This window comes from Rhinopithecus roxellana, chromosome 14 (assembly GCF_007565055.1).
Source record: "Rhinopithecus roxellana isolate Shanxi Qingling chromosome 14, ASM756505v1, whole genome shotgun sequence".
Classification (NCBI taxonomy): Eukaryota; Metazoa; Chordata; class Mammalia; order Primates; family Cercopithecidae; genus Rhinopithecus; species Rhinopithecus roxellana.
The window spans coordinates 63,794,978-63,867,066 of NC_044562.1; the positions used below are offsets into that span (position 1 = coordinate 63,794,978).

Consider the following 72,089-nt stretch of genomic DNA (forward strand, 5'->3'; position numbering starts at 1 on the left):
GTATTGTGCTTCAGACAGCATCATAAAAACCAAGTGGTTGGCTGGGCGCAGTGGCTCACGCCTGTAATCCCAGCACTTTGGGAGGCCGAGGCAGGTGCATCACTTGTGGTCAGGAGTTCAAGACCAGCCCGGCCAATATGGTGAAACCCCATCTCTACTAAAAATACAAAAATTAGCTGGGGGTGGTGGCACGTGCCTGTAATTCCAGCTACTAGGGAGGCCGAGATCGCGCCACTGCACTCCAGCGTGGGTGATAGAGACAGACTTGGTCAAAACAAACAAACAAAAACAACCCAAGTAGTCTAGGTGAACACAATAATTAACACTAAACAGACACTTGGCAAGGGCCGACTATGTCCCAGCATGCTTAGGCTTGTTATCTTTAACCCTTAGAACATAGATGTGTTGGGTATGGTGTGAGTTTAGACTAACTGTTTAGGTACAGCCGTGCATGAGCACCAGCAGGGTGACCCAAGGTGAAGCAGCATCTCCTGCTTGTTTTCAAATAACATTTTAATAAAATGTATAACATTAAAATGATTGATATATCCAGGTGTATTGGTGGTCTGGCTATGTATACTGTATCAACTTTTTTCATGAAAATGCTATGATCATTCTAGTCCAGTGGCAGAAAGCACAGCGCAAAATGGCAACAACGATATTAGTAACGAAACCTTGGGATGGGTCGTTAGAGAAGAGCAAGAAAGAGATGAAAGCTGGCTTTCCTAAGGCCTTGGAGTCTGCATGTCTTAGAATGGCCAAAGGACCCTGACACTCTCTCTGTGAAACTCACAGGAGGCAGAGGAAAATGATCTTGACAGGAGTTAGGTGTCCCCTGAGGGATATTAGAATCAGGTCTCTCCAGGGGCTGCTATTCCAGACTCAAGAAGGGTACACATTTGCACTCTTCCTGGTGCTTTTAGATAGTGCTCATTTAGCAACATCAGATACATTTTCAGATGCAGAAATTATGCTTTGGAGACAACTCTTCAAGGCAGCAGGTGGTTAACACCTTGGGTGAGCTCATCTAGGAAGCAGATGGTTATTGATGGGTGGGAGGCCCAGGAGAGTAGCAGAGTGCAAGAATCCACTGGATTGATGGAGAATAGTCTCTTTATTTAAAAAAAAAAAAAAATGGAGCATTGCAATTATTTCAGTTTAGTTAAATCTAGGATGAAATTAGTGCCATTTACTTTAGCGTAGTATTCCAATGAGAATGTGGCAATGGAAAGGATGGATTAGAGAAGTGTGATAACTTGTGTCTGGGCTTCTATTACTTAATATAATAAACCTACAATATGGTGGCAAGCCTACGGCAGCCTTGGGTGGCTTCCAAGGCTTGGCTCTTGTCATGTTTACTCCCAATAATGACTTATGAAGTCTATTGTTAAATAGAAAGATGTTTAGCACAGTTAATGGCAAATAAAAACAAGTTAATTTTAGCCTCACTGGCCATTGGTCCTGAATTTCTAGTTAAATGCTTACTGCTAGTTTGTTAATCGTGATAACAGAAAATGTTTAGCTATGTATTTTGTAAAAGAAGAAATGATGTTTTAGACATCCAGTTTAATACATCTAAGCAAAAGCTGGTGATTTTAATTTTTGTGCTAGTAGAAGAAATGGTTACTTAAAACAGCTTCAAATCCCCAATTATTGAATGATCATAGAATCTGCATTTGGCAAAGCCATCTTTTTACAGGGTCAGCTCTTTCAGAGGTCACTGGCAAATGAGAAAAAAGGCTGTCGGGTTTCAGACAGGTGCCCCTGAAGGTGCCCTGTGCAGAGGTTGGCACAAAATAGGCCCACAGAGCAACAGGGGTAATAGTTATCATCTGTCCTCCTCTCATGTAACAAAATGCCCTCGTCCAAAGCAAAGCACAGCCTCTCTTTTCCTGTGTCTCCTGACTCCCAAGGTGAATCTGCAAGCCGGTCACCTCCTGGATCTCTCTGTGACAGCCTCAGTGATGACCCCACATGGCTTCCTGAAAGTGGATCTTTAGGGCCTTGGCTCTCCTCCCAATCCCCCTCCCTCATGGACTCTCATTCCTGCTTCTCCTAAATTTGCAAACACTGGGCCTGCCGCCTGCCAGGAAATTCATCCAGGCCCTTTCCCTGGAAGCCGAGTGCTACTAATAAGTTTGAACGACTTTTCTGGGGCCATCTATAGTTTTTCTTTTGTCAGTTGCTTGGTGTCATTATCTTTCCATTTTCCTTTAGGGATAATTCTAAAAACCTTGTTTTTTTTTTTTTTTTTTTTTTTTTTTTTTTTTCACACAGTAATGGCACCATGATTTGAATCTTTGGTTTGTTGTGTCTGTTGCAGATGTATTTTTGCTTTTCAATTTTATTCATGGAATTTTTGTTTTGTTTTGTTTGCTTTATAAATAAGTGATTTTTGAATGTTGTCAAAGCTGATGCTCACTTGGGGATTGGGTGTGCATGGCCCTGGTACAGTGGGGTCTGTATCCTAAACAACAGCTGTTTTGACTGAAACCATTTGGCTTCCTGGAAAAAAAATCCTCACCTCTTGTCTGGCATCCTCAAAACAAAAGGTGATCATGTCCCAACACTAGGGCAGTGTGTATGTTGTGCTGCGGCCAAGGCTAAGGAGGTACGTGGCTCTGGGGTGGAGAACCGGGAGACAGAGGTGCTTCGATGGGAAAAGACATTGATTACCCGGTCAAACCCTGTCTCATGTTGGATATATGTTCAATCAGTTCTTGCATGCTCAAGTACAATCTCTTGGTTGGGTTGCATGTCTGTTTTCTTGCTTCTTTGCCTGTTCAAATTCTTGAATCCGGAGATCTTTTTAGATAGGAATATTTATAAGGATTAAAATAATTTCTGTACAAACAATATTTTACATATACACACATACATTATTCTCTCTATAAGATTAATACCATGGCCAGGTGCGGTGGCTCAAGCCTGTAATCTCAGAACGTTGGGAGGCCAAGGCCGGTGGATCACCTGAGGTCAGGAGTTCGAGACCAGCCTGGCCAACATGGTGAAACCCCGTCTCTACTAAAAATACAAAAATTAGCTGGGAATGGTGGCGCACGCTTGTAACCCCAGCTACTCAGAAGGCCAAGGCGGGAGAATTGCTTCAACCCGGGAGGTGGAGGTTGCAGTGAGCCGAGGTCACACCACTGCACTGCAGCCTGGGTGACAAGAGCAAAACTCCATCTCAAAAAAAAAAAAAAAGATTAATACCATTTCAATATATATAGTATTTTGTACACACATATATCTAAACACAATAGGTGTGAAGCATGAGATTCCCTTTCTTCATATTGGCAATAAGGACAGTGATTGCTAGGATTGCAAATAGTGTCATTTTTATTATTTAGTAAGATTTAATTAATAAAAATAAATTTAAAATTTTATCTTTGCACAAATAATTTGATTGAAAATTCTGATAGCCACCAATTAAAACCTCGCCTTTTAATGGTAATAAATTATCACAGATATTTTAGAAGAAAAATGTTTTTCAAAAACCAATTAAAATAATTTTAGATTTTTTTTTTTTTTTTTGATGGAGTCTTGCTCTGTCGCTCAGGCTGGAGTGCAGTGGTGTGATCTCGGCTCACTGCCACCTCCACCTCCTGGGTTCAAGCAGTTCTTCTGCCTCAGCCTCCCAAGTAGCTGGGATTACAGGCGGGTGCCACCACATCCAGCTAATTTTTTGTATTTTCAGTAGAGGTGGGGTTTCACCATGTCAGCCAGGACGGTCTCCATCTCCTGACATCATAATGCATCCAGTTCAACTTCCCAAGGTGCCGGGATTATAGGCATGAGTCACCGCACCCAGCCTGAAAGTAATTTTTATGAATGAAATATAACATTTTATTCGTTATGTATACTTGTTTTATGACTTGGCCACATATTGATGGCTCAGCAACAGAATACCCAAACACAACACAATCATTATGACATGCAGTCTTTGATATTTTGCTAACTTCCAATCTTAAAAAGCATAGCTTTCTATGAATTTCATGTTTTTGTTTTATGATAGTATAGAGAAGGATAAAACGTCTTTAATTTAACAATCTGTTAGCTTGATTTATAATTTCAGATCCTTACACACATGCTATATGAGTTACCATTTCTACCCTACGTTGCTGGCCTTGTTCATGTCTGGCCGCCCTGGTCAAAACCATCCTGTTGACATGCCTGTCTTTTGTGTTGTACTTAGAAGTCCCTATTTGGCCTTGATTGTATATAAATCTTTCCATTGTTTTTCTTTCTATCATTTTTATGACTTTGTTTTATATATTAAAATCATTAATCCATCTGGAACCCATGTTCATTCAAGACAAAAAAAAAAAACTTTGTGTCTGAAACTCAGCCAATTATGCAAACATGATTTGCTGGAAAAATCTCTCATTTTCTAACTAGTTTGTAATTTTGCCTTTATAACATGTCACATTTATTTATCACATTGCATGTGTTTGTGTAGTTTTAGTTTTGTTTGTTTCAGGGCCAATTGTACTGTTTTTATTGCTGTTGTTTTTTCAGTCATTGTTTTGTTTTGCTTTATAATAACCCTTAGGGTATGTCTCACCTCATTATCTTTATTTTTAAAAAATTGATTAGGTATTCTTGAGAATATACCGCCCAGATATACTTTGGAATGCTTGACAAGGTAAATAAAATTTTCTTCTTTGTTAAATGAACACAAATGTTTATGAAACTTTGGAGAAAAAAAGAGAATGTCATGCTATCGGGAGAACCTGCTCCCGATAGTTAACGTGGGTTCTTCTCGATTTCCTAAGTTTCTCGGCTGGTTTGAGAAATAAAGGGAAAGAGCACATGAGAAAGAAATTTAAAGCTGGGTGTCCGGGGGAGACATCACATGTCGGCAGGATCCGTGATGCTCCCTGAGCCGTAAAACCAGCAAGTTTTTATTAGCGATTTTCAAAAGGGGAGGGAGTGCACGAATAGGGTGTGGGTCACAGAGATCACACACTTCACAAGGTAATAAAATATCACAAAGCAAGTGGAGGCAGGGCGAGATCACAGGACCACAGGATGGGGCGAAATTAAAATTGCTAATAAAGTTTCGGCAAGCATTGTCATTGATAACATCTTATCAGGAAACAGGGTTTGAGAGTTTGAGAGCAGACAACCTGTCTGACCAGAATTTATTAGGCGGGAATTTCCTTGTCCTAATAAGCCTGGGAGCGCTACAGGAGACCGGGGCTTATTTCATCCCTTCGTCTTCGACCATAAAAGACGACAGGCGGCCGGGCGCGGTGGCTCAAGCCTGTAACCCCAGCGCTTTGGGAGGCCGAGACGGGCGGATCACGAGGTCAGAAGATCGAGACCATCCTGGCTAACATGGTGAAACCCCGTCTCTACTAAAAAATACAAAAAACTAGCCGGGTGAGGTGGCGGGCGCCTGTAGTCCCAGCTACTCGGGAGGCTGAGGCAGGAGAATGGCGTAAACCCGGGAGGCGGAGCTTGCAGTGAGCTGAGATCCGGCCACTGCACTCCAGCCTGGGCAACAGAGCGAGACTCCGTCTCAAAAAAAAAAAAAAAAAAAAGACGACAGGCTTCCAAGGGGGCCGTTCATAGGCCTGCCCTCAGGGGCGCATTCTCTTTCTCAGCGACGTTCCTTGCTGAGAAAAAGAATTCAGTCATAGTTCTCCTATTTGCTTTTGAAAGATGAGATATATGGCTCTGTTCTATCCGGCTCACCGGTGGCCAGTTTGAGGTTACCTCCCTTGTTCCCTGAACATTGCTGTTATCCTGTTCTTTTTTTCAAGATGTCCAGATTTCATATTGTTCAAACACACATGCTCTACAAAAAATCTGTGCAGTTAATGCAATCATCACAGGGTCCTGAGGTGACATATATCCTCCTCAGCTTAGGAAGATGACGAGATTAAGAAATTAAAGTAAAGACAGGCATAGGAAATCATAAGGGTATTGATTGAGGAAGTGCTAAGTGTCCATGCTCACAATTTATGTTCAGAGATTGCAGTAAAGACAGGCGTAAGAAATTATAGAAGTATTAATTTGGGGAACTAATAAATGTCCATGAAATCTTCACAATTTATGTTCTTCTGCAGCAGCTTCAGCTAGTCCTTCCATTCGGGGTCCCTGACTTCCTGCAACATCATGCAACAACTCGCCTGCCTAGTGTACCATTATTTTCAAAAAATGTTTTCTTTCGGGCTTTGGAGATTATGAAAATACTTTTTTTTTGCATATTCATGAGTTCTGTTCAGCTTTGCTTTCTAAGGAGAACCTGCTCAGGCATGCTGGGAATCCATGTCCAGGATCTGGCCCTGCCCGCAAGGCTGAGGGACTCTAATCAGGCAGGGAGGCTGGCCCCAGCAATGCAGCTGGGCTTCGAAGGCCTGGGGTTCAGTGGGGAGAAATCCAGGCAAGAAGGGTGCTGGGAAGTGTGCCAGACCCAGCTGAGCAAGGAGAGATTCTTTGAGGAAGCCACTAATGGGAATGCGGATGATGCTGTGTTTCCAAGGTTGGCTGCTGCTAGGGAGGGAAGCAGGCTTGTACCTGGAGGGTCAAGGTGGGCCTCAGTCCTGGGAGGGAGATTGGCTGGGAAGGAAGCCAGAGTGAACTGTAGACTGGTGATTGAGGCCAAGATGGGGTCTATGAGTGGAGCTGGGGGAAAAACACTGCAGAATTGTGGTACACAGGGAGCTCGGGGCTGCTGCAGGTGCTGGGATCCCAAGTCCAGGGCTTACCAAGGCCTGTAGACCTTTCTTTCTTCTTCCTTTCCTTTCCTTCCTTCGTTTCTTTTTGTTTCTTACTCTCTTGCTCCCTCCCTCCATTCCTCCCTTCTTCCTTTCTCTTTTTCCTTTCCCGCCCTGCCTCCCTTCCTTCCCTTTCCCTTCTCCTTCCTTCCTTCCTTCCTTCCTTCCTTCCTTCCTTCCTTCCTTCCCCCTTTCCTTTCCTCTCTCTCTTTCTCTTCCTTTCTTTCTTTCTTTTTTCTTTTTTTCTTTCTTTTGAGAGGGTCTCACTCTGTCACCCAGGCTGGAGTGCAGCGGTGTAATCATAGCCTGCTCTAGCCTCAACCTCGTGGTCTCAAGTGATCCTCCCACCTCAGCCTCCCTAGTAGCTAGTACAACAGGCAGGCTCTGCCACACCTGGCTAATTTTTGATTTTTCGTAGAGATGGGGGTCTCACTATGTTGCCCAGCTGGACTTGAACTCCTGACCTCAAGTGATCATCCTGCCTCAGCTTCCCAAAGTGCTGAGATTACAGGTGTGAGTGACTATGTTTGGCCCCTATTGGATCTTTCTCAGTCCCCAGTGAGAGCTATCACAGAATCATCAACCTATCACAGAATTAATTTCTTTCCCCAACCCTCTCTTTCAGGTATTGGAGATTATAAAAGTACATTTTTGCAAATTGATGCATTCCAGCCCTACTGGAAACATACTACTTTTGAGGTACACTTGCTAGAAAGGCTTTCAAGGGCCTGGCTGCAGAGCCTCTCCTGAGCTTCTGTCCGTGAAGACCAGCAGGAGTTCAGGGACATCCTGCCTGAGCCTTGCACAGTGGTCCTTTCTTGGTGGACCTGCTCATGTAGAGCGGAAAGTTTGTGCGACTTCTCAGCATCTGGTGGTTAAAGACATGAGAGTAGAGATTTTTCAAAAATGCTGAGCAGACCAGCTACATAATTTGCAGGACCTAGTGCAGAAGCTGTTAAGGAGTTTGAGACAGTGAGAGCAGAACATTAAACCTGACCCAGGCTGTCTGAGCCCATGCTCATGAGGCAGCTCAGTGACCCAGTGGTGTATGATGTACAAAATAACACATTCCAATAGTCAAACATTTAACCCATACCCAAGGAATCATAATGGTCTTAGGAGAAACTGTTTGGCTTGGGTGTCTCAAGATGAACACGTTGAGAAGTTTTAGAGATCAGCATTGAGGGAGACAGGAGAGTCACTGGAGGAAATTGGAGGTGGAGAGAAAGGAAAAAGGGACCGAACACTCTGGGTGCTTGTGGGCAAGCTCTACTGCGAGGGCCTCACTTCTTTTTTTTATTTTTATTTTTTGAGACGGAGTCTTGCTTCGTCACCCAGGCTGGAGCGCAGTGGCGCGATCTTGGCTCATTGCAACCTCTGCCTCCCAAGTTCAAGTGATTCTCCTGCCTCAGCCTCCTGGGTAGCTGGGATTATAGACAGGCACCACCATGCCCAGTTAATTTTTGTATTTTTAGTAGAGACAGGGTTTCACCATATTGGCCAGGCTTGTCTTGAACTCCTGACCTTGTGATCCGCCCATCTCAGTTTCCCAAAGTGCTGGGATTACAGGCGTGTCAAGGGAGCAAGAGAAATAGTTTGAAAATAAAGAAAGAAAAGATTCAAATATTCACAGAGATGAAAACAGACTTTTAAAAATAGAAATGAAGTAGGAGTGACAAGACTGAAATATAAGGGGCAAAAGCAAAAAGTGAAAGAACAACATAAATGATTTTTAAATGATTGTGTCAGGTTTATAGGGCAGGCTTTATAAAGTACCACAAGCTGGGGGCTCTAACACAGAAACTTATTCTCTCACAGTTCTGGAAGCTGGAAGTCCAAGATCAACATGTTGGGGGGCTCGTTTCTTCCCAGGGTTCTGAGGGCTCCCTCCCAGCTTCTGGTGGATTGCCTGCAATGTTCGGGGTTCTCTGACTTGTAGAAGCATCACCCCAACCTCAGCCTTCATGTTCACATGGCATTCTACCTGTGTGTCTCTGTGTCAAAATGTTCCCTTTTACAAGGACACCAGTCATATCGAATCAGGTGCCCACCCTCCTCCAGGAGGACTTCATCTTAACGAACTGTGTTGGCAATGGCCCTGTTTTCAAACCAGGCCACGTTGTGAGATATTGAGGATGAAGACTTTAATACATAAATTTGGCTGGGAGGGCACAATTCAATCAATAGCAATGATAAACAAGAGAAAGGTAAAACCAGGACAGTAAAGAGATAATTTAAAAGAAAACATTAAGAGCTATATTCCATAAATATCACTATGCCATAACAGGCAATTATGAAACTTTAAAAAATTAGGTACTCGGGAAGCTGAGGCAGGAGAATGGTGTGAACCTGGGAGGCGGAGCTTGCAGTGAGCCGAGATCGCGCCACTGCACTCCAGCCTGGGCGACAGAGCGAGACTCCATTTCAAAAAGAAAAAAAAAAAAAATTAGGCTATTAAACAGAAATCTTTTACGTGAGCAAAATAACAAGAACCAAAACCTTCTGGAAAATATAACCAGAGCAACACAAACAAATGATTCAGACAGTGGGTGTCTTTGACACGGTGTGGCAGCTTCTTTGGGCTGAGACCCCAGGGAGTTCATCCTCAGGGCAGAAAATCAAGAGGGGGTGGATCAACCTAGACACCTGGGGTCTCCTCCCTCCTCCCTCTCCAGGTCAGAGGCTGACTTCTCAAGACCGACTGGCACACACCTGACAGTCCAGCATCACCAGCCAGGCATGGGGCCCTCTCCTTGTTTCTTATTAGATTGTGTGCCAGGGACAAAATACCATAATCAAGCCCCATGATGGCATACCGTCCACAATCTGTCCCCCATCATTCTGCCTGGGAAATTCTTGCCAACTCTGCTAGTTCTCTCCTTCCAACTTGGCTACTGTGTGTGTGTGTGTGTGTGTGTGTGTGTGTGTGTGTGTGTGTGTGTGTTCCTGTGTGCATGCGTGCCTGGTGCGTATGTGTGTTTTCACAAACTGGCACATATACAAAGTAGCCAAGATGTACCCTGAAAGAGAATGCCTGCTTGGCTCTGCAGGAGAGGATTTACGAATTCTGCAAGACTTGCAGGGAGGAGAAGAGAAGGCCAAGAGTTTTTCTGGGGAATTTCTTTTTTCTTTCCTTTTTTTTTTTTTTTTTTTTTTTTTTGAGGTGTAGTCTCCCTCTGTCACCCAGGCTGGAGTGCAATGGCCCCATCTCAGCTCACTGCAACCTCCGCCTGCTGGGTTCAAGTGATTCTCCTGCCTCAGCTTCCCGAGTAGCTGGGACTGGAGGTGCCCACCACCACGCCTGGCTAATTTTTGTATTTTTAGTTGAGACGGGGTTTCACCATGTTGGCCAGGATGGTCTCAAACTCCCGAGCTCAGGTGATCTCCCCAGCTCAACCTCCCTAAATGCTGGAATTACAAGTGTGAGCCGCTGCCCCCCCCCGGCCTGATGAGGTTTCTTTTTAAGGGGTTTACGTGGAGAGGAGAATGGTGTGAGAAGCAGTAGTTGGTTTTAGGGAGATATTAAGAAAGAGAAGGGGAAAGAGGTTATTAAACCTTGCTTCTCCGTGCTTGTCTATTTTCTCTGTAGCATTTTTCGAGACACTGAAGTAAAGATCTGAATTCCTTTCACCTTTTAGCTTCCTTGGGAGGGACTCAAGCACTTGGACCAAGTGCGGTGCTTAAAAAAAAATACTAATTGCAATTTTCTCAGTATTGTTGATTAATGTAGGCACAGGGGCTGGGTGAGGCAGTGAATGTGGGGGGTGCCAGCCCTCCGGGAGGTGGGTGGGCTCCACAGGCTGCACGCCCTGTGGGGAGAGGCTGAGTTCACATTCCTAGCTGCTGCTCTTCGGGCCTCTGAACCATTTCCTACAACACTTTTGACACCAAATGTTTAGGGGTGTTTTCCCACGCCAACCACTTCTCCAACACCGGCCGGTGCCCTTCAGTTCAGTTCAATTCACTTCAATCCTAACACGCAGCCCGCACAAGTTAACAGACCCTCTTCACTTCAGACGCCAATCAGTCACAAATCTCAGCCTCTTCTACTTCGGACTCGTCAGCTCTAAATCAGGGATTCCCAAGACCTCCTCCTTAGTTTGATAATTTGCTAGAAGGGCTTGTAGAACTCTGGAAAGTGCTTTCCTTACCATTACTGATTCATTATAAAGGATACAGCTCATAAATGGTCGAAGAGCTGCCCAGGGCGAGGATGGGGAGGGGCATGGAGCTTCCATTCTCTCTCCAGGTGCAACGGAGCAATTCGACTACCCAGAAGCTCTCAGAACCCCAGGGTTTAGGGTTTCCACGGAGGTTCCATTATGTACTCATTAGTGATTAAATCATTGGCCACGGGTGATTAGCTCAATCCCCAGCCTCTCTTCCCTCCCTGGAGGGTGGGGAGTGGGGCCCAGGTTCCTATCTTCTAATTGCATGGGTGATTCTTTTGGTCTTGAAGATATTTAGGGGGCAACAGTGTCACCTCATTAGCAGAAACCCAGGTAAGGTTGAAAGGGCTGAATCTTCTTTTTTTTTTTTTTTTTTTTTTTTTTTGAGATGGAGTCTTTCTCTGTCACCCAGGCTGGAGTGCTGTGGCGCCATCTCGGCTCACTGAAACCTCTGCCTCCTGGGTTCAAGTGATCCTCCTGTCTCAGCCTCCCGAGTAGCTGGGATTAACAGGCTCTCACCACGATGCCTGGCTAGTTTTTGTATTTGTAGTAGAGATGGAGTTTTGCCATGCTGGCCAGACTGGTCTCGAATTCCTGACCTCAAGTGATCCGCCTGCCTTGGCCTCCCAAAGTGCTGGGATTACAGGCGTGAGACCATGCCCAGTGGAAAGGGCTGATTCTGATAACAAAAGATACTTCTCTAACACCCTTCACTTAGGAAATTCCCAAGGGTTTTAGGAGCTTCATACCAGAAACTGAGGACAAAGACCAAATATATGTTTCTTAGTATATCACAATATCACATACCTAAGTGACTTCTCTCCAGAAAGTTCCCAAACCGTCTCACTTCTTTTTCTCATTTGTGCTTTGGGGACAATTAGTGTTATTAATATAATATTAATATTCCTTATTAAAAATAAATAATCTTTTTTTTTTGAGACAGAGTCTTGCTCTGTCATCAGGCTGGAGTGCAGTGGCGCGATCTCCGCTTACTGCAATCTCCACCTCCCAGGTTCAATCGATTCTCCTGCCTCAGCCTCCCAAATAGCTGGGACTACAGGTGCCACACCCAGCAAATTTTTGTATTTTTAGTGGAGACTAAAAAGACTAAAACCATGTTGGCCAAGATGTTCTCCATCTCTTGACCTTGTGATCCACCTGTCTCGGCCTCCAAAGTGTTGGGATTACAGGTGTAAGCCACTGCGCCTGGCCAATAATTACTTTCTGGTGGACTTTTCACCAGCACATCACAGGTTCTCAACTGAAACATCGGTCGTTCCTGGAGCAGTTAAAACTATGTCAAATGCACCAATTATATATAGCAGTCCCAGTCTATTCCTGACCTCACCTGGTGTGAATGACAGCTCTTCCCTGCACAGTGGGGGCCGTCTCCTTGTGACCACAGTGATAGGTTCCACCTGAGTGGTTTCAACTAGGGAAACTCCAAACATTTAGTCTTGGTTAATTATTCTTCATCTCACTGTCTCAAACTTTCAAATATTAGAGATGCTGTACCAAAGGTGGCTCAAGGACAAGTGTGGTGCAGGACAGACGGTAGGACCTCGTGTTACAAAGGCCCTGTGGATGGCTGGAGACCTAGTGTGCTGGTGCAACAGTACTTGGCAGAGAAGACATTGACTTATGGTTGAGACTGAAGGAACTCTTGTTAATGTAGACATGGGAAGGCAATTAGAGGGAGCTATGGTTTTGAGAGAAGGGAGAGGGAGGACAGAGAGGGAACAGGGTGAGAAATGATGGATCTCTGACATTTCTGGGCCATGGAGCCTGGTGAATCCATAGCCCTTCTAGACCTCTTTGATCTCTCTGGTCCCTTCTCCTCCACACCATCTCCAATTTCAGGCTCTCACTGGGTCCTTTCAGAAGGAGAAGAAAGAAACACTCCAGGAGCAGAGTGAGCCAGCACAGAAGGAGTAAGAAATTCATTATCAAACAAGAGGACTAGAATACATTTGAATGAATAAAGAGGAAAACGAATCCATTTTTGTCCTGCTAGAATATTTGAAATTCAAAATAACTGGTGTTTATAAAAATTTACAGCATTTATTGTATGTCTTAATCACCTATACCATTTGGAAAGCTGTGTGTTCTCTAACTAGAGGCAGGTCCGGAAGTAATTTATGATGAATCTGGCGTGCACTTCTCCCTCCATTCCCACACTCCCTGCTCAAATTGGGGAGCGAGTGACTGCACCTGCCTTCGAGTCCTTCTCTCTCCCTGCCCATCTGCCTGTTGGAAACTGCTCCTGGGCTTGACTACACTTTTATAGGGTGGCCAGGGAAAGTCTTCGTGGGCAACAGGCCACAAAGACCCCTAGGTGATGTCAGTTGGGGGTGGGCTGGGTGTGGATCTGTGAAAGTTGTCAGAATCAATATAGAGTCACTTACGTCAAATCCTAATAAAATGAAGTCAGGAGGCAGTGAAGGGAAGCCCTCATGCATATTTGCCTTATAAGAAGAACTATCACAAGAGACTCTCCCACGCCACAACCCTGCAGTTAAGCCCACTTGTATGAGAACAGCTTTCCACTAACAGCCAGTCCTAACGGCAGCCTTGCAAGTAGCCTTACAAAACCACAAGCTTGCAGTCGGGGCCGCTCCTGTGAAGACCCTCTCCTAGTACTGGCAGGTGCACACTTCGCCACCTGTGATAAGCCCTGTAACCAATAAACTTTTGTTTCAAAACCTGCACATACTTCTCCTTTTTGCCTTTTAAGGTTTCCCTTTGCCTTGGCCTCCCCAGATATGCCTATGAGTAGTCATAGCACACACATCTGGGTTATAACCCTTCTGTCTAATCCTGAATAAACTCATTTCTTTGGAGGGCCACTCTCTCTTATTTTAGATTGACATATCTGTTAAGCAAACAGGATTTTCCTTCTAACTCATATTTTTTATCCTTAAAAGCCAATTTATTTCTGTTATCATGATGCCAAAATTTTTTATGGCTTCTTGTGGCAGCCACTGAAAGAAAATTTATTTTGAGTGTACTTGTCCTGGTTGGGAAATATATAAAAGTAAGATAACTTTTCCCCCAGTGAATTTACTTAATTTTCTCCAATACCCAAATCATCTCCAACTCATAGATGATTTCCAAAGATACCTGGTGTTGTCCATGTTATTGTACACTGGAGACAGGAAGAAGATATTCAGAAAATAATTATATTTGAAATAACGTTTCCTCAGTCAATAACTGTCTAGTCGTTGTCATCTCTTTTCCATATCACCTCTGGCCCCATCGGCTCCCCTCTCCTTTTCTATCTCATTGCTGGGGCTGCCTGCAGAGCCTGTCAATGCCCATGCTGTGTGGACGCTCAAAGACCGCCCACACGGGGTTGCCCCCAAGAGTCAAGTCCGCAATGGCGTTTGGAGTCATAGGGATAAGAAATGGTTTGAAAACTTTAGCATAAGAACAGTTAATTGATACGGCATTTCCCTAAGAATGCTTTTTATTATAAAAGAATTAGAAACGTTTCTAGGTAAACGATTAGTTGAAATCACCTTGAAAAGAAGCCATCGAGTGTGAAAGTCAAAGTCACAGGCTCTGGAGATAGACAGGACTGGGTCAAAGCCTGGCATTACCATTGCCCAGCTGAGTGACCCTTAGCAGGTGACACTACTGCACCAAACCTGTTTTTCATCTTCAGAAACAAAGGTAATGACTATAAACCTATTGCATATTGGCTGATGTGAGGATGAAATGAGATAATACATTGGGCTTCTGTGCCTGGTACACAGGAAGCACTCCACAGAAGTGAGGCGCAGTTGTTGTTACTTGGCTTTAAGGAAATACAAGCATGTTCTTTATTCCCCTGGTGAGACACATGTCACCAGAGATTCTCCTCCCATCCACTCATGGTCTGGTGGAGGTGGACAACAGAAAGGTCATTATCATATACCCTGCAAGAGCCTCGCCCCCTGGCACCACCTTCCGATCAGATGGAACCTGTGGGCAACTGGCTCCTCAGCCCCTCAGAGGCCAGGCTAGATGTCCAAGGCTGAGCAAGCGAAGCTGCCTTCAGGCTAATGTGTCTACCACCCTAAAGATGCTCTCACAGGTTAAAGGACAGGGGATGGCCAATTCCTGGCTCTCTTCAGGTTGCCATTATGCATACAAATATATGCATATTTAGTTCAAAATTAAATGCATTCTTAGCTAATATACATATATTGTCTTAGTTCAGGCTGTTACAACAATTAGACTGGGCAATTTATAAATAATAGAAATTTATTTCTCACAGTTCTGGAGGCCAGGAAGTCCAAAGACCAGGGCACTGGCAGATTCCACTCTTCCAGGTGGCAGGCTGGGCATCTCACCTGGAGTTTCAGGCCCACTCCTTTGGCTTCCAGATGCATCTGCTTCTCTCTGGTGCCCATGTCTCCAAGATGTTCCCTGGAGAGGTCCTTCTAGCATCCACCTGGTCATGTCCCCCTATGATCCCACTTTCTACAACCTTTGCTGGCTTTCTGTTAAGCTTAGGGTAAGACATACCTGATGTTCATGACTCAGCTCTGCCATTTCTTTCCATCTTCACTGCTGGCCTCTCCCCACCATGGACCCCCTTGTGCTGCCACAGAATGCTGTGACCACATGTTAACCCTGGGGAGCCTCAGGCCTCTCTGCCTCTCTTCCAGGGATGCTCTGCCTGGGTTGGACTGTCCTTCCCTTGCTGAGGCAGCTGGGGTCTGATGTCTTTCTCTGTGAAACCTTCCTCAACCTGCCCCACTCACCTTCTTCTGTCTCCATGGCTCTGTTCAGGTTGCCATTATGCATACAAATACATGCATATTTAGTTCAAAACTAAATGTCTTCCTCGCTAAAATACCCACGTTGACTCAGGCCAGGCTGTTACAACAATTAGGTTGGGCCACTTATAAATAATAGAAGTTTGTTTCTCACAGTTCTGGAATCTGGGAAGTCCAAGATCAGGGCACCAGCAGATTCCATGTCTGGTGAGGACTGCTCTCTACTTCAAAGACGGAGTCTTGTTGCTGTGTCCTCACATGATGGAAAGTGGAAAGGCAAAAAGGATGAAGAGATGAACTCACTCCTTGAGCCCTTTTAGAAGGCCCTAATCTCATCCATGAAGGTGGAGTCTAATTGGTATGGTTTGGCTGTGTCCCCACCCAAATCTCATCTTGAATTGTAGCTCCCATAATCCTCATGTGTTGTGGGAGAAACCCAGTGCGAGGTCATTGAATCATGGGGACAGGTCTTCCCGTGCTGTTCTCGTGATAGTGAATAAGTCTCGTGAGATTTGATGATTTTATAAAGGGCAGTTCCCTGCACAAGCTCTCTTGCCTGCTGCCGTGTAAGACGTGCTTTTGCTCCTCCTTCACCTTCTGCCATGACTGCAAGGCCTCCCCAGTCATGTGGAACTGTGAGTCCATTAAACCTCTTTCCTTTATAAATTACCTAGTCTCAGGTATGTCTTTATAGCAGCATGAGATTGGACTAATACACTAATCATCTTCCAGTGCTCCCACTTCTTAATACCATCATCCTGGGCTTTAAGATCCAACATATGAATTTTGGAGGGACACATACATTTGAATCATGGCACACAGCTATACAAAATGTGTATTTACATAAATATGTAAGCACATATATACACATATGCATGCATGTATATATGTCTACATTTATATATATATACTGTGAGCTCCATGCAGGTGAAAATGTTGTTTTGTTCATCTTTATTTAGTCTGGTAGGATTTATCTATATGGAATATATAAACGAATATTAATTACATATTTTTCAAATAAAAATGTATGAAAATATAAGCATATTAAGATAAAAATGATATAAACATGGAAGTAGGATATACAAACACAGATACATTGGTAAATAAGTATATTGACATATAAATACATATATGTAAGTATACTTTTTCCACATCGAAAACTGAACTTGTACCAAATCAGAAAGGGAAAAGTTTGAAATGCTAGCTCTCTCTCGATAGTATATATAATCCAGATTTTCATGAATACATCTATCTACCTCTGAAATCTCTGTTTAGTTCTATTAATCCATGTCCTTTCTTGTTCCAATTTTACAGTATTTTAATTATTATTTTATACTGTGTTTTGATACTTGATAAGGTAGTTTCCTTCTCATTATTTTTGTTCTTAAAATTTCATTGCCATTTTTGCATATTTTCTTTTCCGTTTGAACTTGAGAATCAACTAATCACTTATAATACATTATTTTTAACTTATTTTTATTATTTTAAATTATTTTTAATTTATTTATTTTAAAATTTTTATTTATATATTTATTTACTTTTTCATAGAACCACCAAGTCCAATACAATACATTTTGGCAGGAGTTTTCATTGGGATTGCATTGAATTTATAGATTAGGGTAAAATCAATGTCTTTCTGATAAAAAAAAAAAAACTCCTATCCCGAAATATCCTGTTTCTCTCTTTAGGTTTTTAGCTTTTGATTAGGTGTTACAGAAGATTTCTTTATATATGTATAGCGCATTACTTGGTAGATATAATTTAATGTGTTTTATAATTCTTGTTATTGTGAATGGGATAGTTTTTCGAAAATAAAACTTTTTTAGTTTGGAAAGTTTCAAAAGCATATGCAACTTGTAGGAGGGGAATGAGGAATCCTTGTGTTCCCCAAATCAAGCTGACTTATGCCCACTCTTCCTTTCTCCCTGCTCCACATAATCCTTTCTACTTCCCCAATTATTTTGAAGCAAATCCTGGATTTAACATTATTTCCACCATGGGCTCTTTCATGTTAATTTTGGGCCTGAAAACTTACTTAGCTTTCCTATTCGTTTTAATAACATATTGTTAATTTAACGTGCTTTTTCAGGTAGAGACACTTTTGACCTGATCTCTGCAGTCCTCAACATAGTATGTAACACAAGGTAGGTCCTTAATACTTGCATTTGGTTCGTTCGAAACTAAGTGCGTGACCGTCGTGATGACATCTCTCAGTTCGCTGTCATGTGGCACCACTGGGCCATCCTTCCCATCCCACGACAGTCCTTAGACTCAAATTCAGGTTTAGTTAGTCTACGCTAGCCCCCTGTGCTGTTTACCATTCCACTGACAATGCATTTCTTGGCTACTGGGAAAAAACATCCTGCAGTGGTAACCAATCTCCCCCTCTCCCTGCCTAGTCCTGGGTCTCAGTTTGCAGAGGCTCTGCCTTGGGCTCATTCTTGCAGAGCAGCAGCAGCAGCCGCAGATAAAAGTGGGGCAAGGTTCACCTGAGCACAAAGCAGAGCCCGGCCTGGCTAATAATTTATGTAGAGTTTCTATTGCTCAGAACCTGAATCCATTATTCAACTTTAAAACAGGAATAAAATATGCAAATGCAGCAGGCAGAAGTGCACACGCAGCACACACTGTGCTTCAGCCTTGGCAATTGCTGGGCCCACTGGAGTTTCAGAGAGAAACATTTCATTTCCTCCACCTGTCAGTGTGTAGGAAGAGATAGAAACCTCAGCCATGACACAAGAGCACCGGGCCACTGTTTATCTTCAGACCTGGCCTTGGGAGACATCTTTAGTGGCCCACAGCAGCAGAGAAGTCAAGACCAGCCTCTGGGGAGAGGCTTGGGTCAACCTGTCTTTGTCTTTCTCCTGAAAGAGGGAAACTCTTTGATGGCAGTTTCAATGCGAGGTTGTGCCCTTCCCAATCCCATTCTCCTATAAAATAACCTATTCTTGATGCCATCCATATATTAACATAAACCCCTTTTGACAATTTTTGTTTGATATTTTGGATTAGCACATTCTGCTACTTATTGGGTAAAGTAGCCATATTTTCTTTACTCTGATGTTGACCTCTGTCTATCAAGTAAGTCACTGAGAAGAGGTCCAGGCCGGGCGCGGTGGGTCACACCTGTAATCCCAGCACTTTGGGAAGCCAAGGTGGGCCGCTCACTTGAGGTCAGGAGTTCAAGACCAGCCTGGCCAACATGGTGAAACTCTGTCTCTACTAAAAATACAAAAATTAGCCAGGTGTGGTGGCGAGTGCCTATAATCCCTGCTACTCGGGAGGCAGAGAATCGCTTGAATCTGGTAGGCGGAGGTTGCAGTGAGCCAAGATCTCACCACTGCACTCTAGCCTAGGCGAGCATATGAGACACCATCTCAAAAAAAAAAAAAAAAAAAGGAGGTCTACATTCAGCTTACCTACTCCCCAGTCACGATTTTAGGGTTCTCATACATAAGAGGGCCTCGAGGCTTCTCCGTTTTAAAAACTTGTCCTCATGGCAACTCCCACGCCATCCTTGACTCTGATACTCCTCTGCTTCTTCTCTGGCTTTGGTATGGCTTTCTTTGGTTCTCTCACCCAAAGTGGAACTGGTTTGGTTATATGCCTAGGCTGGGAAGATTTAATCTCATTTAAAAAGTAACTACTATTTAATGAAAAGAAGACTGGATTTGAAATCTGAAAATAATGAGCTCAGGGCCTGCAAGTACAACTTACTGCTGGGGCCATGCTGGTGGAGTCATTTCATGTCCTGGAGCCTTCAGTGTCATGGATAACACTGAACTCAGACCTTTGGTACGAGAGTCAGACAGGATGATGGGTGTGAAAGTATTGGGTAGGATGTGTTGTTTATACTCATATCACTAGAACTGTATCCGGCCGACTTGCACCAGAACACATTACTCGTTGTTAAAATGTTGAAGTATTTCTATGCCAGTTCAGAAATAGCTGTCTTCCCAAGAAGCCCCACACCCTCAATGTCCCAGGGCTCCTCACTGCTCTGACCACCTCGACCTCTCGTTTACTGCCCCTGCACTCCTACTGTCCTGCAACAAAAGATAATGCCTGGTACTATTCCCAAGACTCACAATTTTCTGCTTTTGGCTCCAGGCAACGCACATTTATTTTCAGCATTAACTGGAGCTTAACCCCAATGTTAAAAATTAGAATCTGCAGAAGTTAAAATTGGCCACTTAAGGCAAATTCTCTCTCCCTCTCTCTGAAAGTATGAATTACTGCTTCTACTGGCTGGGTAAGATGAACTTGATATAATAGCCCCAATCTTGTTTGTTCCAATAGAATATTTCATGCGGTAGGAGAAGGCTAAATTATGTGTTTTGCAATTCCCTGAAGCTGGCAATTCAAGAAGTATATAATTAAGCCCTGGCATTATTAAGGAGTAGAAAATATTTTTCTTCCAACTTTCCTGTGGTTTAAAAACTATTCAGGCTTTGGATTTTTGTGATAGCAGACTAGGTGACACATTCTAAGAACTACTGTTAAATGGTGAACGAAAATCAATGCATGTGGCCCTCCTTCTGGGAGTAAAAAGACTTTCTCACAGCTTCTCATTGGCAGCAGGCATAGGATTCCCTTCTTGGAGGTGGCCCTTAGAATTTGTGACAGGTGCGACACTTTTCATCTACAGCGTCTGGAAAGGATATGGTTCAGCCTTCAGATCCCTTTCTGGCAGGGTTGACAAGAGTGGGCCATGGCAGTCATTAAGTTCATTGCTTCAGTGAGATCCAAACCTCCTTGAGAACTGCTTATGCTTCTCTAAAGAGATAACTTCACTAAAAGGTGAAGACTTTTAACCACACAAAAAAGGATATATTCTTGCATTGCTTAGATGTTGTCTTCTGTCCTTAGGGCTGTTATAACAAATTGCCAAAAACACGATGGCTTAAAAACAACAGAGTTTTATCATTTCACAATTCTGTAGGTCAAAGTCTGAAATCAAGAGTGAGCAGGGCCACATGGGCCCCTTCTGAAGGCCCCAAGGACAGTCCCCCTTTTCCTCTTCGAGCATCTGGTAGTCCTAGGCCTTCTTTGATTTATGGCAGCCTCACTTCCATCTGTGCCTGTGTCTCACATAGCCCTCCTCTCTGTGTCTCTGACTTTCTCTTCTCTTAAAAAGAATGCCTCAGCTGGGTGTGGTGGCACACGCCTGTAATCCCAGCACTTTGGGAGCCTGAGGCAGGTGGATCATCTGAGGTCAGGAGTTTGAGACCAGCCTGACTAACATGGTGAAACCCTGTTTCTACTAAATACAAAAAAATTAGCTGGGTGTGGTGGCACATGCCTGTAATCCAAGCTACTTGGGAGGCTAAGACAGGCGAATCGCTTGTACCTGGGAAGGCAGAGGTTGCAGTAAGCCTAGATTGCACCATTATACTCCAGCCTGGGCAGCAATAGTGAAACTCCATCTCAAAAAAAAAAAAAAAAAAAACCCAAAAAACCCCACACCTGCTGTTGGGTTTAGGGCCTCTCCTCAATACAGAGTGCACTCATCTTGAGATAACTTAATGATATCTGCTGATAAAGATCCTTTTTCCCATGAGGTCACATTCACCAGTACTGAAGATTAGGACGTGAATGTGTATTTTAGAGTCACAATTTAACAGACTATAGACGTATATTTTTAAAATCCGGAAGGTAACCTAAGGCATTGATAATAATAGTTACCTATTTGGGGAGAGGGAGGAAAGAGGATAAGGCAGCAGGGGAGGAAGGGAGAATTTTGCTTCAATTTCATTCTTTTTTTTTTTTTTTTTTTTTGAGACGGAGTCTCGCTCTGTTGCCCAGGCTGGAGTGCAGTGGCCGGATCTCAGCTCACTGCAAGCTCCGCCTCCCGGGTTCCCGCCATTCTCCTGCCTCAGCCTCCTGAGTAGCTGGGACTACAGGCGCCCGCCACCTCGCCCCGCTAGTTTTTTGTATATTTTAGTAGAGACGGGGTTTCACCATGTTAGCCAGGATGGTCTCGATCTCCTGACCTCGTGATCCGCCCGTCTCGGCCTCCCAAAAGTGCTGGAATCACAGGCTTGAGCCACCGCGCCCGGCCCCAATTTCATTCTTAAACAATTTAAAGTTTTGAGTCTGGTAAATCTGTCACTTAGTAAATAATTAAACAAGTCTATCTAATTTAAAAGATACATTTTTGCTTTTGATTTTTTTTGGGGGACAGAGTCTTGCTCTGTTGCCCAGGCTGGGGTGCAGTGGCACAATCTTGGCTCACTGCAAACTCAGCCTCCCTGGTTCAAGCAATTCTCTTGCCTCAGCCTCTCGAGTAGCTGGGATTACAGGTGCGTACCCCCACGCCCAGCTAATTTTTGTATTTTTAGTAGAGATGGGGTTTCACTATGTTGACCAGGCTAGTCTCGAACTCCTGACCTCAGGTGATCCGCCCACCTCGGTCTCCCAAAATGCTGGGATTACAGGGGTGAGCCACCATGCCTGGCAGTCAGTTTCAATCTTTTTTTTTTTTTTTTTTTTTTTGAGACTAAATGTTGCTCTCATTGCCCAGGCTGGAATGCAATGGTGTGATCTCAGCTCACTGCAACCTCTACCTACTGGGTTCAAGCGATTCTTCTGCCTCAACCTCCTGAGTAGCTGGGATTACAGGCGCCCGCCACCAGGCCTAGCTAATTTTTTTTGTATTTTTAGTAGAGACGGGGTTTCACCATGTTGGCCAGGCTGGTCTTGAACTCCTGACCTCAGGTGATCCACCCGCCTCAGCCTCCCAAAGTGCTAGGATTATAGGCATGAGACATGGCGTGGGGCCCAGTTTCAATCTTTAACCAATGAAAACCTAAACACAAAACAAGAATTCTTAACCAATCATGATGAAACACAGTAACTTTTTTTTTTTAAATAAAAGGAAGGAGAAAGTGTTGAAAATTGACATCTATGTTTACATATCACAGCAACACAAAGTGCCAGCAAAAAAAAAAAAAAAAAAAGTATGTTGACGCCATGAGGTTTGCTCTGCTTCCCACTGTCATTTATTCAGTACGTGTGTCACTAGATCCAGGACTTGCTCTAGAAGTAGGAGGAAGTCAATGGCACTGTGAGAAACATGAATGACCAAGGGACTCTGTCACATCCTTTCTTACTCATGTGACTTCCTTATGTGAAAGGAAAATAAATCCTGGGGCCTCCAAATCACTAAGCTAAAGGGAAAACTCCACCTGGATCTGCTTAGGGCAAACCTGCCTCCCATTGTATTCAAAGTCATCCCAGTCTTTACTGAGATAAACGCATATCTGACGGCCTCCTTTGGAAAGGCTCATCAGAAACTCAGAAGAATGCAACCATTTGTCTCTTATCTACCTACGACCTGGAATTTCAGTATCAAACCAATGTTTATCTTGCGTATATTGATTGATGTCTCATGTCTCTGTAGAGACTACAAGGACATTTTGTTGTTGAAACTGAGCTTCACTTGAAATGCTTAAATACCTTGAAAGCATTTCAATTTTTGCCTTTACTCAAAATAAGTGGTGGTTACTTTCTAATGAATGCAAATCCCAGTATGTGAAAAGTGTGGGTTAGGACAGTAAAAGAGGAGGTGACACCATTTTAATGGTTTCTCAGAAGCTCTGCTCCGATGACCTTGGGCACATGTCATCAGTACCGCCTGAGGTTATGTCACAGGTGCATGTCCTTAACTTTGGCAAAACGAACTTCCTAAATTGAGATCTGTCTCAGATATTCGGGCTTCACAGCTATGGCAGCTAACCCCTTATGCTGAAAATGAGGACTTAGAAGGAAAGGGCAAGAGAGCCAAACTTGCTTTTTCCTTTTTTTTTTTTTTTTAAGTCTTTCCTTATTCATCAATAAGCCAAAAGTAGAGGTTGTTAGTAGAAAATGTGTGCACCAAGAAGGGAAATAAAAACTGTTGAGTTCATGTGCTGTAGTGTTTCCAATGTTCTGCTAAGAATGAAATATATATGCATGTACAAGCCACAGAATACAAATTGTGTAATTTTAGTGATGCTGCATATGAGTTAAATGTACTTATGTTTGTATTAAAAAGCGAAATTGCACAATTTGAAGAGCAATGGTAAAATTCATGCTAGTGATTTAAAACTGTATTCTTTCTTTACTCAAAACGACCTCCATTAGCAAATTAAAAACACCATGACAAATTGAGAGACTGTAGAAAAAGGGAGAAACCTTATCTTTTATTACATTCCATGGCACGTTTCTCCTGCTTTTTGAATGAGAGCACTTACAGTTTCATTTTGCATTTGGCTGCCAAAACTGCGCAGCGCCCCCTGCAGGGAGCTGTATCAAGGTGTTCTGATCAGCCTCTGGGGCAGTGGCCTCCTCTGGTCCAATCAGCTTGTGGGCTGAGGATCACGTGATATGGAATATGGCCACCCCTGCATGAACTTGGGGCAACTGCCCTGGGTAGGTGCCGGTACAAGGAAAGGCAATCCTTCAAGCAATAATTTTTTGGCAGTCTCCCTCACCTCTCTTCACCCCTGGGTATTTTTGGCATTGCTGAGTTTTAAATGATGGGGTGTGATGTTTCCTCAGCCTATTACACTTCATTGTGTCATTTTTTTAACTGCTTCTGGGAAACTATTAAAATGGTGTTACCTCCCCTTTTATTGGCCTAAACCACACTTTTCACATACTGGGCTTTTCATTCATTAGAAAGTAACTACTTATTTTGAGTAAAGGCAAAAATGGAAATGGTTTCATGGTATTTAAGCATTTCAAGTGAAGCTCAACACAGTGAATTATTTCAACAACAAAATTTCCATGTAGTCTCTTGGAAGAAAAATGTATCTTAACGAAATTTTAGGACTTAACATTTTGTTTTGTTTTGTTTTCTCTTGGCTTATTAGTTATTTAAATGTACGGATCTGTGAAATAACATCGTTTCTTTTAAAAGACAGCAGGTTCTAAATTTAGTACTTCCTGAGCAAAAAGAACTACGGTTGCAGAAAGCTTCTCTTTCTGGCTTTCTGGTATTGTTGCCAGCAATGCTGCCCTTCCTGGGAGGTCTCCACCCTCCACATTAGCCTGCATGTCTCTGTCCCTTTGCTTCGTTTCCCACCTGCACCCACCTGCCCACCACACTTGCACGCTTCCCCTGCCCAACCAGAATTGCCACCAGGGGCTATTGGTCCAATCCCAAATGGTAGTAACAGAACCGAAAAGCCCAAGTTTGAAGGGAATTGCTCCTTCCGTGAAGTCCCCTGGGAACAAATTTTCTGGAAGACTCACCATCCCAGAGGCTACACAGCTCAGGACAACCCCTGTTCTTTTAAGGGAAAAGTGAAGGCCTGGACTTGTAGGTTTTCCCCACCAGTTTTCACATGGAGCTGATATCGACATCTCTGCGAGACCGGGAGGAGATGGAGTGACCTCTCTGGAACTCTGAAGTTTACTTTCCCTGCGTTTTCATGACTTGTTCTCAGCTCTTTGAACTGCATCCAAGTGCCTAGTTCATGATGCCATAATTGCTCACCGGGGTCAAGGGCAGAGCTCTGATTTCATATTGTAAAATTCAGTGCACCTGGGTACCACATAATAGCTCTACTAAGGCATGTGTGCATTACATCAGCTATGATTCATTCCTGTGATCTGGTTTAGGCCACAATCTGATAACACAAACCAATTACTTAAACTGTTAGAAGATGCTTAACTGGAAAAAACATATCTTTAGTTTTCCTTCCAACTTTAGTCTAAACCATATATATATATGGTTTATATGTATATATATGTTCATATTCCATATGTATATATTCCAAATACTCTACATGACTTTTAAACAACAACAAAACTCGGGGGAATAGGATCTCAAATGTATTTCCCAGGCCTAGCATGGATGGGCTTCAGTGTTATTAACAAGCTGTGCCAAGCAGCATATGAAATCAGTGAGATAAGCTTTGATGCATATTAGCTGTGGGACTTTAAGCAAATGACTCATACTCTCTGAGCTAACGTTTTCTTATCTGTGAAATAGGGATAGCAAGGCCTACCCCTAAGGACTGTTGGGATTAAATTAAATGGTAAAAGCTCCTTAGTCAGTACTCAATATAGGTTCAGTACATATTGGTCTTTTTCTCCTTTCCAACCATGGAAAATACCTACATGCTGGGCAAAGTAGGTTTCTCCTGGCCATGCCAGGGGACCTCTCACTGTGCAGCAGCCGAGGCTTGATTGGGATTGGCTCCTCTGGGTCTTCAGGGGTATATCTTAATTGATATCAACCAATCACAGTTATTCTGTGTTAGGGCAACAAACTGCTAGTCAAAGCTGCAGCCTGGTGGCAGGGATTGAGTTAGGGGTGACCCAGGCAGTGCAAAGCTCAGCGATTTTTTTTTTCTCCATTTGGAAGTGAGCAAAGAAGCTGTGGCTCTGGTTACCGTGGAGGCCTGCTGGAGGACAAAACCAGGGACAGAAAAGGGTGGAACAAAGAATCTCAAACAGACAGGCGGGGGCTCTGTTTGAGCAAAGTCTTAACGAGACTCTTCTTTCATAGTACTATCTGCCATCCTCAAATACACCAGCTACCACTCTGGACACCCATAAGGACAGGATGTCACTCATCTCTGGGTTTTTGATCCAGAGCTGCAAGCGGGCAAGAGTGGAGGTGAATCACATAGGACCCATTCTAGCACTTCCACGAGTTGAGCCTTTTCAAATGGATTTTAAGATCACATCCTTCACACTAGCTGCATGGGAGGAGCTTCTGCTGTTAGACACAATGCAATGGAATATGGCTCATACCGTTTAGCTCTGTCTCCCCACTCAAATCTCATCTCGAATTGTAACCCCCATGTATTGAGGGAGGGACCTGTAATCTCCGTGAGTGGAGAGAGGGAAGTGATTGTATTATAGGCATGGTTTCCCTCATGCTGTTCTCCTGATAGTGAATGAATTCTCATGATGTTTTTATAAATGGTAGTTTTTCCTGCTCTCTTTCCCTGTCTCTCTCTCCACTCTTCTCCTGTCTCCTCTCTCCTCTTTCTCTCCTCTAGCCTCCTCTCTCTCTCTCTCACCTGCTGCCATGAAAGATGCGCCTGCTTCCCCTTCTGCCATGATTGTAAGTTTCCTGAGGCCTCTTCAGCGGAACTGGCTGAAATTACCCAGTCTTGGCAGTTCTTTTTTTTTTTTTTTTGAGATGGAGTCTCGCCTTGTCGCCCAGGCTGGAGTGCAATGCCACGATCTCGGCTCACTACAACCTCCGCCTCCCGGGTTCAAAAGATTCTCCTGCCTCAGCCTCATGAGTAGCTGAGATTACAGGTGCCCGCCACCATGCCCAGCTAATTTTTGTATTTTTAGTAAAGCTGGGGGTTTTACCATGTTGGCAAGGCTGGTCTCTAACTCCTGATCTCCTGATCTGCCCTGGCAGTTCTTTATAACAGTGTGAGAACAGACTAATTCAATGGTTATCTCTATTTTTTACCTGCTCTAGGAACCACAGGCAGAATGTTAAACCTCTGAGATATCTCCAGACCTTAAGAGTGGGTATAACACTTTCAGGATTGTGCCATTTAACCCAGTAATCTAACTTTTAGATACATCTCCTGAGACACAGGCCTAAGAAAGAAAAAGGCTGTCTTTGTGAAAATGTTATTATAGCATTATCTATGTATATGTTTTGATTAAAATTAGAAAAGCATTACACTTAGTTGTAAAAACTGACAATAGCAAAGGATTGAAAGTGAAATATATTAGCTCATTCCTTCCACATGACCCCTCCATGGCCTCATGTCCCAGAGGTAACCACTGTTAACAGTGTTATTCTAAAAAACTTTATTTACGTAAATGAATATATTGGAGACATTTGTGTAAAAGCCTTAATTTGTGTTTCAAAAATATTTAAGGGAGGCTGGGTGCAATGGCTCACACTTTAATCCCAGCACTTTGGGAGGCTAAGGTGGGCAGATCATTTGAGGTCAGGAGTTTAAGACAGCCTGACCAATGGTGAAATCCTGTCTCTATTAAAAATATGAAAATTAGTTGGGCGTGGTGGCAAGTACCTGTAATCTCAGCTACTTGGGAGGCTGACGCACAAGAATCGCTTCAACCCAAGAGGCGAAGGTTGCAGTGAGCCAAGATTGCACCACTGCACTCAAGCCTGGGTGGCAGAGTAAGACTCCACCTCAAAAAAAAAAAAAAAAAAAAAAAAAAAAAAAAAAAAAAAAAAAATTTGTAAGGGAATATCGAAATAAGGGATCCACTAAATTATACTGCAAGCAAAACAAAATAAAACCAACAAACCAACGAGCCCTAAAGCAACTTGAGTGCCATCAGTCTGGAGCAGGTTGATTAATTTGGTATCATCTAATGGAATGCTGTACATCCATGACAAGGAATGAAGATGACCTACATATATTTTAATAGAAATGTGCCTAAGATACCCCCTATATGCCATTACATGAAAAAAACAAGTTACAAATAATATGTACAGTACCATTCCTTTGCAGTACAATGGTATGAATTATACTATTCTATAGTTTTCATAAATCAAGACATTTTTTGATAAATGGAGATATGTTGGATATTACATACTGGTATTAGTTGCTGATGTCAGAAGAAGCGTGGAAAAAGGTTCTCTGGACTAAGCAATGCTCCGTGTTGCCACAGCTGCTGGCTCAGTGATATGGCTGGGCTCTGTGTCCCCACCCATATCTCATCTTGAATTGTAATCCCCACGTGTTGGAGGAGGGACTTGGTGGGAGGTAATTGGATTATGGGAGTGGATTTTCCCTTTGCTGTTCTTGTGATAGTGAGTGAGTTCTCATGAGATCTGATGGTTTAAAACTGTTTGGCACTTCACCCTGCATGCTGTCTCTCTCCTACCGTGTAAGACAGGATTTGCTTCCTCTTTGTCTTCTGCCATGATTGTAAGTTTCCTCCCTCAGAGCCATAACTAATCCTCTTTTCTTTATAAATTATCCAGTCTCAGGTAGTTCTTTAGAGCAGTGTGAGAAAGAACTCATACAATCAGGTTCCCTCCTTAGTCCGAGCAGCATGCTGCATACCTGATCCGGCTATCAAAATCTCTGTAAATGTCTTTAAATTTTATTGAGTCTAAAGATGCTGGAAGGGATCCAAATAATATTTGTCAGAATCCATCCTGATTCCTGAGAATAAACAATCAGTGACTACTGTTTACCAGAAGTAATACAGAGAGAACTAATTAATAGCTTGGCAAAGCAATATTATAGAGAAAGTCACTAGTCAATTGTATTAGTCCATTTTCATGCTGCTGACAAAGATATACCTGAGACTGGGTAATTTATAAAGAAAAAGAAGTTTAATGGACTCACAGTTCCACATGGCTGGGGCCTCACAATCATGGTGGAAGGTGAAGGAGGAGCAAAGGCACATCTTACATGGCAGTAGGCAAGAGAGAGAATGAGAACCAAGTTAAAGGGGAAACCTTTTAAATAACCATCAGATCTTGTGGAACTTATTCACTAACATGAGAACAGTATGGGGGAAACCATCCCCATGATTCAAGTATCTCCCACCAGGTCCCTTCCACAACATGTGGGAATTATGGGAGCTGCAATTCAAGATGAGATTTGGGTAGGGACACAGTCAAACCACGTCATCAATGAAACAAGCGACTTCAAAAGAAACCAGAGCAAATGTCTTTCGATGAAGTATCATTATGTAAGAACAAGGAGATGTTACAAATTTTCTATCATGCGTTCCTTAAAACATGCGGAAAGAAATTGCACCTGTGAAAGGCAAACGGGCAGAGAAAGAACAGCAAGATCAGGCAAGAATGTGAGAAGATGAGAAAAGCACAATAGCAGAATTAAAAATCCCAGATGGAAGCAGCAACAACAGATTCGAGGCTGCAGAAAACCCAATCAGTGAAGTAGATGATGCATGTGAGAAACTCTTGTGCCTAAAAATAAAAGTCAAGGTTATGAAAAAGATGAGGAAGTGAAAATGATGGGAGGATAAAACACCCATAGTTTAAGGATGTGGCATGTACAGGTAAGAAAGTATAGAACACATGGAAAAGAAACACTGAACAAATGGAAACTCTCTTGAGCTAAAGAAAGAGTTGGCCTTCAGGTTGAAAAGGTTCATTAAAACAAAGTCCAATTAGTTAGAAGAGCAGGACACTGAGCTTCATGTCACTTGGATGTTTTAGGCACAAAGAAGGGACCCATAGCAAATAGAAGCAGTAAGTCAACAAGAGCAACAACCACAATAAAAACAAAAAGTCAGGTAACCCCAAACAACCGGTCAGGCCTGGCTTCAGACCTCCACAGAATAAAAATCCAGCAGGCAGTGGAGTCATGTCCTCAGAATTCTGAGAGGAGGGATTTTTTGAAAATGCTGAACAGAACTGACTACATAATTTGCAGAGCCTAGGCAGGCACAGGCGCTGCGGGCAGATCACCTGAGTTCAGGAGTTAAAGATCAGCCTGGCCAACATGGTGAAACCCTGTCTCTACTAAAAATACAAAAATTAGCCAGGTGCAGTGGCACACGCCTGTAGTCCCAGCTACTCAAGAAGCTGAAGGAGGAGAATCGCTTGAACCCAGGAGATGGAGGTTGCAGTGAGCCAAGATCATACTACTGCACTTCAGCCTGGGCGACAGAGTGAGGCTTGGTGGCCGAGACGGGCGGATCACGAGGTCAGGAGATCGAGACCATCCTGGCTAACACGGTGAAACCCCGTCTCTACTAAAAATACAAAAAAACTAGCTGGGCGAGGTGGCGGGCGCCTGTAGTCCCAGCTACTCGGGAGACTGAGGCAGGAGAATGGCGTAAACCCAGGAGGCGGAGCTTGCAGTGAGCTGAGATCCGGCCACTGCACTCCAGTCCGGGCGACAGAGCGAGACTCTGCCTCAAAAAAAAAAAAAAAAAAAAACCGTCTAGAGAATTTAAAAGTCAAAATACCTGGACAAGCAAGTTAAGAGAGCAGCTGAATATTAGAAATGTAGAGGAAAAAAAGCTCTTTATTTCTTCTTGTGTGCAAATTCCAAAGCACCTCTTACCAATACAAATATTAGTCAAAAAAAGAGAAAAGATAAACAGAAAAGAGGACTATGTAGCAAAATGGAGACAACAATGTTTCAGTGTCAGACAGCAGAGAAAGGGAAGGCAATACTTTTCCTTTAAAGCAACTCAGAGAAGTTCTCTTATTTTCTCAACATCCCAGAAACATGCTTGCCTGTATGTTGTAAGCAATGACAGATATTGATGAGCTGAATTTTTGCATCCTGTCCAGAAATTGTCTGAGGAAGCACTCCAAGGCATCTCCCTCTGTCAAAAGTTCTGGGACACATAGGTATTGCAGGGGCAGCATCTGCACTTTTGCTTGGAGGGACACTCAGACCTCATGACTCAGCAGATGCAGTGCTTAATTGGGAAGGCACTGTCTTCTTGTAGGAGAACACTGAAAGAAGCCCATTTGCCCCACCTAGCTAGCTCCATCATGGAGCAAGCTAAACTGTCACACCCAGCCTGCAGCGAGTATGCAATGGCTGAGAAGGGTGTTTTCAGAGCCCACCCCTGTGCTGCTCACAAGCCCTCTTAGTGCATCTCCTTCCCCAATTCCAGAGGTGCAGCCTGCACCCGAAAAGCTGTTTTGCTCAATGTTATCTGTACATTCATTGTGTTTTCCAACCTCTCACCTCCATAATTTTATTTCCACATCTGTAATCCACTTCGTCTTCTCCATTTAATGCACCAATTTTTTTTTCATTTTTTTTAATTTTAAATTTCTGGAGATGGGTCTTACTGTCACCCAGGCTGGAGTGCAGTGGTGTGATCATAGCTTGTTGCAGCCTCAAACTCAAGTGATCTTTCTGCCTTGTAGCTGGAACAAGAGGTGCACATCAACACATCCGGATAATTTTTAAATTTTGTGTAGAGACGAGATCTGGTTGTGTTGCTCCAGCTGGTCTTGAATTCCTGACTTTAAGCAGTCCTCCCCCTTTGGCCTCCCAAAGTGCTGGAATTACAGGCATGAGTCACCGCATTCGGCCTGATGCACCAAAGTTCTCCCCAAGCTTGAAACAGCTGCTGTGCTTTGTAACCACGCTGGGTGGGGCCAGTCCCGTAAACATCCCCTTCCGCGCCGTGCCAGCCTGCCTCTTTAATGGTGAGTCATGGAAAAAAGCCAGTGCTGGGGCATCTTTTCCAAAAGAAAAAGCCTCAACTTTAAGTTCCAGACTCTTATTTGTTTTTGGTTACAGGAAATTTCTACTTCTTTTCTAATTTCCCATCTGTTTGTCAACTGGTGCATTTTTTGCCAGCTCGGTGCCTTCCCACAGGGGTCCTGAGAACTCTGGTCAGGTCCTACCTTCTTAGAGCTGCACAGCCTAGCAGGCCAGGCAGAGCACTGGAGGGCTTAGTCCTGCTCAGGTTCCGAGATGATACTGACCATGCTGGGGGGTGGGGGTGGGAAAAGAAAATCCCAGCACTGAATTCTTGCCCACCCTTCCTTCTTATCCCAGCGGCTGGGTACCTGCTTGATATAGTTTAGCTGTGTCCCCACCCAAATGTCATCTTGAATTCCTACATGTTATGGGAGGGACCCAGTGGGAGGTAATTGAATCATGGGGGCGGGTCTTTCCCTGCTGTTCTTGTGACAGTGAATAGTCTCATGAGATCTCAGTTTTAAAAATGGGAGTTTTCCTGCACGAGCTCTCTCTTTGCCTGCTGCCATCCGTGTAAGATGTGACTGGCTCCTTCTTGCCTTCCAACATGATTGTGAGGCCTCCCTAGCAATGTGGAACTGTAAGTCCATTAAACATCGTTGTTTTGTAAACTGCCGGGTCTCAGGTATATCTTTATCAGCAGTGTGAAAATGGACTAATACACTTCTATTCCCACAAGGCTGGTCCAGGTCACCTCTCCCCTGAGCTTGTCCTCTGACTTCCTGAATACCATTGTTTTGCCCCTGAATCTTGACCCCTGTTTTGACCCCAAACCCTCTTCCTTGGACTCCCCCGGAAAGACCTTCTGCCATCTTCTGTCCATGGATCCACTGTGAGCTTAACACACCCTAGGACGCTGCTCAAGCCAGCTTCCGAGGGTGCAAGTCCCTTACTCCAGTTTGGACTGGACATGGCTCTGTTCATTTTCCTGCCTTGCTGTATTCTGAAGTCCCAGTGCCTTGTGACCACACCTCCTCAGGTGTTCTCTGTGTCCTACCAGTGACACCGAGGCACAACCAGATGCCCTTTGAGAACCAAGATTGGGTCATTCTGAAGACAGTCCATTGCCATTTCTTTCATGGATGTTTCTCTTTCTCTCTGACTTGCTTAATTCTCCAATTTCTAGGCCACCTGCTAGAATTTTCAGCAGGAAGTTAGGCTACTGCTCAAGGTGACCGGTCCCGAGGGACTTTTCTTTATCTCTCACATGGGACACCCCTTGCAGGGAGCCAAAAGTGGGTTCAAATCTTGCCTCTGCTAGTAGGAATGACAAAGGTACAGAACCTCTTTGAGCCTCAGTTACCTCCTCCATAATAGAAAAATTACAACTTCCGGCTTATTGTGAGAATCAAATGGAGTTGAACATGTAAGAACACACGAAAGACTCAGTAAATGTTGCTTCTGCTTTCTTCCCTGCCATGCCCCAGGAGACTGCATCTGACTATTCAGACAGGGACCCAGAGATATCAGCCTCGAGTTTTTAAACACGATGTGAGTGATTTTGACAGGAAGGTGTTTTATTTTTTTTTTTTTTTTTTTTTTTTTTTTTTTTTTTTTTTTTTTTTTTTCTGAGGCGGAGTCTCGCTCTGTCACCCAGCCTGGAGTGCAGTGGCCAGATCTCAGCTCACTGCAAGCTCCGCCTCCCGGGTTCACGCCATTCTCCTGCCTCAGCCTCCCGAGTAGCTGGAACTACAGGCGCTCGCCACCTCGCCCGGCTAGTTTTTTGTATTTTTTTTTAGTAGAGACGGGGTTTCACCGGGTTAGCCAGGATGGTCTTGATCTCCTGACCTCGTGATCCACCCGTCTCGGCCTCCCAAAGTGCTGGGATTACAGGCTTGAGCCACCGCGCCCGGCCTGGAAGGTGTTTTATAGTTGTAAAGTATTGTTATTTTATAAGGCAGGGATAATTACCTTAGTGAGTTTGGCAAATATTATTATGTTTGCCTTTTCTGAGACATACCATTCATGCTGCTGTGGGTAGTTTAAAGTAAAAAGTTATGTAGTTGAAAATTTTATGTAATCAGATTCAAGAAGAAAGCAAGCTTCTCTCTCGCCTTTTATGCTATTTTAAATGAGAGGTGAAGTTTATCTAGACAATTGATTGTGAAATATTTTGAAGTCAAAAAGATACAAAAATTGGTTACATTTAATGGGAGGACACGTGGATGGTCATGAAGGGTAGGAACCACAGGGAAAACAGTATTTTTTAAATATCTTGGAGATGAAATCTGTGACCAGCTAAACGCGAAACAAGGAGGGCAAGTAAAGATGAATTTGTGTCTCTGGGCTCTCAGCAGAATCAATCTAGACTCTAGCTGACAATTCTTCACATCCTACAATTAGAAAACAACTTGCAAACTGCACAAATCGTATTCTTGGAGTTAATTCAGGCCCTTGGATACTGACAACGTTTACGGAGATGCTACTGCCCTTGAACTAAAAGCTTCAAAGTGGTTTAAACACCAATTAGTCTTCCCTGCCCCACAGCTCTGAAGCTTTGCTCTGATTATATTCTGTAAGTTAAAAAAAAATTTTTTTTAAAGAAGCCTAGGTCAAGCTTGCAAAGGCAAAGTTACTGACATAAAATGGGGCAAATAAATCCCTGCAGATTTGAAAGAACCCGAAAAGGGCAGCAGCATTCACCAAGGCTCTAATCCCTGATTCATGCGACTCAAAGATAGAGGGAAACATCGCAGGGCGTTATGCACAGACACATTTTGGGACAGAGAAAACAGAGTGTTGTCTGCACGGTCAAAGGTCAGCGAGAAAATCATTAGAACCGCAAACAGTCTTTTGTTGTTCTGGGCGCATTCTTTAAAAGATGAGGAAATGTAGAGCAGGAGTCAATATGAAAGGACCCTGTGCCTGAGAATGCTCTTCAGATGATAGTCCTGAGAAGGTGGAAATGCCATCTTTGTACATGAAAACTAGAGGACACTGAGACCTCCCTCAGACGAATGATTTAGCCTGTTTTTGTTTTGTTTTGTTTTGTTTTGTTTTGTTTTTTTGAGATGGAGTCTAGCTCTCTATCGCCCAGGCTGGAGTGCAGTGGCGCGATCTCAGCTCACTGCAACCTCCACCTCCCGGGTTCAAGTGATTTTCCTGCCTCAGCCTCCCTAGTAGCTGGGATTACAGGCGCATGCCAACACGCCCGGCTAATTTTTGTATTTTCAGTAGAGATGGGGTTTCACCATGTTGGACAGGCTGGTCTTGAACTCCTGACCTCAGGTGATCCACCCGCCTCAGCCTCCCAAAGTGCTGGGATTATAGACGTGAGCCACCGTGCCCGGCCCTAGCTTAAGCTTTTTAGTAAACCATAAGAGGAATTGCACGAAGGCTTGGGATTGTTATGGTTTAGAATCTCTGAATGGGGTTCACTAAGCTGTGGGAAGTGCTAGTCAGGATCTATGGGGTATTTAAACCCAGAGCACCAAAGTCCCCAAACCAGCCTCCTCCCATAAAGACTTATTCATCAGAGACCATGAAAAGTGCGACGCGAGATCAGAATTTCATGGAATCCTGAATGATTTCTTGAAATTGTTGTTTTGGCTTCACTTCTGTAAAATGTCCAGTTTTTCTCCTCTCTACCAAATCTTCTCCACCCAAGTGGATATTAGAAGGACAAGTCCTATGTTTACTAGGATAGAGAATAGATAAAGTTGGTTTGAACTGATCAGCAATACATCAGCAGAATGTGGACAGGGAGACCTTTCTTTTCTGGTACCTGAGAAATAGTAAAATGGTAAAAGGTCACCAAAAAGAAGTTTCAACCCTTCTAATTTCACCAGTTAAGTCAGGAGTGCAAGCAGATATTGAGCAGCTATGCAAAGGCTTAAATTAAGAGAACATGAGTGCTGTTTATCTGGCATATTTAAACAGCCTAAGGATGGAGTCAAGCCATAGGGGCCAACTGCAATGTGATCTGGGGTCTGGGCTACGTGGAAGGTGTATGACCACAGGCTTCTGTTTACAGAGTCTGGTGAGAAAGTTTCCATTAGGTGGACGTGTCTCTCCATGGAATAAAGCCCAAGGCACAGCTGGCCTCTCAACTCAGGTGTGTGTTTCCCCCGCTGAGACACACACACACAAAATGTGCTGCAGGTGATTTTAAGGGGCTTACGTGTGCCCTGAAGTGATTCCCAGACATTGCGCAAGGGTGACTAATAAGAGTAGTGGTGGTATCATTTCCACTTTACAAATGGGACAAAAGGATTTTGGCTATGTCTGCATGCAAAGAATGAACGACAAAACCTGTGAAATAATGAAGACCATTACTCTAGTACATATAATGCAAGATGGACTGACTTTTTCTTGGCATTTTATTGACTTGGCTTTGGAGATGAAAGTCTAAGAATGAAGGGAGGAGTAACTGCCGCTACTGCTTTAGTACCTTTGGGAAGAGCCGTTATGTCTTGAATGGGGAGATACTAAAACTTCAGTCTATTCTCCTAAAAATCCTCTAACACAAAAACAAATTTTTTTAGAAAAAAGAGCAAATGAATTCCAGATTAGGAAAAGAATAAAGTGCAATACACTTAAAGAAACTACAGCAAGAGTGACTTTTGAAATGCTTCATCACATTTCTCAAGGCAATTGTTAATCATTACTTTTTACAAAAGGGAGGTCTTTTGGTGGATGGATGGCTTAAATAGTTTGCAGGGCTTGTGGACCAATTAAGGTCTGTTGAATATGCCTTAAGAAAAGAGAATTCAACTTGTGTCCCCTGAAAGTAATTTGTATCATAATGGAAAGATACAATGCATTGCAACAAAGCCAATCTTATAAATACCCTGAGGTTTATACTGATTATGAATACTGCCACAGGTGGAATAGGTGCAATGCCCAGTTTGTCTTGGCAGACTTGGCTTATTCCTGTTGTCCTAGTGTAGTTAAGGGTGTCCCATTTCACTCTAAAAGGTGTGCTAAGTGGATGATGAATGATTTTGTCCTTTTATTAATGAAGTAAGAGGGAAGGATTATTCCTAACTGGATAGACTGTAGATTTGTGTAACTAAAAGGGAATGATTTGGTGATGAACTTATTTTCTAAATATATTCTTGCTGATAATTTCTTAAGGGACAAATACAGAATAGTAAATTTCAAGGACTGCCACCTTTACTGCATTTTTTGACCCAATTATGATGCAACTATATATTTTGTGTCATGTTCTTCATGCTCTAAACATAGCACAATTAGAAAGGATTTGAGAAAAGGCATATTTTAGATGGCATCAGGGTCTTTTTTTTGGTAACCATTTTCTTTTCTTTTCTTTTCTTTTCCTTTCTTTTCTTTTCTTTTTTATGGAGTCTCGCTCCGTTGCCAGGCTGGAGTGCAGTGGCATGATCTTGGCTCACTGCAACCTCCACCTCCTGGGTTCAAGCAATTCTCCTGCCTCAGCCTCCTGAGTGTGAGACTACAGGCACACGCCACCATGCCCAGCTAATTTTTGTATTTTTAGTAGAGACGAGGTTTCACTATGTTGGCCAGGATGGTCTCAATCTCTTGACCTCATGTTCTGCCCGCCTTGGCCTCCCAAAGTACTGGGATTACAGGAGTGAGCCACTCTGCCCAGCCTGGTAAGCTTTTTCTACTAAACAAACCACAGAATTCTCCTGGTCCCTAAAATGTTGGAATAATGAACACAGCTTAACATAGTTTATTTAGTTACAGACTTTGCTTCAAGACAGATACACACACACACACACACACACACACACACACAAAGTTTTGTATGAGGAAAATCAAGAAAAATAATAAGTCCAAGTGCCCTGTGACATGTTGGAGGGCCACACATGGACCTCTCTCCATTGGACAGTCCCAGCTGAGCGCAGTCTTCCACCCATTCTCGAAAAAGCACCAAATACCAGTGACTCTCATTATTTGCAGATTCTGTATTTGCAAATTTATCTGCTCACTAAAATTTAGTCAAAACCCCCACATCAATATACTTGCAGCACTGTTGTAGTTATTCATGGATGTGTGTGGGGCAACAAAAGGTTTAAGTGTCTCAATGTGCATGTTCCCAGCTGAGGTCACACAAGAAGACGCTTTGCCTTCTTGTTATAGCTCTCAATGCTGCAATCAATGGTCCTTTTCACTGTCTACCTAGTGCCATATGTTTTGTGCTTTTGCTGTTGTTTCACATTTTAAAGTGACCCCCACACAGGGCTTAAGTGCAGACCAGTGTTCCTAAGTGCAAAAAGGCTGTGATGTGCCTTGCAGAGGAAATATGCTTGTCCAATCGGCTTTGTTCAGGCAGGAGTTCTAGTGCTGTTGGCCCTGAGTTCAAGGTTATGAATCAACAACATGGTACATTGGGAGAAGAGAAGAGGAAATTTGCCAGTCTGTAAGTGAGGTCATCCTGAAAAGTGCTTAAAGTAAATCTTTGGTGTGTGATGGAGCTATGGAAAAGATGGGGACATGACTAAATCTATAGATTTTTGAGATTATGACCTATAGAAAAAAGAGTAGTGACAGCATTTTTTATGAGGCTGAGAGCCAAAGAAATTCATGGCCACCTTACCCAGGGTCAGGAAAATGATAAACTCCTCCATGCTAGTGATTTCTTATAGAGAAAACACTCATGTAACGAATTTGTTTAAGAAGTAGGTATTCAATAAGGTATCTTTAAACAAAAAGACACAAAAACCAAAGTTGCATATTGATCAGTCAACAGAAATGTCCCCCTCGTGGGAATTGAATCTTGAATATACTTAGGAGCAGTGGCTCCATTTGAGCTAATTCAATGCTCATGGCAGTTTTGTAGAACACAGTTACTGAGAAAAAGAACTGCCTGGACAGCACATGAGTGATGCTGCCTCACACCCTCCAGGCCAGTCCACCTCCAGCTGAGTTCCACTGAGCAATATCCATGGGCACGTGAGGCACAGAGGACTCCCCTGACCAAGCTCTGCCTAGATTCCTGACTTGCAGAATCTGTGAGATATAATAAAATGGTTGCTGTTGAATCCATTAAGCTTTGGATCGCTTGAGATGCAGCATGAGGTAATTAGAATGTGGTACCAGAAGTGGTAGTTTTGAACAGATATTCTCTCTTTTGTTTTGAGCCATAATACTGGGAAGTTACTTTGGGCACTTTACGAAGGAGGAAACAGATTCAGAGAGTTCAGAAGTGGTGGCGTGTTGGTTCAAACCCAGCACTGAGGACTTGACGAAATCAGTCAGGCTCCTGCCTTCCTCACTGTACCACAGTTCCCACTGGCATTATTAAAGACAGCTGTTTCATGGGAGAATGAATAGGTCTCTTTTGACCTTCAGTGTCAGTCGAGCTGCGTGGCTGTGATTGTGAAGAATGCAACAGAGTTTATCCCTTTCCAGAGATCCTTTAATGCTGGAGATTTCCAGCAGCACCTATAGTCACATGGTGATATGGGTTGGCTGTGTCCTCACCCAAATCTCATCTTGAATTCTAGTTCCCTTAATCCCCACACGTTGTGGGAGGGACCTGGTGTGAGGTAATTGAATCATGGGGGCAGTTACTCCCATGCTGCTGTTCTCATGACAGTGAGTGAGTTCTCACAAGATCTGATGGTTTTGTAAGGGGCCTTTCCCCCTTTTGCTTGGCACTTCTCCTTGCTGCTGCCATGTGAAGAAAGACAAGTTTGGTTCCTCTTCTGTCATGATTGTAAATTTCCTGCGGCCTCTCCAGCCATGCTGAAATGTGAGTCAGTTAAACCTCTTTCCTTTATAAACTACGCAGTCTTGGGTATGTCTTTAGTAGCAGCATGAGAACAGATGAATACACATGGGAACTATACAGACTGCCACGCATGGTATTTGGTGCATAGGTTAAGCAGAAAAGATTTGGAAATTAGGGTCAGGAATTGTTTAAGCTCTGAAGGGCAAGGAATAGCTCCTGAGGCCTGTGGGAACAGCTATCATGAGGAAAGACCCAGAGAAAATGAGAACTGGACATTGTCATACAACCTGGCCAGCTCTTGTCCATGGAGGGGATTCCTGTGTAACCTCTGTGTCAGGGAAGAGACTGGCTACTCAGTTGTCTCCTGAGAGCAAGGCTGAGTTGCCCCAAGTTGTATGGAAGGGTGTCTGCTCCTGGGCTCCCAGAAGTCCGCAGGGGACATTCCTGGATGTGTGGTCCAACGCATCCTGGAGTTGCAGTGGAGATGCTGCCGAGTGCCTGTGGTTCAAGTGGAAAATGGCAGGGTTTGGGCATATAGTCTGTTATTTAGATTCTTTGCAAACAAAGGCAAAAGGAAGGTTGGCTGAAGATGACAGATGATTGCTTTCTCCCAAGGTTAGCAGGCTAGGTGGGCAAAGTTGGACAGTAGTCTTTACTGGCATTTGCAGGTTCTATGGGACAATGCAAGACAGGACATGTCTTCCAGTTTCCTGGTGTCAGCGTGGCTCAATATGTCCGGCATCTGAAGACAGCCACTCAGTCACATGCAGGCCATGGGCCTGCTTGTTCTCACGTTACCCCTTCCCCCTGCACACTAGGAGAAGAGTATTGTGGTTGGCAGAATAGTAGCCCACCAAAGATGTCTGTGTCCTAATTCCTGGAACTTGTGAATATGTTACCATACATGGCAAAGGGGAATTAAGGTTGCAGATTGAATTAAAGTTGCTAATCAATGACTTTAAAATAGCAAGATCATCCTAGATTCCCTGCATGGGCCCAATAAGATCACAAGATTCCTTATAAGTGGAAGAAGTCGGAGGGATGCAGCATGGGAGGACTCAGCCAAGCAGCACTGGCTCTGATGATGGAGGAAGGGGCCATGAACCAAGGAATGCGGTGGCCTCTGGAGGGAAGACAGCCCTGCTGAAACTTTGATCAAGCCTAGTAAGATCCATATCAGATCTCTGACCTCCAGAACAATGAGATAATAAGTTTGGGTTGTTTTAAGTTGCTGTGTTTGTGGTCCTTTGTTACAGTAGCAGTAGGAAACTGATATAGGTATGATTACCTGCAATTTAGAGATGCTCAACAAAGACTCACAGAAACCAAGTAAGTTGCCCAAATCAGCAACACTCACAAGCAAAAATGACAGAGCGGCCATTTGGTCCCAGGCCCTGCAACTCTAGAATCTATGCTGTTCGACCCCCTGGTGCTGGCTGTTTGTCAGGCACTAGTGTTATTTTCTTACTCTGGAATTAGATTCGGCAAAAGTTAGAAATGCCTGTATGAATGGGAGATAGAGGATGACCCCAGTGGCTTGGGATGTGTCCTGACAGGGACATTGTGTCATTGTCGCTAGACATAGCCAAGGGTAACTCAATATAAATGCAAAACTTGAGTTTTCTGGGGAAGGATAAAATATTAATAGAATTAAACTTACCATTTGATAAAACTGCACGGGCTGCATCTCAAGTCCACCTGGCTTCCTGTCCCGGGAAGTGTTGAGGCAGAGCTCAAACTTACGAATATTCAGAAGCTGCTGAGCCAATGGCCATGAATATTTATGAGGTGTCAGAGCTCGCTGGGTGCTGTCATGTTGGCTGCAGGAGCATGATGTGCCAGGTTTGGGTTGCTTTGCCCTCCGTCCCTGCATAACGAACCGAAAGGTGCTCTGACTTTAGCTTCTCCATCCGTCCATATGCTAAGCCAGCATTAATCCTTTCCCTGGGGCTTCATCTCATATCACTGAGTTTTTTTCCAAATGCCACCAAGGGGAAAGGTTGCACGGGCATCTCTGTCAGCTTCCTTTTTAACAAAATGACCATATTTGTGTTTTCGGCTGTCTTCTTTATGGCCTGAGGAATTGCCTGAAGCATTCTCAGGGCCAGCCATGAGTCATGGGGCTGGGCTGGGCTGCGTTGGACAGAGACCCCTCATTCCATCTCCTCTTCTATCACAGGAACTCCATGTTTATCTGTTTTGCATTTTGAGCTTCTCCACGAGGTTTTATTTCAAGAAGACCGTCTGCTGCTACAAAAAGCTTGAGAACAATTGATTAAAAAAAAAAAACCCTACGATGGTGAAACTCTATGGTAAATTTATCAGACAATAAGTATTGACTTTAATATACACCAGGCACTTTTCTGTCACCGGAGCGCAGCAGTGAATAAAAAGATACAAAGATTCCTGCTTTCAAGGAACTTACAATTTTAGTAAAGTGAAAACCCTAAAAAGTAATCATGGGGGCCATGTGGAAGCACCTGTCTTCTGGGCTTTCTTGGGCCCCCTAGATTGGATGTCAGCTTGGTGTCACTTTCACTCTTGGAGCATGTGTTTTCTTGCCTCTTCCTGTTATTTGATGACCTTAGGCTGCTCCACCCCCAGGAGTCCTGGAAGTCCTGGGAGGTGTCCCTTGTGGACTCTGGCCCTCCTTCCCCAGGCACCCAGCTGCTTCTCTGACCCCTGTGGGCCCTTCCTGGGGTGGGGCAGTGGGGGAGGTCACATATGGGAGCACAGCGGAGGGCTGCTTTGGGAAGAAGCGGGGATGGATAAAGCCCCTCTCCCTGTCTGGCACCCTCAGGGTCTGACTGACTTGTGATGAATATACCTCTTTTCATCTTGGCTCCAAGTCCTTTCTCCCAGGATTTCAGCCAGATTCCATGGGCTGGATCAGGGTCACATGGGCTGGACTCGAAGTCTGTCGTCCTCTGATGACTAAGGCTTTGTTCTGGCCTGACCTTGCCTGCCTGGCTCTCATCCCTTGGGAAAATTCTCTTCCAAGAGGCTTGTCTGTCAATCCCTCCTCAGAATGGGCTTCTGCCAGGCGGTCTCACCAGTTTATCAGACAAGCCATGTCTTGCCCCCATGTCACGGGTGCTGCTTTTCCTCATGATGTGACTCCTCCCTACACAAGTCTTCTGCCCTTAACCCGAGGGGGAGTTTCTCTCCTCCCCACATAGTCCACGAAGGGGAGTAGCTGCCCTCTCTTCGCTTCACTTCCATGCTCCCAAACGACATTGCCACTTTTAAGACAGTCACCACTGAGAATCATGGGCAAGTCCCAGAGGCTTAAGAAATCTTACAGAGAGCATCCTTAGACCTGCAGACTATGGGGGGAATAAAGCTTCTCCTTCAGTTTGCAGATGGAACCGAAAGAATTTCTACACAGTAAACAGATTCACCCCAACTGGCTGAATCTCAGCAAGATCTTATTGAATTCTAACACACAGTGTAACAGTCAAAAGTAATTCCACTTTTACCTGGGCCTCTTGAAGGACAGTAAAGATGATCTAATCTTAATCCCTGGCAGCTTTCCTCAAACCCACTGCACTAACCCTCCAGTGTTCTCAGACCGCACCCTCCCCTCCCCTGGTTCCCCAGCCTCAGCCCGGGTCTGCACACCTAGTGTTCCTCAAGCTTTCCTCCCCTCTTGGATTGGAGGATGGAAGGTTGGAAATACTCACATTAATAAATTATGTTCTGGCTCATTCCTTTTTTATTTTTATTTATTATTTTTTTGAGAGTCTGGCTCTGTTGCCCAGGCTGGAGTACAGTGGCGTGATCTTGGCTCACTGCAACTCTGACTCAAGTGATCCTCACATGTGGATCCTCACAGACATGTGCCAGCATGCTCAGCTAATTTTTGTATTTTTTTTAGAGATGGGGTTTTGCCATGTTACCCAGGCTCATCTCGAACTCCTGGACTCAAGTGATCCACCTGCCTCGGCCTCCCAAAGTGCTGGGATTATAGGTGTGAGCCACTGTGCCCTGGTGCCCTTTAAAAATTCTTGGTGGAGCCAATTCAAACTCCCAATGTCCCTCAATCTGGTTTCTCTCTCTGGGAAGTCGCTTTCCTCTGCCACTGCAGCTCCAGAGGCCTGAGGACAAATGTCAAGGTCGAGGCTGGCAGAGCTGCTGTCTCGTGGCCCAGACGGACCTGCTGACTCTCCTGTGGTCCTTGCCTTTCTTTCTTAAAGACAGTGGCTTGCGGAGGAGGTGGACTGGTAGGAACAAGCCAGACGTTGTTGGCACTTGTATCTTGTTTGGTCCATGTGATGTCTCAAACAATTTTATTACATTCAAAGCAGTACATTTTACATAAAAAACCCAGGTTTCTGGCATGTCTTGAGAAGCTGGGCCATTGGTGACTCCATGTCTCCAGGGAGCAGTCAGCTGAGAAGGTTCCCTTAGACCCAGTTTATTTTTTCAGTTCACACAGTCCTGCTTGGCCCACACACTCCTTTTCCTGTCCAGCCCCTGCAGGCATTTGAGTTTTCAAGCTTGCCTTTGTTGTAATGGCTTTGGAATAGCTTGCGTTATTTATAGCGCTCCCATTTCGTTCCTGTAGGTCACACACATTTTGACCCAGGTAAGAACTGTGTACCCAGATATGAAGAGGGGCAGGGAGGGGATGAAGGTCTCTCATTGCCTACCCTCACCTTCTAACTCCCTACTGCTGGGTCAAGTCAGAGAGAGAGTGTTCCAACAGGGCCCCTTCCTCAAAATGCAGGTGGCTGGGGAAGATGATGGCATGGCTTCACTTGGACCAGGTCCTGGCTGCCCTGGACATCATTTCTGTTGCTTGGGTTGAGTCGTGGGTTCATGCGGGGTCTTGAACACCATCAGGCAATGGTGGTGAACCCCACCTCCCCCAAACGCAGTGCAGCCTTCTTGGAGTGCTTTGCTCAGTCTCCCTCCACCTAAGCAAGGCAGCTCTCCCCAGGCCCCCGCCCCGGCACTGGCATGCAAGAAGCAAAAAGAAAGCCTTCACAGCATTATTTCTTTCTAAGATTCAAGTGAAAGTAGGCACACAATTACTTTTGGCACAATTGTTGTTTCTTCTTTAGGGAGACACATATTGTACGGTGGAATTCAAAGCATTTCTATGGTTAGGTTGTGCTAAACAGTATAAAATTGTTCCACATTTTAAAAGAAGACATAGTCCTTAGCTGAATCATGAATACTTCAATAGAATGTTTTAAAACTTTTTGTTTTAAAAATAACTATGGGTTCATAGGAATTGCAAGGACAGTGTAGAGCAGATTTGTGTGTGATTTACCCAGTCTCCCCTAATGCTAATATCATATAGATTTGCAATATGCGATGGAAACTCATGTTAAAACCGAGTCCCCCTTGTAGAAGTATTAAGGGGTGGGAAATCTGACTATGGTATTTGAGAGGTGGGACTTTTGGGAAGTGAGGATGGAGCATTAGTGGCTCTTTTATAAGAGGAGAAAGAGAGACTTAAGCCAGGATGCTCAGTCCCCTTACCATGTGACGCCCTGCACCACCTCGGGACTCTAAAGAGCGTCCCCACCAGCAAGAAGGCCCTCACCAGATGCAGCCCCTAGACTTTGGAATTCCCAGTCTCTAGAACTCTAAGGAATAAATTTCTTTTCTTTATTAATTACTCAAAGTCTCAGGTATTCCAGTTATAGCAACAGAAAATGCACTAAGACAGTACAATATCAAAACCAGGAAATGGACCTAGGTACAATCCACAGCTCTTATTCAGACTTCATGCATTGTGTGTGTGTGTTTCTAAGCAATTTTGTCACGTGTAGATTTCTATAACCACCACCTCAGTCAAAATACGGAACTGCTCCATCCCTCCCAATATCTCTCATGCTGTCCTCTTACTGTCACATCCATTCTCCTCTACCAACCCTGTGCGACCACTAGTCTGTAAATCAAAATATATTGTATTCACCCTTTTAGAGATTGGCTCTTTTTGGCTGGACATGGTGGCTCATGCCTGCAATCCCAGTACTTTGGGAGGCTGAGGCAGGCGGATCACCTGAGGTCAGGAGTTTGAGACCAGCCTGGCCAACGTGGTAAAACCCCGTCTCTGGTAAAAATAAAAAAATTAGCAGAGCAATTTTTTTAAACTGCTAATTAGTATTCCTTGGTGTGGACATATCATTGTGTGTTTAACTCTTCTTCCATTGATGGACATCTGGGCTGTTTCCATTTTTGGCTATTATGAATAAATCTGGTATGAACATTTAAGTACAGATTATGGTGTGGACATTCCAATATGACATTTCGTTTATCATTTTCAAGAGAAAAAAATACATTGTTCCTTGTAGAGATTTCCATAAAAAGACAGACCCCTAACTTACCTTTTACAACCCACCCCACATCTCCTCCTTTTCCCCTCCCTGTTAGAGTTATTCATTTAAAACACTTTTATTGAGCATTTGTTGTAAGTGAGGTTGTTTCACAGGCTGCAACAGATCCTGTTTTGTGAAGCTGTATTCCAAACACACAAACGAGATCATATCAGGTAAGTGCTCTGAGAAGATAAAACCGAGTAACAAAGTCAAGAGTAGCGTTAGCAAGCAGTAGGATGGAGAAGAATCGCCGGCAGAACTTCCAGAAAAGCCTATGCAGATGTATTTCTCAGGCAAGGATGTTCACACCCCTCACAGCACATGGCAGAGAAACACTTCTCAGATTTTGATGTACAAATGAGTCACTCTAGGATCTGGTTAAAATACAGATTCTGGCCAGGAGTGGTGGCTCATGCCTGTAATCCCAGCACTTTGGGAAGCTGAGGTGGGCAGATCACAAGGTCAGGGGTTCGAGACCAGCCTGGCCAATATGGTGAAACCCTGCCTCTACTAAAAATACAAAAATTAGCTGGGTGTGGTGACGGGCGCCTATAGTCCCAGCTACTTGGGAGGCTGAGGCAGGAGAATCGCTTGAACCTGGGAGGTGGAGGTTACAGTGAGCCAAGATTGCACCACTGCACTCCAGCCTGGGCGACAGAGAAAGCGTCCATCTCAAAAAAAAAAAAAGCAGATTCTGGTTCTCTGGGTTGGGATACATTTCTTAGAGCTCCCAGGGTATGCTGAGGCTGCAGGTCAGGGATCCACACTTGGGAGTAGCAGGTGCTAAATTAAGTTATGAGAGGAAGCCCCAGGGAGCACACAGCACCTTAATGGTGCTTGACGGTAATTGTTTGCAGGTTATTAAACAAGCATCTGTGTGTGTGTGTTCATGGAATTGGATTCAGGGTTCCTGTGAATTTTAAATACAAATAAAGAGACCTACTTCCTGCCAACTCTTTAGGACTATGGTTCCACCCCTGAAATATAAGTGTCCACCTTTCTATCTGGAATGCTGTGGTGGAAAATTTTGAGAGGTATTGCCTATGGGCCTTTAGTAGCACACTTACTTGGGAAGGAAGCCCAGCCCTGGTTGCTGGACCCCATAGCTTCTCAGGACCCCGTCTCCTCCTCTGAGCCTGGCCCCTTCAGAAGAGCCCTCTGCCATTCGGATGGGCACAGAGCTCAGCGCACCTCTGGAGGCCACTTGCTTTGGGATTTGCCTTTGGAGCCTGAGGCACGTTTACTGAATCTCCTCTGTGGGGCAAACTCATGTCCTCTGAGGACCCAATTAAACTTTAAAGAGAGACTTCAAAACCCTTTCTTTTCAGTAGCAAACTCCCCAACCTCCCCAGTAAGATTTAAACAACACCCTCATTTTAGTTTGATATGCAGTTCTTGCCTAAGAGCTCATCATAGGCTCAGAATTCATTTGCCCCATTAATTTACACCAGAATTAATTCGCACACCTTCCCTTCCAACTTTTTTCTCTGGGATCTCGCTTGGGCGAGGCCGTGTTTGGGAAGGCTGTTTACATTTCATTCTGTATCCAGACAACATGGCCTGAAATGGTTGAGCTTAACGTGGGGTGGGGGGAGGGCAGGACAAGGGCTTTGGGAGTAGGAGAGGCTTATCACTTCCCCAAAGGCCTGCAGCTCTGGCAATGATAAAAGCAAACTTTCAGCCATCAGCTTCCTTGCTATTAATAGGCTGGTCCAAATCCTCCTTTGCCTTCCAGCAAAGAGAAGCTCGGAAATTCCGTCAGAGGAGAGACCCTGTTTGCAGCAGAGGAGCCCTGGCAGCCAGAAGCCTGATGAGGATTTGGGCCCACACTGCTGGGGCTCACAGACCTGAAGTAGACAAAGCCGGCCCTGTGGATGGCAGATTCTACACAGCCTCCAGCAGGGAATTGTGGGGAGGTGGTGGTGGCCCCCTTGTTCCGCTTCCCAACCACAGGACTCCGCAGGCCCCGCGTAAGCTTGGAGGAGGTGCCATTTTCGAGGATTGTTAGGCCCCACATGCTGGCACTTAGGAAAAGCCATGCCTCTTCTCTTCTGGGCACCCGGCTGGACTACACTTCCCAGGCCCTCGCAGGCAGTGGGAACTGAGTAACTGAGATGGGCTGAGGAATGAAGGCAGAAGCGTGGAACCCCACGGCCAGGCAGGACTCATCCTTTCTCTCTTTCTCTCTGTCTCTCTCTCTGTCTCTTTCTCCCTCCCCTTACTCCCTGAGAACCTTGTAAGCCACGTGTTGAGGATGGCAGCACCCCCAAAGAGCAGCAAGCTGGGTCCCTGAAGGAAAGTGTGGAGTAGAGTCCCCCCCACCTCTCCTTCCCTCTCCCCTAAAGATTGAGCTGGAAACAGAGACCTCTGCAGTGTTAGACCAGTGAGGTTCCAGTGCTGCTCCTCCCACCAGCCAGCCTTCCCTGACAGGTACAGCCACTGAAGTTACAGGACAGGAAAGATAGACCCTTTGTGGGGAGTCCATCGACACCTTGGGTCCATGTTCCCCTGGTCCTGCCTGCCTGTCGTGACGGCATAACTGGGCACAGGGCAGGGAGAGTCTAAGGTCTAATAAGGGTCTTAGCTGCAATTTTCAGATTATTTTCTGCATAGGCCTTCCTGTTCTTCATTTACGAACGTGATAATTCTTAGCTGGATATAAAATTAACCCATATGCAGTGTAGAAAATGTGGGCCATACGTAAATATGAAAGAAAAAAAAAATCATCCATTATTTCCTTATTCAGAAATCATTGCTGGCAACAGTTTGCTGTTCCTTTTCCAGTCTTTGCAGGCATGTATACGCATGTATATTTGTGCACACATGTGTATGTGTTAGAGAACAAATACATTTATATATAGTATCTCGCTCTCGCTATATTATATTTTCTTTCTTTCTTTTTCCTTTTTTTTTTTTTTTTTTGAGACAGACTCTCACTGTGTTGCCCAGGCAGGAGTGCAGTGGTGCAATCTCAGCTTGCTGTAACCTCTGCCCCACTCCCGGTTCAAGCCATTCTCCTGCCTCAGCTTCCCGAGTAGCTGGGAGTATAGGTGCATGCTACCATGCCCGGCTAATTTTTGTATTTTTAGTAGAGACAGGGTTTTGCCATGTTGGCCAGACTATTCTCATACTCCTGACCTCAGGCCATCTGCCAGCCCCGGCCTTTCAAAGTGCTGGGATCACAGGTGTGAGCCAGTGTGCCAGGCTGAGCATTTTCTTATGTCATTAAAAATCTTGAAAGATAGTTTTACTGGATGAATAACATTCACTTAATGGCTATATTCTGATTTGTTTAAACCTTTCTGCATTGTGGGCCTCTAGAGTTGCTTATAATAGGCTATATGCAAACTGCTAAGCATCTTTGTACGTGGATCTTTATTCAAATCTCTGCTGGAGTCCCAAGATACACCTTCAGGCTAGGTTCTTAGGAGTGAAATTAGTAGATAACAGACTATGATAGTTCTTTTCGAACCTCAGGCTAAACTACTTTCTGGAAAGAATATATGATTTATACTCTCATTGCGTGAGCATGAGGGGAACGATCTTCACTCTCTTTAGAACTGAGAATACTTTTGCATAATTTTTTTGTATATTACCTTATTGCAAAAGTCAATAGAAGTAGAAATCTCATTCGAACCACTGGTTCTAAATTTATTTGAGGGAAGGGGGTTATAGATTCATTTAAAGTCCTGGAAAAATAAATAGACCCTCAGTTTTCCTTTACTCCCCTGGACCCCGTGCACACATTCAGAGTTTAGAATGGATTAATGGGGAAAGAGGAGAAAACATGTGAGACCAATGAGGACACTGGTGAGGGAGAATGGAGGCTGGGAGGGAGTGGGGGGGAGTGAGGATGGAGGGGAGAAGACACGTCTGTGTGACAGCAAGGGGTCCTGGTGACCACTTGGACCAAATGAGGGGAGAAGAGGAGAGAGGGTTTGACATTTGGGCTCTGGACATTTCCAATTATTATGTTGTTTGTCAACACTGCACCAAAACCCTCACTGCCCCAGAATAATTTTCCTTCCTCCCACCCGCTCTGTTCATTGTCCTTGAAGCAGGCCTTATGTTAAGTGGTGTGAATACAACACTGAGTACACCAACTCCCACTTCCCCCATAGGAGGAGGAGAAGATAAACAACCAACAAAAAATTAAATAATCAATAAAGTGTTCAGCTTGTGATAAAGTGGAATAAGAACAGAGAATGAGCACTATGCTAGAGAATGCTGAGGAGTGTGTCAGTTATCTATTGCAGTGTAACAGATAATCCCAAACTTAGTAACTTTAAGCAACAAACATCTATGATCTCAGTTTCTGTGATCCAGAATCTGGGAGAGGCTTAATTGAGTGGTTCTGACTCAAGGGCTTTTATGAAACTTCAGTCCCGCTGTTGCCCCTGGCTGAGATCTCATCTAAGGCTCAACCGGGGCTGAAGGATCCACTTGCAAGCTCACCCATGTGGTTGTCGACGAGCCTCAGATTCTCATGGGTTGTTGGATTAAGGGGCTCAGCTCTTGCTAGATGTTGGTGAAGGTCTCCTTCAGTTCCTCAACATTGGAGCATCTTCATTGGGCAGCTCACAACATAGCAGCTGCCTTATCCTGCAGCAGGTGACCCAAGGGAAAGAGCAAGAGGACAAGAGAGAGTGTGCGTCTAAGAAGGAAGCTTCAGTCTTTTTATAACCTAATCTTGAAAATGACATACTATCACTTTTGCTGCCTTCTGTTCATTAGAAGTGAGTCTCCAAGTTCAGTTCATATACAAAGGGAAGGGAACTAATCTCCACCTTTTGAAGGAAGGAAGCAAGAGAGAGTGTGCGTCTAAGAAGGAAGCTTCAGTCTTTTTATAACCTAACCTTGAAAATGACATACTATCACTTTTGCTGCCTTCTGTTCATTAGAAGTGAGTCTCCAAGTTCAGTTCATATACAAAGGGAAGGGAACTAATCTCCACCTTTTGAAGGAAGAAGTAGCAAAGAACTTGTGGACATATTTTTTAAACCACTGTAAGGGGAGGGTGGGGGTTGGCGTTACTTTTCATAGGGTGTTCCTATAGAGTTTTAAAGACATATTTAAAATACTATTGAAAGTTTATTGTAATAAACTTAAACCAATCCAATACCCCTTAGTTAAAAATCTTAAGGCAGATGTTTCAGATTCCAGAATTTTTGAGATTTTAAAAAAGCAATACACTGCACACAACATATGTTATATAAAACTCCCTAGTGAGGTCTGAGGCCACAGCCTATAATTAAATACATTAATATTTCTACAGTGAAACCTATGCATATTCACACCATCCAGGATAAATATAGACTATGAATAACCTCATGTCAGTTAAGGTCAGATTTACATACAAACAAATTTATGTCAAATGTAGAAAAGAACACTTTTTTTTCCAGAGTATTTGGGTTTTGCCATTGCACATAAGGAGTTGTGGGCCCATAATACATCTTTAGTAATATACTCATCTAAAGTAAGGAATATTACTTATTGCTTGTTATGGTCTGAATACTTGCATTCCTTGAGAATTCGTATGTTGGAACCTAATCCCCTATATGATGATATTAGGAAGTGAGGCCTTTGGGAGGTGATTAGGTCGTGAGAAAGAAGCCCTCATGAATATCATTCCTACTCTTATTAAAGAGGCCCCAGGGAGCTGCTGTGCTCCCTCTACCACGTGAGCACACAGTGTGAAGTCACCATCTATCAACCCAGGAGTGCATTCTCACCAGATACTGAATCTGCTAGGAACTTGATCTTGGACTTCCCACCATCCAGAACTGTGATAAATAAACTGTTATGGATAAGCCACTTGGTCTATGGCATTTTAGTATGACAGCCCCCAAAAACAAGATAATACCTAAATTATTTCTTTATCAAATATCATACAAAATTAGTCAAATCATTTTTAAAAATCCTAAAACCTCAGGGAATTGTGAAAGGCATTTTTAATTACAAAGATTGAAATCTCCAGAGGCAGGAATAGAGAGCGATAACCTGAGAGAGGGAGACTGCAGCCATACCTTGAAGGTCTTTGAATAGGGGCCTGAGATCTCTAGCCTTGATCCTGGAAGTTATGGGGAGCCCCTGAAGAATATCGACTACTGAGTGCAGAATTGTGCCTTCTGAGCCAGGCTGGGATGTGCAGAGGAATGGGAGTCAATAAGTCATCTTACATCTGGATTCAGCAAATGCTCTTTCCATGTGTTCCTTGCACTGTGTGGGATCAGCACTGCAGACCTGCAACAGGGCAACCTGGTACTCCTCCTCTCCAGGCTCTCTCCATAGTGAACGAGTTGTTGAAACAGAGGCCTCCTCACACAGGTTCCTCATCTTAGATCCTTTAAATCTCAAAAGTCTCCCCAGAGCAGACACTTCCCTACATGCACTGGAGCGGGGAGGGATGGAAGCTGAGACCAGGCAGACCCATGAGGAGTCAGGGTGTGGGGAGAGGCACGTGGTTGTGGTGGTGGGCGTGGGAAAGAAGGGTGAGCCAGGGCAGTGAGGCATCACAGGGACACTAGGCTTGGTGAGAGAGGGAGGAAGGGCAGATGGACCCTGAGATCTCATGCCAGTGAGAAGGAAGGTCCTATTGTCAGACCCCTAAGGGGAGCTGAATTCAGGGTAAAGGGCTCTTGGATTAGATGCATTGAGTTTGAGGAGCTGAGGGGGCACTGAGGATAGAGAAATGGTCCCAGTCACCCGGAAGTTATCATGAAGGCAGCCCTGATCGGGGTGACAGTGGCTTCACCATGGGATATCCCTTAAAAGGCTCACCCACAGGACTTCAGTGAGGCTCAAGAAAGATCTTGCTTTATAAAAGGAAGCACAACCTAAATAAAAGCCAATTTTGCTGTGAGCTAAGCTGATTTTAATTCTTTATATTGGAAAAGAAAGAAAGAAAGAAAGAAAGGATGTACTTGGCTGTGCCTTGGTGAAGCTGGGAAGGGGACGCCAGTGTTCCCATTAGAGACTCTTCCAAAGTCTTTCAATGAGGAAAGGGCAGGGCAGACGGTGAGGAAGCAGACCAGCTTGCCTCTTGCTAGAAGAGCTGATGACAGGTTTAGACAGAAGTTGAAAAGGGACAGAATCATTTACTGATATATTAATTTATGTTTTATTTTGCCTCTGTGAAAGGGTCAGGAAAAAAAGAGAAACATTCTTCTTCTCCCTCTTTAACTCCATCACCATTTTCTTTTTTAAGTTCCAGAAAATCTGGACTCCATTGGCACCTAGGTTGGAGTTTAGAGGTTTTAGAAAAGAATCTGAGCTGCATGGCCCAAAGGTCATGTGGGGCTTTGGGAGCCATGGGACATGGGTGGAATGTGGCCAAGAGCTTTGCCCAAGTTGGGAAAGGGGGCAGAGGCTTTTGTGTCTCAGAAGTAGTGGGCACCTTGCCTTGCTCTTCCCAGCATGAGGGAGGTGGCAGGTGCAGGGTGGGGTGATGCTTCCAGGATGGCTGGGCGCTAAGCTCAGAATACTCCAGCTTGCATGGAGAGCCCCATGTTTGTGCTTGCACATGGAGCCTGTCAGAGGTGACTGGTGGTCATGGACACAAAAAGTAATAGACATGAGCTTCTGGACAATGGCAGCTCCATGGGTAGAGGAAGGAAACTCAGAAAAGGCTGCCACTGGATTTACCATCAGTTCAGTACTGGTGGCATACATAGAGCATGCAACACTTATTTTATAGAAATACCAAAAAAAGGCATGTCTCACATCTTGTGTGTTGGAGTAAAAGCCACGCTGTGTACCAATCCTACTATAGTACTCTGTCTTAGTCCATTTGTGTTGCTATAAAGGAATACTTGAGGCTGGGCGATTTATAAAGAAAAGAGGTTTTGTTAGCTCGTGGGTTCTGCAGGCTGTACACAAAGCGTGCTGCCAGAATCTACTTCTGCATGAGGGCTTCAGGAAGCTTCCAATCGTGGCAGAAGGCAAAGGAGGTGTCGGTGTCACATGATGAGAGAAGAAGGAAGTGACAGAGAGGGAAGGAGGTGCCAGGTTCTTTTCAACAACCAGCTCTTGGGAACTCATAGAGCAAGAACTCATGACAGCAAGGATGGCACTAAGCCATTCCTAAGGGATCTGTCCCTGTGACCCAAACACCTCCCATTAAGCCCCACCTTCAACATTGGGGATCACATTTCAACATGAGATTTGAAAGGGTCAAATATCTAAACCATATTACACTCCGTTCAAGTTACCTTTTCTGTCCCACTGCTCTGAGAGTGGTCGAAATCTGTTTGCCTTTGTCTCTTATTCTGTTTGCTTTCTCCTTATCAACCTTGAAGGATATGATTGCTCTTCTCCAGGTCGCTGAGCCCTGTAAGTAGTTTGCACAGCGTCTATCTGCTTCCCTCTCCTTCTTCAAGCTCTCAGGTCTCGCATTTGCCTCCTAGTTACCATGTTTCAGCAGAAAGTTTGAGTAGTTGTTGAAGTGACACTATTCAGACACTGATGTGGAAGTCCTGTGACGTTGGTTGCAAAAATGATTGCAGCTCTCCACTGCTTCCTGTATGCACGTCCTTTCCACTGTGACCTTGGAGCCTGTCCTGCCGGGGGGTGTGTGTGGGGGTTTAGTCTGTTTCTCATTCCTGGCACCTGGACTAACCTCGTCCCTTGCTCTAGGCAGTAGAGTGTGGCAGAAAGAAGGCAAGTTAGCTCTGGGTTAGGCCTCAGGAGGCAGTGGGCATTTCTAATTATCTTTGAATCTCCCACTGCCACTAGTACAAGAATAACCCATTCTAGCCTGCTGGAGGGCGAGATACTACGTGGAGGAGAGCTGTGGGGTTTCAGCCACAGCTGTCGGAGAGACCAATCAGCCTGTAGCTGACCCATCAATGGAGCAAGACTAGCTGAGATCAGCCTGGCTGGGTCCAAGCACTTTATAGACCCGTGGAAAACAGTAAACAGTTGTTGTTGAACATCAGTAAGTCTTGGGGTGGCTTGCTATGTAGCAACAGTTGACTGCTAAAGCTTGGATACCTGGTGACAGAGTTTGGATGTTTGTCCCTCTAAATCTCACATTGAAATGTAATCCCGAGTGTTGGAGGTGGGGCCTGGTGGAAGGTGTTCAGGTCATGGGGGTGGGTCCCTCATGAATGTCTGGGTGTTGTCCTTGCAATAGTGAGTTCTCTTGAGATCTGGCTGTTTAAAGGTGTATGGCACCTTCCTCCTCCCTCTTGCCCCTCCTCTCACCGTGTGACATGACTGCTTCTGCTTCGCCTTCCGTCGTGAGTAAAAGCTCCCTGAGGCCTCACCAGAAGCCGAGCAGATGCAGGTACCATGCTTGTTCAGCCTGCAGAACTGTGAGCCAATTAAATCTCTTTTCTTTATAAATTGCCTGGCCTCAGATATTTCTTTATGGGAGCACGAGAACGGACCAACACACCTGAGCAGTCCTGGATTCTCCGGACACATCACTAACAAAACCAGTCAGACCCTCATTCAATCCCAAAGTGACTTGTTTTCTCATTATTTTTTTTAAAATAAATTTTTAATGATCTAAGGCCTTCCTGGCTCTCTGTAGATTTCTCCCTAGCACAACATTTCCATTTTAATCATATGACCTTCAGGATTCAGATGCACCAGAGGCAACAACTGATGAACGTTTGAATCTCCACTGGTTTCACTTTCCAGATCCAGGTTGATCTATGATTCTTCTACAGAATTATAATCTCCATATATTTATCCCAAAGAGAGCTTAAATCAGGTGCTTCGTTATCTGGAGTTCTCAGGGAAGTAGACCATCAGCCAGATGCTACTTAGATTTATCCTTCTCTGGCATCTGGTGCAACCATCAGAATTTCTAAATTAACATCTAAGATGTGCTCCAAGTAGTCTTAATTTGCTTTCTTTTCCTCTTCTATTTTTTTTTTTTTTTTTTTTTCACAGAAGTAGTGCTGAGATGCAGGCATCCGTGCCCGGTTCCTGCCTCTGTGAGGCTCAGGACCAGGCTGTCTGGCTAGCATTTGGTTTCTCACACATTGAAAGTTTTTCAATTATCAGCAGAGGCAAGAGATATATTTTTATGCTGGGGTCTTTGAGTGTCATAGCAAATTAAATGGTGGTCCTTTTGGTAAAGGAAGAGTCTAAGTGGGAAAATATATGAAAATTAAAGCTAGATTCTTTTTTTCAGTAGGAACCGCATGCGAAAGTGAACACTACTGACTTCCTTTAAAATTTTTCACAATGCCTTCTATTTTATTTAGAAATTGAGCTTTAAGGGAAAACAGACTGACAGAGACAAAAGGAAAACTATAATCCCTTTGGAGTCTTCCAGTAAGCTTTAGAACTCAGCACCAACCCTTCTGTAAGACAGCAGATAGGAAAAGATGGCAAGGTCTGAAAGGAGAAGAGAGGAAATGAGAAACTAATATTCATTGAATATCACTATGCAGTGGGATAAGATGCTGGGTTACAGATATTCTTCCATCAGTGTGTCACTGAGTCCGAACCTGATGACGCTATGGATTTTTAAATGAGGGCACAGTTGAGACGCCAGCAGTTATGGTTTTGATATCTGGGTCTCTATGGAAAAGGGAAGCACTGGGTTGTATTTAAAAGCCAGAGGTCTCCCACTAGGATGAAGAGCAATATTTGATTAAAAAAGTAAAGAGAAATTGAGAAATTTAGATAGTGAGTGGTAGTTCTCAGGTCTCCAAAGAATGCAAATTAAAATTTCTGATGCTTGTGAAAATATCTGCCCTTGAGATTTGTTCTATATTTATACCCCCCAGCCTGACCTGGGAGAGCGGGTCAGATTGTATTTCAAAGTACTTCCTTTCCAAAACATTCCTAGCAAAGGATGAAAGAAAGAAACAGGGCAGCGCATTGTGTAGAGATTGAGTGCGGCAAGGAGAATTAATTAGGACTCCAAGATTTTGGGTGCACTGAGAGAGGCCACCATGATCTGAGTGGGCAGAAGGAATCTTCCAGGGCTACAACAGAGTTCATTTTCCACTGCTGTCTGAAACTGGGGCCTCCTGGGGTGACAATGGCAGGCAGCCCTCCCCTGCTGCAGCTGCTGAGAAGGGAAGAGAAATGACTGAAGATGGGCTTCGGGCTAGAAACTCTGCTAAGCACCTTCACATTTACAATTCTGTTTAACCCTAAAAAGAAACCCTATCACACAAGACTAGTTACCCCAAATTTGCAGATGAGATGAAGAAACTGAGTATCAAAAACATTTGGTGATATGCCTACCTGAGTGAAGAAGCAACATTAGGATTTGAACTCAGATTTCTGTTGCTACACAGCCTGTGGCCATATCATAAGACATGGACAAGAGGTATTAGAAAACCCAGAGTCCACTGGCCCAGGAGGAATAAAGCCCCTGCTCCTTTTCCCCAACCTGAGAAAGCGTGTAAGCGTGTGTGTGTGTGTGTGTGTGTGTCTGTGTGTGTGTGTGTGTATTTTGAGAGCGGAAGGAAGAGCTCCCAGACATGAGAAGTGTGAGTGTCTCTGGAGGCTGGTTGATATTTGGCATCATCAGTTTTGGAAGGTGTAGATGAGGCCAGCTGAGGGTGAGGACATGGGGAGAAGTCTGTGGACAGAGCCCGGGGCACACCCACACCTACGGCTGGAGAGGGCTGACACTGGACTGCACATTAGGGGCCTGGGGTAAACTCAGTGTGACAGAGTCCTTGGGTGGGTTTGGTCTCAGTTTTCCCAGCTGTACAATGGGAAGGAGGCCGCGAAGGTGAACGAAAGTAGGGTTTATGGGATGGGACTGAGAGCATATGGGGGAGAGATGGATGCTGTGAGGTTAGTGGGGGCTGAGAAGCAGAAAAGCGAGAGGAGGAATCAGAGTCCTGTGAGCGAAGGACGCTGAGATGATGCTGGTGGTGGCGGGAGCCACACATGCATCCTCACCACGGCCAGCGGAGGGGGCATGCTTAGAGCTCGGTCAGTGAGCGTTTCTTCAAACTGAAAAATTATCTGGTTTTCGTCTGTTGGCAAATGCCTGTTGGGCATCTGCTCTGGTGCTGGCATTCCATGAGGAGTTGGACTACACAATGACAAGATTGGGTCCTGTCAAAAAGGATGGGCATTTCAGTGGGGGGACAGGAACACAGACCAGTACTGCAAGAGGAGGCCCTCTCCTCATTGCCCAATGTCCTTTGCTTTCTTTTCTCTTGTCTGAGGAGGAAGTTGCTTAATTGCTTGGCCACCTGTCCCCCCACCCCCTGCCCCAAGGTGGTCATGAGGCAAAGCACAGGGCTGCCTTTTGGGTGCCTCTCTCTTCACTCTTCTGCCAAACAGGCCTGAACTCATGATGCAGTCCACCACCCAGGGCACGACTAGCCAGGTGTCTCTTTTTCCCCATCTTCTGGAACACACCTGGGAGGAGTTTCAGAAGGACCCAGCCCTTCTGTGCAGACCCAGGGCCCTTCCTTCTCCTCTCTCCATCCCCTGTAGGATCTGACTATGCTGGTCCAAGGGTTTTGTTTTAAGCCTAACCCAGTGGTTTTATTTCCCCTCTTACCTGAGAGCCCTGCAGAATACAATGGGGTCATATCTGTGCCCACCTCACAGGACAGCCACAAAGGTCCCAGGAGAAGGTCGCAGTAAAGCTCTTAGAGCGGCCTCTGCACAGAGGAAGTGCTGGTGACTGTAATCAGGCCATAATTATGCAGACTGGCTATGAGTAAAGTGACTCTGTTGCCTCTTTGGCCATTGTGTGTGAGTTTAGCCTTATTAGGAGGGAATCCCATGGCGAGAAGATGAATAGCAGCCCAAATGCTGGCTTTCCTCTGGGCCCCTGGCCACAGCAGCAGACCCAAGAAACCTCCTGAGCAAGGAAAACCGGTGCCGAAAACAGAGGTTATGTGCAGGGAAGGAGGAATGGAGTCTACATTCAGAGTGCCCTGGCCTTGGGACTCCCATCGGCAAAAGGAGGTTTAATTTCAGAAGGAAGGTGATCCTGAGGACCTGCATTTATAGTGCTCCCAACTCATGTGATTCTCAAAGTAAGCTCAGGAGGTTCACAGTTACAAATGCAGGGGCTCAGACAGGCCCCTCCACCTCATTCATTGTCACCAGCTGTTGTCTCTCCTCTACCCCAGGCTCCTGCCCAGGGTATGGGAGCGACCAAGTCTTCTGTCTCCAAAATACTACTCTATCTCTTTCTGCCTCAACAGATAATACATTTTTCTTTGGGGATGAAATGAAATGAAAACTTTCTGCATTTTGGCACTGTGTCTCTTTATCCTTTTGAAATGCCAGGCTCTCTGCTATTTTTGCTTTTAGCTGAGATATTGTATAGAGGTCCCCAAATGTGACAGGGCTCTGGTTGTTGGGGAAGGTTTGTGGGTTGATAATATAAATAGAAGCTAGTCCTTTCAGCCAGCCTAATCTTTAGAGTTTTTTACCAGGGCACCTGGTTGGCTCGTGTTCATATTTGTTGAACTCCCTATTTATTTTGGACTTTGGTTTTTAGACAGGTGCCTCTGAATATCAATGGCATAGCAACGTGTTATTTCTCGTGAACACACCCCCAGAGTTTACTCTTTTGACTGATATTTGTGTTCTTAAAACAAAGACATTTAAAAAATAACACTATGTGCAAAAAGATGCTTATCTATATTTAGGTACAGATGGTTCTCAACTGTCTTGGTTCAATTGAACAACTTTTTGACTTTACCATGGTGTGAAAGCAACACACTGGAAACTGTACTTTGGGTACCTGTACAACCATTCTGTTTTTCACTTTCAGTACAATATTTGAGAAATTACATGAGCAATTCAGCACTTTATTATAAAATAGGCTTTGCATTAGAGGATTTTGCCCAATTGTAGGCTAATGGAAGTGTTCTGTGCACATTTAAGGTAGGCTGTGCTAAGCTATGATGTTTGCTAGATGAGATATAAAATGCACTTTGACTTACGATATTGTCAACTTATGATTGATTTATTGGGATGGAATCCCACTGTGAGTTGAGGAGCATCTGTATATACATATCTCTCTGAATATTTCGAAGCAGACTAAATGTGCAGATAAGTCAATGACAGTTCCCCATGAGTGGAATATTATAAAGCCGCTGCAAAACAACAAATCACTGCAGGGAATGCTTGTGACAGGTGAAATGGGCAGAATACCAAAAGAGTGTGAAGGCTTTACCTCCAAGTAGCTAACGTTTTGCATTATTCACATTCAGCAGAGCCACCATTTACTGAGCATCTACTGTGTGCCAGGCACAGAGCAAGGTGTTTTCATGTGCCTTTCTCATGAATGCTCATGGAAAACATGAAACGAGCATCATGACTTCTGTAGATGGAAGTGTTCAGGCCAATGTTCAATGTCAGGGTATATGGAAGGAATTCATGTGTCTGGCAGGGATTGGTTAACAGGACATGAGGGTCTGTTCCAAGCTGAGATTCCATGACCCAGCCGTAATTCATACATAAATTCCACTCATCCCTCTCTGGAAGTAGGATTCCAGTCACGTCTCTCTGGACCCCTCTTTGCTTTCATCACAGTCCTGGTAGCAAAGCAACTCCCAGTACACTGCAACCAAAGGTGTGTCTGGGAAAGTTGGCCAAAGTGGACTGGTCAAAACTTTATTTATTTATTGACAGAGTCTCACTCTGTCACCAGACTGGAGAGTAGTAGCATGATGCTGGCTCACTGCAAACTCCACTGCCTGGTACAAGCAATTCTCATGTCTTAGCCTCCCAAGTAGCTGGGATTACAGGCATATGCCACCACGCCTGGCTAATTTTTGTGTTTCAGTACAGACAGGGTTTCACCATGTTGTTCAAGCTAGTCCTGAACTCGTGACCTCAGATGATTCACCTGCCTCAGCCTCCTAAAATGCTGGGATTACAGGCATGAGCCACCATGCTCGGAGTATTTTTAAAATGTAAACAGGCCATAAACAATGTACAAATCTCAGAAGAGATGAAGGAGTAGAAAGTAAATGCTTATTCCTTTTCCATTGGCCCCAGACCCCCATGTCCCTGGCTCCCTTTTTTAGTAACAGTCACTGCTGCCACTTCTTGTATCACCTTCTAGAGAGAGTTCAAGCATATAAAATATTCTAAGTATAACTGTCTTTAACCCTTGCTTTTTACACCCAAAAGTGACACATTTCTTTTTCAAACTGTTTTCCCCCTTCTCCAATGCGACATCTTAGACCTCATTCCACATGGGGGCATATCAATCTGCTTCGATCTTTTTAAAAGGCTGCATGGATTCAATTTATTAAGTTATCTAAATATTCCTTATCAAAGGATCTTTAGATTGTTTCCAATTTTTCCTAATGCAAACAATAGTAGAATGAATAGCATAGACATGCATCATTCTGATACATGGGTACGTTTGTACAACAAATTCCTGGAAGAGACATGCTTTGTCAAAGGACATGAGAATTTTTAATTTTCCAAATTGCTTCCATAAATGTTGGGATAGTTTAATCCCCCTCAGTGGTATTTGAATTAGTCTCCAGACTGTTCACATTCTGGTTCAACATTTGCTAGTGGGTTGGGAAGCACACAGGTTAGTTCCCGTGGAACGGACCTGGCCAATTTACTTCTCCTCTGTGAATCTCAACTTCCATCGCCGCAAAAATGAAAGCCACCTGTCCAAGCAACATCACAGCTTCTATAAAGACTAAGTCAGAAAGCGTTCAGCACCATGACTTGTCAGCTCCGGGAGTGTTTGGGAGTGCGTTTTGTCAACTGCAAATATTAATGTGTGTGCTTCTCCAGGCCAGTGTGGAGGCTTTGTGCTCTCCGCCCATGCTAGGTTCTGTTCAGTGGAATCACAACACCCTTGAGCATCCTCACAACCAGATAAGGAGGCCAAGTGAGTGCACGGTGCCACCATGGAAGGGGTTTATAGAAGTCATCGGTTGGTCTGATTTCCGTCTTAAGGCTGCACACTGGGAGAGGGTCAAACAAAGCTCAGAGCAGCTGGATGTGTCATCCCAGCAACCTGGACATGCCTGGTGAAATACAACAATGCTACCCTCACTAAGTAAAGAGTACAGTGACCATTGAGCCCTACCCATGGCATCTGTGAAAAACTCAGCTTGGCTGCTGAACACCACTGTAGGAGCTGGGAACCATAAATTTCAAATGTTCACGTCCTTTTGGGGAGAAAGTGTGAGTTGAATTCTAACTTGATCATTACATTCAGAATAAAGTTATTAGCTGAGTGCTTGTTTTCTTGCAGATTCTACTGTAGTGTTACAAAATAGAGCACCTAAATAACTATTTTTTTGGAAAAAAAAATCATTACTTTTTGTGGGGGAAGGAGGTGGGTGCAGGAATGGAGTTTCGCTCCATTGCCAAGGCTGGAGTGCAATGGCGCCATCTCGGCTCATTGCAACCTCCGCCTCCTGGGTTCAAGCGATTCTCCCACCTCAGCATCCTGAGTACCTGAGATTACAGGTGTTTGCCACCACCAATTTTTGCGTTTTTAGTAGAGAAGGAGTTTCACCATATTGGCCAGTCTGGCCTTGAACTCCTGACTTCCAGTGATCTGCCTGCTTGGCCTCCCAAAGTATTGGGGTTATAAGCATGAGCCACTGTGCCCAGCCCATTGCATGCCTTTTAAAAGTTAATATTTCATATCTTAATCTTAAAATAATAAAGTAACAACATATTACACAACTTCAGTCAATATAGAAGTGTGTGAAGTGTGAGACTCCCCAGTTCCTTGTCCCCACCCACAGCCTCAACACCTACATGCACTAGCAGGGGAATGTTAGATCTTTACCTTTTTCAAAGCTTTTTTGGGTACATATTAAAAACTGTGAATATACACATCTACATAACTATATAACCCTTTTACAAAAATGGAACCCTACCAACACAGGATGTGTAGGTTGGTTTTCTCTCTAGATGATATTTTGATAGAGGATGGTGATCTTTAGCTCCTAGAACCAAGGATGCATCATTTGCATTTTCCTTTGTGATGATCTTGCACATACAGAGTGTGATGTTGAATTTTTCAGGCATGCTCACTGTGGTGGGGGGAGGGGTCAGAGAGTCCAGGCAATACCCTAAGAGAAGCGAGTGACCAAGGCTGTATATCCTAGAGAACATAACAGAATTCAAGAGGCATAATAGTCATCTTCAAACGCCTGAGAGAATATTAGAGGGAAGATCCATTGCTCCATTCTGGTGGCTCCTGGAGGGGTGTCGGTGACCAGCTGATGGAAGCTTCGGGGTAGCAGAGATCAGTAGACCCAAAGTGACATCCTAAGAATGCTGGTTTTGAGTCCTACTGGCTGAGTTCCAATCTTGGCTCTTCTGCTTAGTAGCTGAATAAAGTCCCTGTGCCCCAGTTTCTTCATCTATAAAATGGGGTAAGCGGATACTTCTTCTGTGCTGTTTTATGAAAAATAAAAGATATTCCATGTAAATCTCTCAGACTAGTACCTGGTGCAGAGTGAACTCCCCCCATAACCATAATGGTCCTCCCAGTGCTTTTGGTTGGTCAGCGGGCTATCCATGAGCTCTCTGGTCATCGATGGCCACGTTACCTTTCAATGCTCAAAAGACTACAAAAGACTAACAGTCTATGCCCCTATGCAGCACGACTTTAGAAAAATCCCATCTTTTACCAGGTGTCTGTCTTTGTGAAACTGCCCAGTTCCTCCCCATTTCTGAGAATACCCTGACTCCAGATGTACCTGATCCTCAAATCTGCGCTTGTTCTTTCCTGTTGCTCAGCTGGCGGCTGACTCCTCCCCTGCTCTCTCGGATGAATGCCATTTACTGAACCAAAGTTGGCTTCCTCCAGGCTGGGTGGATCTTCCCTGCCCTGCTTCACCCAAGCATGATCTCAGGCATCTCTGAATTCCCACAGCACGGCAAAAAACATCCCGGATTGTTTAACAAAGCTTACTCCGTGTAGGGAATGCCTTGGTTCCTGTACCCAGCCCTGAGGTTGCCTGTACTATGGCCATAGCTGCTGTCTTCCCAAGGGGCCACATCTGCAGGTGTGGCGACACCATGGAATCAAGGCTAGGTTGCTTATGTCCTTTAAACTGTGGTCACTTGGCTCAAAGTCCAGCCCCTTGGGGCCCTTCGTCAGATCCATTTCCCTATTCTTCATTCTACTCCAGCCTGGACAACAGTAGCCTGGTAAATTCTGTCTCAATAAACAAAACAAAAAGTCAGAAAACCATGATTGTAGCATTTGCCGTTTTTTTCTTCTTCTTTTTTTCTTTTTTTCTGGCATGTAAATACTCTCACCATGGTCTATTTCAAGCTACCAACAGTTTAACAGCTTGTTTGGAAAATTTGTGCCTTCCAGGATGCATTGCTAGGCAGAGGCATGTGTGGTGTTCCTCGTGGCTGTGTTGGTTCTGGGTACGATATGGGTACTGACAAGCAAGAAAATTGGAAGTAAGGAGCTCATTTCACCCCGCACTATGTTTCTGTGGCAATTTCTCTCGTCTTGAGTTTCAAAACTAGAGGTCAGGGATTGAATGAAGTAAATGGGCTAAACTATCTTTTATTTATTTTTTAAACTTTAATGTCCTGTATCATTGTCACAATGCCCCACACAGGTAAGCAGAGAAGCCAGGACTTGAACCCAAGGAGGCACCCACATGACCTCCATACAGAACCTCTGTTTCCCTGCTATGACTTGCGTGTGGTCCTTCCAGCCTTTTGTTGATTTGCAGGGTTGGTTCCCAGCCAGATATTCTCAAGTAGGCAATTCTCTCTTATTCTGAATCCACTGTGCCCTATTTATATCCATAGAACTTTCGTATATTGTCATTATATATCACCTTTTTCACCATTTGTTTAGAATTTTTCATTATTTCTCATTGCCTATTCATTTGCTCGGTTACTCCCTAGTGTGCCCCATTCTCAAAGACAAGCACTTCTCTGATGGTCCAGAGTCCATTCCTTCCTGGCACATGGTAGGTAGGTGCTCGATGACACCGTGCTGAGTGTTGTTATTTACCATCATACTGCGTGTAAGATGCTATATTCTCCTTTCATTCATGTACCATAATTGTCTCCCATGTTGCTCCCCAGTCTTCATAATGATCTGCTTTAATGACTGCACAGTAGTCCATGACTATTAAATACTGACATTGAATAAACCATTCCAATATGGATAGAAATCCAGAGCTTCTAATTTTTTGTCATTGTAAGTGACATGAGGAGCATTTCCATGTATATAGCTTTTCCCCTGACAATCAAATTTAAAATTACCTGTGAGCATAGAGATAAAGATAGCAGCCCAGCGTGGCACTCAGCTGCAGCCCCTGTCAGCCTCTCTCTGCAGTCGGCTTGCCCTGCTGTACACACTCCTCCCTGGTTGTCCCCCAAATTTCCCTGATGCAAGGCTATCAGTGGCCCATCATGAGGCAGCCAACTTCATACTCAATGCCAGGCGTCCTCGACCCAAACATGTGGTGTCTGGTTTTACACAGGGTGTTGTTTATGGCTAGTGTTTCCTGTTAGATCCTGGTCTCTGCCAGGTACCTCCATACACCACCCTCTTTCCTCCTGTTCTCCCTTTGCTTCCACCCCCAGCCAGCCTCTAACATCTTAAATTCCCAGTAGCACAGTTGAGTCTCAACTCCACACACACGTGCACACACCTCAATCTATGCTACAGGCCCATCTTTGCATTTTCCAAAACAGCTTAATGAGTGTTTTGGAAACATTTCATCAAAGGGCTTTAGCTGTAGCCAATTGTGAAATCAGATTTTTTGATTATGTGCAAAGTAGAGGGTATGTTCTCACTTTCCCTGACAGGCCCAAATCCCAGGGCTTCTATGTGGCCTTCAAGGTTATCCGAGGTTGCGAGTCACAGAGTCCTGGGAAGGAAGGGCAGTTGCCCTGGGGTATGTAGTGAGCCCTGGGGCCACAGGACTGGCATGAAGTGCTATAACTGGTGTGGCCTCAGAGAGGGACCTTGGAGAGAGGCACCGGCAAGTGTGTGCTCAGAGGGCCATGAGACACATAAATCCTCAGAGAAACATCTCTGTAACTGCTCCTCACACACTGCTTTTACAGGATGTCATTTGCAAGCTCTTCATCAGGCTATAACTCACTGGAGAGCATCTTGCAACCTTTCTCCTCCTCGCATTGGAAATTTTTTATTACAGAAGTTATAGTGACACAAGAAAACCCCAGAGGGAGAGGGAAGGAGTATTTATTTATTTATTTTTTGAGATGGAGTTTTGCTCTTGTTTCCCGGGCTGGAGTGCAATGGCGTAATCTCGGCTCATGGCAACCTCTGCCTCCGGGGTTCAAGTGATTCTCCTGCCTCAGCCTCCCGAGTAACTGGGATTACAGGCATGCACCACCACGCCCAGCTAATTTTGTATTTTTAGTAGAGACAGGGTTTCTCCATGTTGGTCAGGCTGGTCTCCAACTCCCGACCTCAGGTGATCCACCCGCTTCGGTTTCCCCAAGTGCTGGGATTACAGGTGTGATATCCCTTACATGCCCAGCTGGGAAGGGATATTTATAAGGCAAGAACACCTCTCCTCTTCTTCCTACTAATTTGGGAGAGTAAAAGTCAACACGTATTGAATATTCACAAGATGCTGCCTCTGTCCTATTTCCCCGAGCTGGTGACAGTGCCTGGTTGGTACACAATCAATTATTGAACGAGCGAGTGAAAGAATTCTCAGACCACGAGGTTAGTTACTCGTGCCCGCTGCATTCTACAGATGAGGGAAGTGGTACTCACAGAAATTAAGTAACAGGCACAAGACCCAACAGCTGGTAAATAGGCCAGGACACAATGCAATTTTTATGACTTCAGGACCCAACCCCTCACATCCCTCCATCTTACCATGATCATTGCTATTGACATTTTCAGTACAGTAAACACAGGTCCCGAATTCAAGGATTCAACCCGTTGTGGTCCAAAAATAATCAGGGGAAAAATAATAATAATATGAATTTTAAAAACAATGCAACAACCATTTACATAGCATTTACATGTATTAGGTATAATAAGTAATCTAGAGATGATTGAAGGTTTATGGGAAGATGAGGATAGATTATATGCAAACACTGTGCCATTTCATAGAAGGGACTTGAGCATCCATGAATTTTGGTATCCATAGGGATTCTGGAACCAATGCCCCCTTGGATACACAGAGCTGACTGTATCCCCAGCATCAGCAGAGGGACTACTGCATATCTAATGTTGTAGCAGGTATACTGATTTTTACACAAAAAAGGGGTTTATCTTTGTATTGCAATGGTGAGTCAAGAATACACAGTGTATAATTTCCCACATATTCAGCCAAGGAGCTTATATTCCAGCCAATTCTAAACTAAATAATTACATTTAAACCCTTAAAATGTATCCCCCAAAAGTGCTATTCTTTGATTTACACACACATGTTCACTCAATATTAATGGCAGAAAAGAATTGAGAATTCTGCCAATGAATAATGCACAACACAGAAAAAGCTAAAGAAAGCACCTTAGAATGGTCTTCTAGTGGTTGACTTTACTCTTGTTTCTGAGAATTCATTAGGATGACAAGTGCAAGTGGATTCTGACTCTAGGGGCTATTTGGTGAGCTGCTTTAATTCATTTTAGAATCCTATTCCTAAAAATGACCTTCAGAAGATGGTTTCCCGGAGATGACTAAGGGAAGGATCATTTCACAACCTTTCTGGAACATATTTTAAGTTCAACACCCCTGACCTGGATGACTGTTTTAAAACAAACAGCCTGATTGGCTGTCAAATTTCCTTTCCCACTTAGCAGCTCCAGGAAGAGAACCCCACGACAATACTGAAACCAGGCAGGTGCAGGACTTCGAGTGGTGGAGAAGATATTTGTAAGAAAGGGCAGCAAAGCCTGTTTCTAATAAACTGATTAGGTCAAGACCCCTGGGAATTGATCATTGGCCTAACGTTCTCCTGAAGTACACCCCAGACGTGCACACTGGGACCATGTGCGCAGTGCAGTGTTTCTTCTTGTAACAAAACCAAAACTCTGCCACTGTCCTTGTTTGATAGAATCCAAGCTAACATATCAGGCTTTCGAAGAAACTGAGGTGGTGTCTTCTTCAGGAAGGGGTCATGGGGTGGATGACACGATGGTGAGTGTGACATTTGCACAGATGCCAGGTCCCCACTGCGTCCTGACCAGCTCCTCCGATGGGGCAGGATTCCAAGGGAGAAATGAGACCACCAAGATAAACAAATCCTTCTCTGGGGTTATCAGTCTCCACCAGGTAGGGGTCTCAGGAAGTCTCTAGCATATACATAAGAGTTATTTACCATATCAACAATCTGCATAAAAACAAACAAGCACACTTTTCAGAAGAGCTTTTCCTGCACTAAACACCAGCTGATTTGTGGAGCATGATTTGTAGTTGAGCTACTTAATCGGATTCCTCAGAACAGGGTCAGTAAAAATAGACGCAAATCCATAGGGTGACATAGTGACATACGATTGTGGAAATTGTAACGACTGGCTCTAGGATACTCACAAATGTTCATATGCAAAGTCCTGAGAAGAGTCACGGTGAAGAAACCCACTTAAGCAATTCCAGAGTTAGATGACAAAGAAGACTGCACTGATGTCCTAAGGTGTTGGGTCCTGTGGAACTTGTTTGTTAGCAAAACCATCCCAGGTGGAAGACTGGGGTGGCAATTCCAAAGGGCCTTTTCCTGCGTTCCTGATTGACCTTAATTGACAGTGACTTTGACATTGTAGGTTTTCTGGCCATCCAAGTAGTGAATGAACTTGCAGCAAACCCTGGAAAACCTTATGCAATCCTGTGTAAAGAATCTCATGACAAAGTAAAGAATCCTTTAGGAATGGGCATGTCCACCTCTTAAATTACATACTTGCTATAAAACAAACTGGCAGAGCTACTGTCTGGTGACCACAAAAGTAATTTGCCTACAACTCAGAATAAAGATTTGTCCCAGAATGAGTTCTTTTTACCAATAGAGAATATTCGCATTCAGAGAATCTGGGCCAGAACTTTCTCATCTTTTGAAAGGTGTGCTTCCCGAAGCCTGTGGGTTGGCCCTGGTGACTCTGTGCAGAAGAGGAGGGTGAGTTCTTCACTGCAGTTTAAGATGCGCCCATCAGGGCCATGACCTGTTCATTATCGCACATGGCCCTGAGTCCAGGACCAAGGCAGAAGGAGGCACAGATTGCTCCCCTCTTCTCTGGGCCTCTTGACAACCTGAACTCTACACTGCTGGATATCTATCTATCTATCTATCTATCTATCTATCTATCTATCTATCTATCTATCTATCTATCTATCTATCTGTGTGTGTGTGTTTGTGTGTGTGTGTGTGCGCTCCCATGTCCTTAAGTCTCACTTTGAAAACTACAACCCCCAAGTGACAACTGGGCAGAGCTCTGGAGAAGACGGGCAGTGGCTGGGAGCCCTACTCAGGGACAGAGAACCATGGGTGGTACATCGGCCTCTGTAATGGTTAATACTGAGCGTCAGCTTGATTGTATTGAAGGATGTCAGACTCCAGGTTCTTCAGCTTTGGGACTTGCTCGCTCCTCAGCTTGCAGACGGCCTATTGTGGGACCTCACCTTGTGACTGTGTAAGTCAATACTCCTTAATAAACTCCCCTTCGTATTTACATCTATCCTATTAGTTCCATCCCTCTAGAGATCCCTGACTAATACAGCCTCTTTCTCACTTTTCCTCCTCCCCATGAGGACCTGGCGGTGCAATGCTGCCTGGAATCAGGACAGATGACTCATGCTCCAGGAATTCTTCACTTTGCTTAGAAGACCAGCCAAAGAAAGGAAACTCCCTTGCATCTGGCCTCCTTTTTGGGGGAGTGGGGACTGCGGTGCTCTCTCCCCGCCTGGGAGGGGAGTGAATGTTATTCTTTTGCAGAGCTGCAAATGTATCTGTTTCCTGGGGTTGCTGTTTATTTTGTTAGAGACTGAAAATACTGGGTGAAAATAAAGTTTAACCCAGAAATCTGGCTGATAGGATTCTGGAAGGGAAAGGCATGTGAACAGAAAATAGTCCTCAGTATTGAATCTCAAGGACTTTTACTCCTTTTTTATTTCTTAAACGAAATTTTAATTGGTGGATAATAGTTTAGGGACAAGACTTTACGGAAGAAGCATTTGTGATGGTCACAAGTACCTGCAAAGGTCAAAAAGTATGAGTCTCTCTTTTATATCCAGCACATAAAAATAGCATAGATGGTTCTAGAAAACTGGCCCTCGTGCCCTATCTGCCATCCCCAAACTAGAGCTTTGAGGATCATTCAAGGGAGGATTCTCACAGATACACGAAAAGAAGGCTGTGTGGGACCCTGGGCACATTCCTTAACTTCTCTCTCAGTTTTCTCATTTGTTAAGTGGGGTTAACAGTAGCATCTACCCCTTAGGGATAAAGGGATTAATGCAGGAAATCACCAAGAGCTGGTGTATGGGGTACATGTTCAATAATTGTTAGCTATTATCATTATTGTATTATTTTTTCCAGCCTTGACTTTAAAAAACAATGTATTAATATTGCACAGATAACTATAATGTCTAAATATAAAGAAAATAATTTTTAATGTGTTAGTCTGGATCTTCCAATTGTTGGACAGTTGTGAGTGTGTGTGTTTGTGTTGGAGGAGCAGGTCTTTTTCTCTTCCTTTGAATATGAATGGAGAAGTTGGGGCCTTGGTTGTCGCTGGCAGCTGATTCATGAGGGTAACCATTTTATCTTGTGAGGGCAGCCATCTTCTATCCCAAGGGAAGCTGGCCTGAGGATGAAGCCAGAATATGGAGAAGAGGAGAAGCAGATGGCTGAGAAGCAGAACAGGAACCTGAACTGCATTTTTCTTAGAGCAAGAATTACATCAATTCTTCAAGCCAACTTGAACACTCTTGGTTTCTGTTACTTGGAACTTAATAAAATCTGACAGATACTGTACAAGGAATAGTACTTGGGGAGCTCCACTTTATCTGAGGCCTTCGTGAGTGGCTTGTGTCACATTCCTGGCTGTCCAGGCATCAGTCTTGGTTTCCTGGTGAGCTCTCTGCTGACTCCACCCAGAGCTCTCTTGCTTCCGTCTCTGCGGCAGCTACCTCCATTCTCACACTTGGTTTCTTCTGAGTTTTCTTATTTTAGCCAGTACTGTGGCACTCTCCTCACCTTGTGGGCTTTGGGCAGAAATAACTCCACTCCCCACTTCTCTCCTAAAGTACTGGCAATGGTGATACTGAGCATGAAGGGAGAAAACTGAGCTGTTAATGCTAGGAGCATCGAGCTGTTGGTAGTGAAGCCATCATCCTCTCCCAGTTCCCAGGTGGGAAACACTCCTCTCTTCTTGCTCTCTACCTAGTCGTAAGGTCTTGTCAATATTTTTCTTTGCACTGTGTCTTTGTACTATGTCTTTCAGATATTTCTTTGTGAAAATGATGCACCAGACTCTCATCTGTCATCACTGGGATTCCTGTGATTTTGTCTTGAATTTCTATGAGTTTCACATCCACGGTGGTAACTTACCTGTCACTGTCTCGTTGCCTACACCTGCATTACCCAGGACTACAGCCCGGGCACAGGCCACTTCTGGGATTCAGGTGGTTTCCAGTGAGTGAATCACATATATTTTGTGTGAATTTGTTCCACCTGCCTCATGACTCTCAGCTGTTGGCCTTCCTTCCTGTTTGGCAGGTAAAGCTGTGGGACCAGAGGTGGCTTCACAGTGATACTGTTGAAACTGAGCTTTGCTTGCCTGGATCCCCTCCTAAGCTTTGCATTCATATGGTCATACAAATTTGAATATTTGCTAAACTGGACTGGGTGTGGTGGCTCATGCTTGTAATCCTAGTGCTTTGGGAGGCTGAGATGGGAGGATCATTTGAGGCCAGGAATTCAACACCAGCCTGAGAAACATACTGAAACCTTGGCTCTACAAAATATTTTTTTAAAAAATTGGCTAGACACGGTGGCACACACCTGTAGCCCCAGCTACTTGGGAATACAAGGTGGGAGGGTGGCTTGAGGTCAGGATTTCGTGACTGCAGTGAGCCAGGATCATGCCACTGCACTCCAGCCTGGGTGACAGAGTGAGACTCTATCTCTAAAAAATAAAATAAAATGAAAATTTTTTTTCGAGACAGAGTTTCACTCTGTCACTGAGGCTGGAGTGCAGTGGCACGATCTCAGCTCACTGCAACCTCTGCTGCCCAGGTTCAAGAGATTCTCCTGCCTCAGCCTCCGAGTAGCTGGGATTACAGGCCCCTGCCACCCCGCACAGCTAATTTTTGTATTTTTAGTAAAGACGGGGTTTCACCATATTGGTCAGGCTGGTCTTGAACTTCTGACGTGATCC

General features: G+C 44.3%; 1 long non-coding RNA gene across 1 annotated transcript; it reads left to right on the forward strand.

The window, feature by feature from the left end:
- The first annotated feature begins 17,732 nt into the window (after window positions 1–17,732).
- LOC104663257 lies at window positions 17,733–23,549 on the forward strand. The gene is made up of 3 exons (XR_748115.2): window positions 17,733–17,787; window positions 20,600–20,857; window positions 22,375–23,549. It is a non-coding gene; the product is annotated as an uncharacterized LOC104663257 (long non-coding RNA).
- Window positions 23,550–72,089: the final 48,540 nt, after the last annotated feature.